Consider the following 72,089-nt stretch of genomic DNA (forward strand, 5'->3'; position numbering starts at 1 on the left):
AGCTTAGTCTCAACAGATCCATTGTTGACCTCACCATCTTGCTTCTGTAATTACCCTTCTTCCTGTACCCTCTGTCACAGTGAGGGAGCCATTGTCCATCTGGCCATTCAAGAAAAAAGCCCCTGGGTCTAATTTATCCTTTTTGCCTCCTTTCCTTTGTCCCTTCCATAATCTGTCCCTCTCTCATTCAGTTTGTCAAAATCTGGACCCTTTTCCTTGTAACATGTCTTGCTTCTGTGCTCTTCTCTGCTGCTTCCTTCCCAGAGTCCCACCTCAGGGCACACCGGCATCTTGCCTCTGGTGCATTCTTTCTTCTGGACTATTCTCCTTACCTCTCATCAACCTGGCCTTCTCGTTGCCATCACTGATGCTTCTACTGCAAAAATCTGCTTGTACCTTCAGGCTAAACTCCAAAATTCTTAGCATAACTGGACCTTCATAATCTAATTTCTGACCAGCACCATCTCTCAAAAAATGTTTTTATTCTACAGAGAAGGTACATACTTGAGATGTTTCCTTTCACATATGCTGTGCTCTCTTCTGACCCCTTCACAGGACACATACTTCTCTTGGCTAGAAATTTCCTTCCCACCCTTCTGTGCCTGGACAACCCCATTCAGTCTCTGAGATTCAGGGATTATCATTTCTTCTGAACCTTCTCCCCTCTCCATCCCACTGGCCCCTTTGTCCCCCATCTGTGTACCGTGTCCTTGCTCTGAGTTGCTAAACCACCTGGCACTTTCCTTCTCCCACTGTAACTTCCTGTCTGCCAGGCTATCTTCTACTGTAGACTAGGAGGGCAATTCACCTCTCTCTCCTGTACCTGGCATGGTCCCTGATGCTCAAGTGTTAGTTCAAAGGATACAAATAAGAAAAAAAATGAGAAAAAGAAGAGGGGAAAGAGAGGGAGGGAGAGAAAAAGAGAAGAGAAAGGAAGGAGAGAAGGCAAGAAAAAATGACTGGTGAGCAGTTTAGTGAAGTTGAGTAATGGGATTTAAGAAAGGGTTATTTTAAATGTCATAATAAGTAATTTGGATTTACTGGTCTGAGCCATGGGAGCTATTAAGGATTTTTAAACAAAGAGATACATTTAGCTGTTACTTTAAAAATTCTCCGTTTATTTATTTATCTTAAAAACTAATATTTATTGAATAATTCCTATGCATTAGGCTTTGTGCTAGATACTAGAGGCTCAGATACATATTTATAAGATATGAACTTTATTTTCAAGACTCTTGTAGTCAACAAGAGGAGAAGGAAGAGGACTCATAATGATAGAAATATGAATGAAGCAGAGTGGGGGCTCAGAGGACAGAGTGGATGTCGAAGCAGAGTCTTAAACATGGTAGAAGCTGGCTGGATGCTCACCAAATTGTTCATCTCTTCTTGGGTACACAGCTGAACTCTATTTTCCAGCCTTCCTTGTGGATGAGGGGAGGATATTACTGAATTCTGGGCAGTAGGACATAGACATTCTGCTTCCAGGACTCACATCTAAGGCCTCCTATAGGTTAGAGGAATCGGAGGAGGTAGCATGATCTGATAAACCACCGGGGATTGGCTTGCTTTTCTGGGCCCTACTTAATCACAGAATGGTAGCTGTGATGGGAACTATAGTATTAATGGAACACAAGCCCCATTTTTATTGAGATAAATAGACTGAGTCCCAGGTTGATTAAATGACTTGGCTATACTTCTTTTGAGTGGATTCCCAGAGCCGTGGGCCCACAAAGAGTTTGCCTCATCAGAAGAATTGTTGGCTTTCCTCTAAACCACAGATGGTGAGCAAGTTCACAAGTTAATAATCAATTGAAATGATTAATTACCTACAAGTGCCTTGAACAACAATCATTTTTGTCTTCTCTTTTTTCTCCTCCCCTTCCTCTTTCTCCTCCTCCTAGTCCTTTCCCTAGTCCTTTCTCCCCATGTTTTCATATTGTTTACTGCAAGAAGGCAAATTATAAGTCACAATGACATATATACTAAATCCTTCCCTGGGATCAGCTGTCAGCATCAGTGCAGGTACTCTGGGCTTTTCTGTGGCCCTTTCTCAAGCTGACCTGAGCCCTTAAAGCTGGCTTCAGGCCCTCTTCTCTAATAACAGGCATTCTTCCTGCAGAGTACAGAGAAGGGACTGTTGGCTTTTTCTAGGGGGCCAGATACCATTGGATTCCCAGCTGGCTTCCCCTGCTCAAGGACTTTAGGCAGCTGGCACTTCTGACACCTGTGCTTTCAGGTGGTCTCCAAAGTGACTATAGCTGAATTCCCCTACAATTGGTGTCTCTAACTTAAATAGGTTTGAGACCTATGTTCCCACCACTTCCATGTCCTGGAGGTCCTAGTTTTGTGGGTCACCACCTAGCACTGAAACTCAGAGTCTCTGGCCAGAGCTATTTGGGCATGTCTTGTATTCAGGAGCACTGCTTCTCAAAATGGCCCTGACCCTCTGTAAACTTTAGATGACCTGATCAGGTGTTGCCATCACTTTCCTGATTTCCTAATAATAATTTGAAAAAAATTGAGGAAGAGTAGGTTGAAATACCCAATACTACAGGGTCTGGCACAAATAACCCCCCCCTCTTTATTACAAAATTCTTTTCTTACCAGACACATGTAATTCTGTAATATAACAACACACTCAAGCACACCATATGACATTTTAGGTGAAATGTTTAAATTAAAACTATAAATTCTTACATCCATATTATTATGCTACAAACTACATTCAAGCAGATAGTTACTTCTTCTGGACCCTATATATAATGGCATTCCTGAGAAACAAACATTTCTTTTTCTTGTGTTCACCAGAATATTTGTAGATCCACTCCAGGGTTTTTTTTGTACTCTGAATGTATAAAGGATCTCAAATTCAACAGAATGGGGTGGGGTGGGGTAGGGATGAGAAGCAGACAATAGCTGGGATTAGGAATACTGTGGGGCTTTTAGGGGTGGGGTGCTAAGGTCAGTGAAAGATAAGAAGATTGGAAACAAGGCTGGGCAGGAAACCTCCCACGGTAATGCAGATCTGATGCCTAATAAAGGGAAGGGAGGAGAAAGCAGAATTGGGCAGGGAGGTTGTGATTCAGACCTGACCAAGGTTCGCTGATCTAATGGATGTTTCTAGAGCAAAGGTGGACTGTGAGAGGAGTCCCTCACTGAGTGGGAATGAGGCCAGGTCCTAGTCCCACTGTGCTCAGTCACTGGCCGAGGGCTGCCAGGGAAGAAGGTGGCCTTACAGGAAGGCTGGCAGATCCTTAAGGTGCTGGCCCTGGAAGCTGTCACCTAAGAGCAGCCTTGGAAGCTCAGCTCTTGAAGGGAGGTCTGAGCACATCACCCACAGCTGCCATGTGGTGGGGTGGGCGTGGGACTGGGGAGTAGGTGGCTGAATGCATAAAAAGAGAAGTCATGACAGAGACAATTTACTTTTTATCAAGAAATGAGTGTCGCCATTTTTTTTTGTTGTTTTATAAAAAACTCATCACTAGGTATCGATACATATGATTATTGGATACATTTAAATGCATTAATTAAGCAGTCAAATCACATTAGATATTAAGGGCTTACAGCATAGGGTTTGGGAGTGTTTTACATTTCCCTGTGTCTAGAGCAGGCGTCCGCTAACTATGGCCCCTGGACAAAATCTGACCACAGTCTGTTTTTCTGTGAATAAAGTAATTGGAGCACAGCCAGGGTTCTATTGTGTATGGCTACATTCACACAACAGTGGAGTTGAGTGTGACCTGCAAAGCCTAAATTATTTACTTTCTGGTCCTTTATAGAGAAACTTTGCTAACCCTTGGACAAGGGCGATACTGCCTTCTGACGTTCCCCTGTGTGTGACTGGCCCTGCTACTCCCAGCCTGACGACCTTTTCAGACTGAAGTAGAAGCCTCTGATGACCCCTTCTAGCCTGACTGACCCCTGCCCCATTGTTTCAGTGGTGGCAACTGGATAATGGTAGGACTCTTGGGACTTGATTTGCCACAACAGCCGGGACTTGAGGCTAAGGCTTTCAGTCACAACGTGATTGTTTATTATATTGAATAACATACTCAACTGCTATTTGTCTGCAGGTTTATTCATCAAATTAACTACAAAGACTAGTTTAAGTGAGATGTGATGGCTGGGGTGGGGTCAGGGGTAATGACAAAGGTCTAGGCTGGGTTTGATGTTTTAGGAGAGGGCCCTGGGAGTCTGGGATGGAAAGCCATTAAGTGTGAGGAGATGAACTAGAGTAATTATTGCCTGACATCAATAACTCTGCTGTCAGTAAAGCAGTCATTCAGCACGTATTTACTGAGCCCCTATAGACACTATATTCCAGGTCCTGCTGTAGGTGCTGGACATACAGCAGTGAACAAAAGAGGCAGTAATCCCTGTCCTCATGCAGCTTACATTCCACTGAGAGTAAAGCAGACCATAAGCAAAATAAATAAGTGAAATACGTACATGTGTGTGCGTGTGTGCGTTGGATAGTAAAAAATTGCTAAGGGGAAAAAAAAAGCAGGGAGTGGAATACAGGATGTACATGCATGTTTTGGGGTTGGGGATGGGGGACATTGATATCTTACGTGGTGTGCCAGGGCAGGATTCCTGAGAGTCTGAGTAAAAGGAAGTAAGAGTTTTTTCATGGGTCTTGTCATCGGCCTGAACAACAAGTATTCCAAAAATTAAATGAGAGAGACAGAGATAAACACAGAGAAAAGAGAGGAATATTACACATTGACGTTGTAAAAGTGTTTCCCAGACAATATTACTTGGAATTCCTGACAAATATATTGTGCAAAAAGGAAATGAATAAAAATGGGAATTGTTGCTACAACCATGTTTTGTAAGCCTGTGCCATCATCAGAAGTAAGATAGTTGAAGAGATGTGTGAATGTTAAAATGATCAATTTCAAGCCTACTGCAGCTGAGGCTACTGAACTTGCCTATAGGTTAAAACAAATTACGGAGCTGCCCTTCTTGAAGGATTTCAGGCCTGAGTACAGGGTTCTTCGCAGTGTTAGAGCACCCCACAATAAAAGTCCAGGCTATAAATTTTGCTTGCTTTCCGGCTAAATGGACGCTTTGAGTGGAGACAGACTGGCGGGAGCTGAAGTAGTTAGAGCTTTGATTTACTGCTGCTGGAGCTTTCCATCCTACTGAGAGTCTTGAGCAGTGACATCAAGCCTTGTAGATTGGCTGCTGAGTAGAGACTGAGGCAGCACAAGTGATGTCTAACTTCAGTCAAGGTGTGGGCAATACTGCCATGACTTCGTGTGGTGAAGTCACATGACCACTAGGAGAGGAAGAAATGGGACGTTTGGTAATAAATCTGTTGAGAGATTAGTCTTCTCTGACCCTCATTTGTTTCCAGGAAGTCCTGCAGCAGTGTCACTGATAAGAAATCACTTGTGAAAATTTGCTGTTTGTACTCAATACAACACTTATGGTGAAGGCCAATTTATAACATTTGCTTTGAAAATTACAGACTTAGGGCATCCCTATGGATTGATTTTTTTCTGGTGCTAAGAAAGCTTAAATAAAGTTTGACCAAAAAACTAAAAACAAGCAAATAAAAAAAACCCCACCATTTGATTAAAAAAAGAAATCCATTGCTGATGCTGGAGATAAATTTAGTTGGACACTCTGCAGTTAGAACAATAGCTGAGGTCCCCCAGAGCTGTTTTAATTCTAACTCCAGGACTCTCCGTTTGAAAGTACAGAATATATAATTAAAATCAATAAAAGATTCTCTGGCTGTGAGATTTTTAAAAATTATTCTTCAGTCCCTTGTTAGTTTTTCATCAGGTTTCATTTGATACGTTTTTATTTACTTTGATGTTGGTAAATCTCTCCTAATGCTGTAATTATAGGAGTAAGACTGAATATGTTTTGCTTAACATCTGCAAGGAAAATGCAGTGTTTGATTTGTTTCTTTTTTAATTTGCAGTTTGGAAGAGGTTGATTAATCCACTGGTAGAGTCATCTGTTCCATCTTAAGTTACACCCATTAGCGGTTGTTATAAGTCCATCTGTGTAGTTAACTGAAATTTTTGGAGGATAAACAAGGTCATAGATCTCTAAGTATATTAAAAAATATAGTTTCACTCCTTAATTAATGAGAATCTTTCAAAATAGTGCTCATGAACCATATTTTGAACGTTCTTTGGTGAAAAGAAATTTCATTCACTTGTCTGTGTCCTGAGTTGCCATACTAGTTACCTTCTGTCATCTTGGCTTGTGGTCCCATACTGAGTCACAATTTTAGTATTCATTTAAAAAATCCAAATATTTGGTTCAGTTACATCATATCTGGAAACTTCTTGGTTCAACTGTCTTTTGAAGGGAAGATATCGAGAGGAATGTGTGTGGACAAACACGTGCTCATTCACACTACCTCCCCTTCTGTTGCTATGATGCAGATGGAGCTTTATAGGAACCTCAGAACCAACCACGTGAGCCAGTAAAAGCCTTGCTAAGGGACCGTTATCTCAGAGAACCTCAAGGGGAATTTATTAGTATCATGTTAAGTTTTCAAAGGCATGTGCCTGATGCAACATTGGATTGAATAAAAGCCAGAATTTTAGAACTTCAAAAATTTTCCATTTTGATTTACTTCTTACAAAATGTTGAAAAAGGAAAAACAGAAAATGGAATTTGATTGGCAGCTTTTTCAAGATCATAAATTCAAAATAATTAGTATTGTGGAGAGTTGAAAAGTAAAGTGAAAATAACGCTAGAATGGGGAGGCTAAGCTGAATGAGTACCATAGAGAACATCAGTCCTATTGGGAGAACCGAAAAGCTGTGTTGGCAGCTCACCATTTTATTTATTCCCATGTCCTAGTGGCCAAACACCTTGGATGGCAGGTTAGATATACCACCCATTGGAACATATTTCCATCTCTGTGCATATGAGAGGGGTAATGAGATTTTTCAGTAATTTCAAGGGTATTCCTGAACTCTGTAATGGGAATGCAACAGGCTCCTAGTTTTCTAAATAATAACCAGAACATAGATACACAGGCTACATGGACCCAGACGTCTTGGTCAGAAACGTTGCTGGATCTAGCATCCAGACTTGGCTGATTCTACTGAAGCTCTGGTTTAATAAAGGTAGCCACTCTTTCTGGTCTAAGTTTATTTTAAATCCTTATTAGCTTTAAACTCCTAGGCAAATTTAATGCAACTAGAAGTAATATAAGCTCTTTTTTATGGCATTTATTGTGAAAATAATAATAATATGTAGCAAAAAAGGTATACCATAAGGATCTCTTAACCTGAAATTTGGAGATATTACCATTTCTATAGATTTATAAAACTGTTAAAGAGAGAGAAATAATGAAATGGAAAAATAAATGTACAATTATGACAATTGTACTGTAAACAAATTCCTTATGTTTAGATTCTGTTCATCTTTAAGAAGAAGAAGCTTTAGATGGTTAAGTTTTAGTTTTTCCCCATGACTAGTACTTACTTCATTATGGGCACATAGGAAAAAGCTCTAAGTACAAAATAGTGCCTCTTGGAGCATGGTATAACTGAATATGTCATTTTTTGCGGCCTTCTTCAGTTTTTAAATATTTCCACTTAGTATTAAAAGAAATCCCATTTTGGGAACAGATGTGTTCCAATCTTCCATCTTGCAACCATCTGCAGGAAGCAAACATGGCGAACTATTAAGTATCAACCCAAAGATCCCCAGAGGGCTCAAGAAAATGATGTTTGGTTGACTAGAGATAAAGAATGAGTGACATTGAAGAGGACTTCAGAAAATAGCCTCTTGAGCTACCCAGCCAGTCCCAAGATGGTCCTCAATGGGCATTGTTCGTGACCATTTTAAAAAATGTTTTTGCTTGAGTGAACTCAAAGAAATGAGCTGATGAATTAGTCCAAATTCATATTTTTGTTCACTGAGGGTCAGCTCCAAAAAGACAATCAATGAACTTGCTTCCAAGGTCAATGTGTGTAGCTCCTGAATTTCAGTCCAGTTAGGTTTATGTAGCTTGTACATGGCATTCTGCTGCAGGCCAGGGCTGTGAATCATAGACCCTTCTGATGTTAACAGCATTGGCTTTAAGAGCTCTGACAAATGACATTAGAAAAAATGTGCAGGGCTGATCCAGAGTGCCTGATGAGAACTGTGTGCATCTTTACTGTTTCCTGCAACACCAGATTTATTATTCAATTTCCGTTCCTCACATTGGGTTTGTTGTGGAGCATCTTGAACAATCTTTCACCAGTCCCTAAACTGACAAATCTTTTCTGTAAAAATATTTGGTCTCCTTTATGTTGTCACTTCTGAATTTAATTTACTACATGTTTTTGTCTCTAGATCTCACTTTTGGAGCACAATTGTAGAATTTAACACAAATAATTGGGTTAGGGGTCAAAGTCATCTGAAATGGTTTTCTAAGACCGTGGGATTAAAGTTTTGTGTTTGCTCCTCCTGCATTTTGGAGAGAAGGTAGAAGAAAGGAAGGAAAAGAGAGGAGAATGTTGAATTCTTTGGGTCAAAGCCACCACGGCAGGAAGGTATGTAGGTGCAGGCCTGGATGTCCTCCGGTTGAGTAGGACTGAAAGACAGACATTGGGACACTGAAATGGGCTCTTCAGGAAAGCCACCAGCTAGAAATGTCCAACAGTTAAGAGAATTGCCTGGACTTGAAGCTGAAATGTTACCTGGACCTTCAGAGAAATGTTAAAGAAGCTATTTGGTGAACCTGTGGTGAAATGTTAGTGATGATGGGTGGACCATTTCATGATTGGGTGTCCAAATCATAAGAAACTGCAGTTGTGTTTAGTAACCCTTTCATTTTTAAGCTGTGTAAATTAGACTTCAAGGGGCTCTTGGAGATTGAAAGACAGAAAGGTTCAGGAAAAAGAACATGACCTGTGGGCTCCCGATGTCGCCCTATCACTAAGCCAATGGCTGATGCATAAGTTGCTTAAATTTCTTAGGCCTCATTTTTCTTAGAGATTTAAAAAATTACCTGGGAAGTTTCTTCTAGCTCTAAAATTTAAAATTTTAAAATACTTTCCTGACTTCCTTTGCCTATTACTATTCAAATGAGAAAATGCCAAGCAAACTTAAGTGGGTGGGAAGGAGATCCTGCCATTAACCCTACGATCCCAACGTCATCACCTCTAACCGAACTCCAAGCTCCCAAAGCTCCTGGTAATGTTTTTGTATTTTCTCATTAGGAAAATATCTGGGTACATGACACAAGATAGCACATTTTTCTCAGTTGAAAATAAAAAGGCGATTAGATAATTAAAACAAAATTTAGAGCTTCTGGGTAAATAAATTAACTACTAGCTAGTATTATTTTTACAGAGACAATTCTCTTCAAATGCATATTATATGTTTGAAATATTATTCAAATAACATGTAAGTATGTAATTATTTAAAAATTCAAACATTACAGAATGTTTCTCCCCTCCAACTCCTAATCTTATCTCCATACTCCAGGGCCAACCACTACTAATGATATCACATGTGTATCTCTCAAACAGTGTTTAATTAATTTATATGCATGTGTATATAAAAAGGTATGTATAAATTTTTTGACACATAAACAGATTATGTAAGATTACATCCAATCCTTGCAAAGCTCAAGATGTATGACTTTGAAAGAATCATGCCATCATCTTTCCAACACCTCTTATTTTATAGGAAACCGAGGCTTAATAAGATATTTGAGGTCTGCTTTTTCCTTCAGGAAGATGAGATTGGTGAGAATTAACGAATTTTCATATCTTGGTTTTCTAGAGACATGTGAAAAGATCACTTTGATTGGGTGGATTAAATAGTATCTGCTGAGATAACAAAAGTCCACAATGATTTCTTGACTAATGTTATCAATTACTTCAAAGCATGTTGTGAAATTCACAATACATAAATTTTATTCACCACAAGTTACTTTTCTAAAAGTCTCTGTGATGTTTCCACAGGTTGAGGTTTTATGCTAGGGTGGCTGTTGTTTGTAAGAGCAATGGATATCACAAAATCTAGTCTACTTTATTGCCAGACTCCAAACCTGGCTTGGTTTGCTGAACCTCTTACTCACATTGCACCCTGGGCATGTTTTACCATAGCCATATTCATACCATAAGGCAAGGTGCACCAGAGCTTGTGTTTGCATCTGCTTTGATCTGCTGTATCCCGGCACTCAGGACAGTGGCTGGTGCATGGCAGGTGCTCAGTACCATATTTGTTGTTCAACCATATTTGTTTTACTGAGTCCTCTGTTATACTGGAAGCTCTTTGGCTGTATGAACCATAGCATATTTATAGTTTTACAACTGCTATTAGAACATGATCAGTGCTTAAAAATAATTGCTAAATATTATATAAAAAAGGAAATAGGTGAATAAATAAAAGAGTAGGTAAACAATAAAATAAGGGTAATAAAATAAGGGTAGAAATAAGGGTAATAAGGGTAGAAAATAAGGGTAATAAAAAGGGTGAATAAAATAAGGGTAGACTGTTGATACCAGAAATGGCTATTATTGGCCATCAAGTGACTGTGCCTGGGCCTCAATTAGAAGTCTGAAGTGGTAGCTTCTTTGATTTGCTTTTAGGGCCTGGCTCTTACTTCTCCCTCAGCTACCTTGGCCTACTGTCTTTTCCTTTGCAAAGAAAATCCTGGGTCCTCCAAATATGATAAGGGATATAACATTTAACAAACCTCTTACAGGGACTGCTCTTGGGAACCATCACTTCAGTAATGGTTTATTCCTAAGATTTTTTTATTTGTTTTATATACAACATATGAAAAGCTCACATTTCATATCAGGCAAGATATGATCATTTTCATTTCCACATTCTTTAGATTTCCTCTGAAATTTACAGCTTATGTGTGTGCCTGTGTATTTTTTTTGGTGTGTCTGTGGAAACAATGATTTTATGTATAAAGTTACTACCATTGAGTTTGCTCCTGGAGGAGAATAAAAAAGAATTAAGGAAGTACATTAATAACCTTATCAGAAAAATAGGAATTCCTTGTACTGAGAGGTCATATCAGCCTGAAATGATTCTTGTTTCTTTTCTGCTCCACAACTTACTCCCCAGAAGTTACTACTTGCAGATGTCCAAAATTTTCTCAACCAAGCAAAGACTGTTTTAGGAATATTTCCCTTTGTTATTGCATTTCCACGTACACAGACCTTATCTTTCCACATATTTATCTAACTGCATTTCCTGAGAAGTAATTGTTTGTTTCACATATTTTATTCACCAAACACATGTACAACTGCCCACTCAGATCCAATCAGTACAGGCCAATGAAGTTAGGCTAATCATAAGCAAAAGAAAAGAAATTGACATTTTACTTGTCACAACAAATGGATGACATCTATTAGGATTTTTGAACTATTAAAAATAGTTTACTTATCTCTATTAGCACATTTATGGACTTCTGTGGACCTGAGGACTAGCTATTTATAGAGTTTTCTTAAGTTTTAAGATTCTGAATGAGGGCTCAGAAGGAGTATGCAAAGAAAATAAAAAATAAACCATGGATATTTATTGAGTGGCTGCTGGAGTCATAATCTTTTAATATATGTGCATCTCATTCTATATCTTCTAAGGTTTTGTCCTTTCTGGGTTAATGCTGTGTAATTTATTTGCTACATGGAATAATCAATGTGAGAGTGCAAAGATGCATTTGTCACAACTTTACATTGTCAAAGCAAAATCCACACCAGCCATATTTATAATAGGAAGAAAAACAAGTGGGTTTAAAATGACATTTAGATTAGATGTGGTGAATTTATTTGTCTATTGCCTGGGTCTGATTCAAGTTTTTCTCTTCTGACTTATTATAATAAAATATATTAGCATATACATGTTCTTATGATATATTCAATGCGGCACAGATTAGAATTATATATTATATTTGGTCCCACAGAGTGGAGATAGAGTTAGCTTAAGTGACTGAAGACATTGCTGCATTTTGTCATTTGTTAGTTGCTAAGCTAACTTAGGAAATGTGTTGGTGATTCATTTTTTTGGTGTTTCTTCATATTCCATGAGTATAGTGAACATAACATTTTAAGGGCCTAATGCCTGACAAATAGTGTGGGCCTCTATCTTATGGGCTTAGCACCAGTCATACTCTAAAATAGTGAAGTAATCTTATTTGGAAGTCTTGGAAAGTCTTTGAGAACAGTTGCCTTGCCAGATTTAGGTGGCATATACATGGTAGCTGGTGACACCAAGGCCACATTAAATGGTGTCTGCAAACCTCATTTTAACCAGTGGTGCAATCCTACCTGCTCACTCCTGTTCCCTTTCCCACATACCAGCCCCCTATTTTTTTCCTAAGTAATTGGTTAGTAGTTTTTAACAGGTCCAATTTCTTGTCTTTTCTGGTTCTGTCTTTGGGGTAATATTAAAAGTCAGGCAGATGGAATCAAATGGAGATGTAAAGGATGTGGATTAAAAGAAAAACAAAGAACTACCAGAATAAGTCCATGAAAAACCAAAGTGTCTGCATATCTTGCAAATGTGTGTATTTGGTAGCAGTGACAGAACATGGATAGACCCAATTAAATATAACTTACTGGGGAGGCAAGATGGGCAGGGCGGAGTAGAATTCAAAGTGGGTGTCCCACTGGCCAGCAGCCAAAAGTGTGATTTTTCTAGGAGGACTGTGCATGGGTATACATCCCACATGACTGGCACCCTCCTTCAAACAATGACTGACCCTCAGTTTTTAGGTGACAACTGGAAGAGCTCAAAGGCTTGACTCAAGGGCTGAACATTCTGGATAAACTCAGAGAGGGATGAATCCAGAGAGGATGGACTCCATGAAAGGTCTCACAAGGGCATTAGAGCCACTCTGGTCCTGATTTCATCTTAGTTTGGGGACAGTCGTCACTGTCTGAAATCTGATAGGTAATTACCATCACAGGCTCAAAAGAATGCTCTGAATAATAATCCTGAGATTAGGATAATGCTTACAATTCTTTTCAAAGTGCTTTCTCATCTATTATTTACTTTAATCTTTCCAGTACTCCAGGGCATTAAGATTCGGCACTGCCCTGGCTGGCGTAGCTCAGTGGATTGAGCGCGGGCTGGGAGCCAAAGTGTCCCAGGTTCGATTCCCAGCCAGGGTACATGCCTGGATTGCAGGCCGTAACCCCCAGCAACCGCACATTGATGTTTCTCTCTCTCTCTCTCTCACGCTCTCTATCTCCCTCCCTTCCTTCTCTAAAAATAAATAAATAAAATCTTTAAAAAAAAAAAAGATTCGGCACTGCTATCCCCACTTTATGGGGACCAGAACAGTTGTCACTTGCTCTAGGCCACAGATGCCAGTAGTCCAGGATCCAGTGGGACTCAGAATGCTCTCTGATTTCTGTTAGAAAATACCATCCTATGCAGTAGCCTATCCTTTCATTTTCTTTCTTTTGTAAATGCCAGGGAGATTATTCAGAGGGTAGCACTCAAGCTGACCAACTCTCTGGATTGGTCTCTCTCTTTTCACAGACCCATGGGTGGGTGGCTGCTGGAGGATTTGTTCCTCCCCACCCCTTCATTCCACCCAAGGATAGATTTCCTGTCTTGATAAGAACAGCCTGGCTCCAAGAGGCAGGGGTGGGTGTGGAGCTGCTGAAAAGAGAGTTATGTGCCTGTCTGCTGGAGCCACGTGGAATGGTCTCAGTCATAGGTCCTCACGCAGTCGCCAGCACTTTCCAATGAGCTCTCTGTGGCAAATAACTCCAAATGCTTTACAAAAGGGAATAGTTTGCAGATGTGGGTATGATAACCTGTAAAGCACGACTTAAATATAGTAATTGTCTCTAGCCTGCTCTTACTGTGGCGACAGAGTTTCTACTATGTCATTAGGGAAGGAATTTCCAAGTCTTGGAACACAGTAAGGGTTGCTTCTGGCATCGACTGTTTTTAACAAGGTTAATTGGCTTCTAACCAAAAAAGATGGGGTTAAAGTATGTGGAACTAAAAAATGACTAACATAAATGGAAGTTGAAGAGTATCTAAAAGTTGATTTTTTTTGCTATTGCTATTAAGCTTAAAAATAATCACTTCATCTCTTTGTACTTAACCCATTGTTTTTTATGTTGTTGTTCTGATTATCTGTTCTTTTTCTCAGTGAAATAGCTCCAATTTAAAGGTGAATGGTTTTGCTTTGTAGATTTTCTTTACCAACCCACCTCCCTGGCCCTGCCTGGTAGAGCCAAGTATAATAGAAAAAGATCATAAACTTCAGGGATGGATGAAGTTCAGAGGTCATCCAGTCCAGTCTCCCATCCCACAAGGAGACTGCTTCCACTAATTACTAGCAGGTGGTCCTCCAGACTCCCTACCTCCCCAGACCTCACATTTGGACAGTTATTACCATTAGAATACTCTTCTCTACTGTGAATTTTTATTACTCATAGGTCCTAGTTTAATCCTCTGAAAGTGGTTGGGACTATTTAGTTTTTTTTTTTTTTTCATATCACAGACTGTCAGATATTTCTCAGGGAAAAAAAAGCATACCTTCCATGCAGTCAAAATAATTAATATAGATTGGATCATGTCTGCCTGGAGGGCTATGAGGTGGGCACATGATGTAGGAAAGAGAATCACAATACATTGATAATATCTGCCATGTGCCAAGGAAGAGAGAATGGTGGCATAGGTGGTTCATGTTTTTAGACTGTCTTTAAATGTAATGTAATCACTGAGCATCCTTGGTCCCTTTAATTGTTCATTATATATCATACCTAGATATTTGACTAGCCTGGCTGATTTTCTCTGAATAATATTTCTATTGAAATTCAACTCCCAATACTACCAGTGTGGTCTGACTAGAACAGAAAACATTGGGACTACAATATCCATTAAAGTATCTTCATCAATGAAGTCAACAATTGCATCATTTTGTGTTATTCATTTACAGCATGTAGTCTTCTATCACCTCCAGATCATTTTAATACAGCAGTCTACAGTGCAATGCAATTTGAGGGGTACCACAAGGTCCCACAGTCTCAGTCTATGTGGTCTAATAATTCTCCATTAGAGTCATTCCTCTGGGTTAGACAATTGTGGTTGGGAGAATGAGGTGAGTCTAGGCTGCTTCTTTTAGTATACTAGAAATCATCAACACATTGGTGCAGGAAGTCTTTTTCTTTGCTTCAGTGAATATTCATTGATTGTCTGCCATGTGGTAGGCATTGCTTTAGATGGTGGGAATAAACAAAAAAGACATAACTTCCTGTCCTAATGGAGTTTGCACAATGATGTGGAAAGACAGTCAATATAATAAAAAATAAAAATAGATGGTAATAAGTGCTGTGTAGAAAAAATAGAGCAGAGGAGAGGAATGGGAAGTGGCAGGAAAGGAGATGGCTGTGATTTAAAATAAAGTGGTCTGAGAGGCCTTACTTAGAGAATGAAATTTTAGTAAGGTCCTGAAGGAGATGAGAAGGGAAGCTACGTGGAGATCTGGGGGGAAAGCAACCAGGCAGTAGGAAAGCAGGTACTAAGGCTGTGGGAGCATGCTTAGCATTACTGAGGAACAGCAGGAAGTTCAGAGTGGTTAGAGAAGTAAATGATGAGAAAAATATTAAGAAAGGAGTAGAGAAATAATCGGGCCAGGTTGTGTAGGCTGTGCAGGCAATTGTAAGGAGTTTGGCTTTTATCCTAGGTGAGATGTGAGACCACAGGAAGGTGCTGAGCACAGGAGTAACATTATCTGACTTTCTTTTGCAAATGATTCCTCTAACTGTTGCGTTGAGAACAGACTATAGCTGGGTAAGGAGAGTAGCAGAACAATTCAGTAGAAGCTTCTTAATCTCATCCATATGAGAGATATTGGTGGCTTGGACCAGGATGTAATGAATGAGGTAGTGACATGATCTAAATCTGGAGATATTTTGAAAAATAGGGTCTAAAGAATATTCAAATGTTTAGGTATAGGGTATGATATTGAGGTTTTGAGTTTGAGCATCTGGAAGAGTGAGGTTGCCATTATGGGAGAAGGTTGGGACCAGCAGATATGGGAGAGAAAATCTGGATTTTTAGACATTTGAGTGGGGGTATCAATTAGGCAGTTGGATCTATTAGTCTGGAGTCCAGAAGAGCAATCGGTCTGGACATATTGTATAAATTCCGCAGCATATAAACAGTCGTTAAAGCCCCAAGGCTGGATGAGAGTGTCATGGGAATGAGTACAGGTAGGATGAGAAGAGGACAAATGACTGAATCTGGGGGCACTACAATTAGAAGATCAGGTTGATGAGGAGATCAGCAAAGATGTCCAAGAAGGAGTGGCCAGTGACTAGAAAGGACATCATGATGGGGTGCTGTCTTGGAAATCTAGCAAAGAAAGTGTATTCATGGACAGGGAACAATCCATGGTGTCAAATGATAATAATGGGTTAAGTAAACTGAGGACTGAAAATAAACATTGGATTTAATAATTTGGAGGTTACTGGTGACCTTGATAACAGCAGTTGCAATGAAATGGTGGAGACGAAAGACTGGAGTAGATTCAAGAGAAAACAGGAAGAGAGAAAATAGGACATAGCAAGTACAGACAAAATTTTAATAAGTTTTACTGTAAAAAAAGAACAGATATGGGGATCAGAGGTATAGCTAGAGGGAGAGATGAGGTCTATAAATTTATTATTTTTAAGATGAGAAAGTTACAACATCTTTTTTCCCTGATGGAAATGACCCAATAGTGATAGGTATTCAGTTTAACTATTTATTCTCAGGATGTTGAATGGATTAAGACCCAGGAAAATATCTTTGATGGGAAGAAAAAAGTCTAATTCTTAGACTAGTCCATGAAGTGGGTAGGCTGTGATGGAGAAAGCAGCCCACTGGTAGGTGGATTAGCAGAATGTCAGCATGAGCCTATTAGGCAGATAGGATTGTATGTGGCAGGAAGTGGGAGAATGGACCCTAAAGGCAACTCTCCCTGTTTCATACTAATGAGAGGTTCTCAAGAGCACAGAAATCAGTGAAACTCCACCCCAACATGTCTTATATGTAATTTGTGTTTCCATTTTTTTTTTTTGCTTTTTTAGCTTGCCAGCCAATCACTACATAGTTGTTAAAATCCTAATCTCAGTCTAATTTCCCCTGCTGTCCAGTTTACCTTTGTGTCTTAGTTAGCTTCCCAAGATACAATACATGACACAGAGAGGTTTTCTAGTTCTAAAGTTCTCTTTATTCCTGCTACTATTGGCTTCTCCCCCTCAACTCCCCATCTATTTCTATTAGTTTTCTTTCAAGGGAAGTCTCAGTAGAAATTAAACAGCACCTACTTTATCATTGCTGCTTTATCTTACCTGAGACCCACCTAGATATCCACAGTTGGTATCCCTTTTAAACAGGTTGCTCACTGGGCCCCAGTCTATTCTCCTTGTGAGAGAATAGATTATGTTGTTATTCATCCATCCATCCATCCAATTAATATTTACCTGGGACCTACCCTGAGCCAGGCATTGTTTGTGGAACTTGTTGATTAAATAGGGAATGGATATTCACATTTGGGGTGTTTTTCCTCTGCTCTTTGTGACAATCTGGCAACTCATGGAATTCTTCCAGTTCTCCCCTAGTCTAGGAGTTCTGCCCTGGACATGGGAAATAAAACAGCACTGGGCTAGGGGTCAGGGCACTGGGGTTCCACCTTAGGGAAAACAGAATATTCATTGACTACTTAGAAATCACTATTGATTATAAACACTAAATATCAAACCAGAAGAACTTTAATTAAAAAGAGGATTATAAGCACAGTCTGATGGTGACTTCTCAAAATGGGCAACACACTTGTCCTCTCCCACAGACAAAATTATGTAATAGCAAGATCAACTTGCCTGACCAATGCCAGCACTCATAGTTCAACACCAACTACATAAAGTGATGTTGGGGGGAAGATAATACTGGCATGATGGATAACCAAATGTCAATCAAAATAAACACCAGGGTCCAAGATAGTGTGGAAATTTAAACATAGAACAGCAAAAGGCATTTGTTGCAAATGGATCAAGAGCCACACCAATAGCATGAAGGCTAAGGAAAGAATATTTTGAGAAAGAACCTCCTCTAATTGAAGTTATGAATGCTAGGGCTCTCATGGGTATGGAGGTGAAACAGTACCTGCTATTTTTAGCAGTTGTACTTTTCAACATATTTAATAAGTGCTTCTGAATGGAGTAGAGCAAAGATTGCTAGAGGATCAATGTAATTGAAAGAGTTAATTTGGGTTCAAGCTAATAAATATAATTAGCTGACATTTACCTCAGTCCTTTCCCTGAGTCCTCATCGTGGAGCCAGGGCTTCACCCAGTCCAGCTGGGTTAGACAATGCTGAAGGCAGTACTTTTTAAAAGTTTACAATTTAGTTCAATCTACACTGGTCTAATCATGGGCTCACAGTGGGTAAAATTACTCCTTCCTGTGAAGTGAAGCTTAAATCCCTCCACTATATATCTACTTGGTTCCTTATTTCATGTAACTCGGGTTGTTAGTCTTTATAATAGTCCTAAACCTTAACCACTTCCATATGTTCAATATTACATGGTAATTTGGTAGTGAAAGAGTACTAGGCTAGGAGCCAGTTTGATTCTAGTCATGGCTTTCTCACTAATTAGCTGTGTGACTCCAACAAGTTTGCTTATCTCCATCTTGGGTTACAACCTCCTCCTCTCTCAGCAGCTTTCTCTACTCTTCTCTGACCTCCTCAATATGTAGGAACAGGAGGCAGCTCTAGGAAATTGTGCTGAGACTTCACACCTAAGGAAATAGAGGTGGAGATGGGGGGAAAAGAAGGAAGACATTCTCATCTTCTTGTCCCTCGTATACATTCCCTCTTGCATTCAAATGTGCCTTCTTCCCACCTGATACAATGAAGTGTGTGTCCCTGTTCTTAGCAAAGCCAAGATCCTTCATCTGGGCTCTGAATCCATGCCCTTTCACCTCTCAGATATTCTTCTCTGCAATATCCTCTTCTTCTATCATCTCTCTTCTCTCTTGGATCAGTCCTAAAGTATACAAATACACTCTTGTAGATCCCCAAATTCTTCCCTGGCCGCATATGCCCCTCCATTTCTCACCTCCCCATCACAGACTGACATCTTTAAGAAGTTGTCTTGGCAAACCCTTCAATATGCTTCAGTGTGGCTCCTGACCTGCCATGTCATTTCTTTCTTATTCTTTCCATATGCTTACTTCACAACCTGATGTTATGTCAATACTCATGATATTACATATACTTATATTGCATTACTATGCCTAAAAGTCTCCAAACTTGAGTACAGTAGCATGATTTGAGTATATTTTTCTTGTGTTTTTGTGTTTTCTGGAATTAATAATTATTTTTTAAAAAATTTAAAAAATTTTTTAAATTTTTAAATTTTTAAAATTTTAAAATTTTTATTTTCTTTGCACCATTATTTTTATCCTAATGACCCAATGACATTGTAAACTGCCCTCTTAACATTTTCCATACTTTGCATCTATTGCATTTTTAACCCCTGGAGACGTTCCTCTGGGAAACTTTTATCTTTTTGTTCTAATTGGAACTCGTTCTCAAGCCCTGCCACTCAGCTGTCATCTGGGGACTTCCTTGATTGTCACTTGATGGCATAAATGTGAGTCAAGAAATTTTATCTGTTAGCCTGTAGTGGAATATATTGGAGCCAACAGAGATGGAAGCAAGAAGACTAATTCAGAGGAGTTCTGAGTGAACTGAGGCTTGAGTAATTAGAAGAACTAATGCATGCTTGTGAGTGAAGCATTGGCTCTTTTCAGATTTAGGGATAATGTGTCCAGAAGAAATAAATAATAATGATGTTATTATTATTGTATCAGGGTTCAGTCATGTAAGCACAGTCACTATGAGTACAATAGGAAAAAAGATTTACTTTGTATTTAGATTTTATGGAATTGTGGAAGGTCAAAGGATTTACTAGAGTCAGTCTCAAAGTCAAGCACATCTAGCCACGGGAGTAAGATCATGAGTGGAACGAGAAAGGCCTGGGGGTCTTTGGCCTTATATCTGGTATGACTTGGAGTCACTGTTGGTCTGTAGGATCAGCGGTCTGGAAAAAGGGCTGGCGAGCAAAGGAGAGCCAGGACAAGCTGGGTCTTACTGGCATCTCTGCATCTGTCTGTCACTTGTACTAACAATTATGTCCTCCAGAGAGTTATGGCTACTGCTTTCTTTTTCTGTCCAGTCCCTCTTTGACCAACTCTAATCAGGAACCATTTAGATAAGGGAAACAATCCCAGTTTAACCGAACTGACAAGTGATTATTATGGATTGAATTGTGCATGTTACCCTGCCCCACTTACCACCCCCCAAATATTTGCATGCTGAAGTCCTAACCCACAGTACCTCAGGATGTGACTTTTTGGAGACAGGATCTTCAAAGAAGTAATTAAGATTCATTGAAGTCATTAGGGTGGGCTCAAGTCCTATGTAACTGGTATTTTTATGAGAAGAGGAGATTTGGACACAGGCGGGCACAGAGGGAAGACCATGTGAGGACACAGGGAGGAGGAGATAGCCTTCTACAAGCCAAGGAGAAAGATCCCAGAAGGAATCAACCATGTTAACACATTGATCTCAGACTTCCAGCCTCCAGAACTATGAGAAAATAAATTTAAGCTACTCAGTCTGTGGTACTTTATCATGGTGCAGCACAATGCTTCATATTTGTATATTGCTGCATATATGGCAAGCATTTCAAATGAGGATAATAGCAAACCCTAAAAATCATAACTAACACATGTAGAGTTACTATGTGCTAGACATTTTTCTAAGCACTGTACATATATTAACTAATTTAACCCACACAACATCCTGAAATAGATACCATTATTTTCATTCTCATTTTGTTGTTGGGGTAAATAAAGCACGGATAATTCAACATATTTGCTTGAGATCATACAGCTTATAAATATTGAAGTCAGGATTCAAACCCTGGAGTCGACCCCTGCATCTCATCTTGCCCTTAACTCTGGCCTTTCCCCTGCACTTGACTTTTCTTTCCACTTGTGTGGCGTCATCCTTTTCACCCGCATACATCTTAGGTTCAGCCTTCCCCTTTGCGAGCCATGACTCTAACTTCCTTGTCCTCTTGGTGGATTTCTGCTTTTGTTCACAGAGGAAATCTGCCAGAGAACCCATGTACATTTCCCGAGACACACACAGGGCCACATGCTTCCCTGACCATAGCGCTGTGACCCCAAATCTGTATTTTCCAAAGAGGAAAACCTCACTTCCAGAATGATGGGGTCATCATGTGATATAGGATTGTTCATATGACAAAAGGAGCCAGGTAGTCTACATTTCTTTCTAGAATAGAATTTGACTCCTAACTCATTTTTCCTTTCCATGGTCAAAGAGTTCCCCTGACTGAAGTCATGTGAGTACTCAGCAGATTTCAGTCTCCAAAACCAGCATTTTCAGAATTGTTCACCTTGCTCCCAGAAATCACATATCCCTGAAACCTCCCTGGCTTTCACCAAAATTCACTATAATCTGTTAAAAAAAAGGATGTCTATTTGGACAAGTCACTGATCTCCATTTGATTCCAAAATGGCAGCTTAAACTGCACTTGGAACAAAGAGGCCACAGCAGCCATGTGAAATGCCAAATGAGCCCAATGAAACAGAGGCCTCATTTCATGTTGCCCAGGAGACTGAGTTATAATTGCTCACACCACTCTCCAGAACAGTTGGTTATGTTCTAGTTAGGGCTTCTGAGTAAAGTGAAATCCTACTATGGCATTAAAAATATGTTTCATCTGCACATAAAAACAATCCCCTGATACTTTTCCTCTCTTGTAACCAATGGGAAAATGCTGAGTACCAAGCCCTGTGCAGAGATTGAAACTATATAAGAATAGGGATGATAATAACAATGAGCGTGTGATGAGCACAGATGTGTACCAGTCACTGTTCTGAATGCTTTATGTGGTGCTCTCTAATTCTCACCACACTTACAAGGTAGATACCATTTTTATTTTCATTTTCCTGGTGAAGAAATAGAGCTTGAGGAGAACCATAGGATAGTGAAGAGCGGAGCTAGAATTTGAACCCAGGCCATCTCTCTTTGCTCCTAACTACTTCATATTCCTACCCTGAAGAAGGAAAGATAAAAATGAATGATTATTTTTACCCCTGATAATGTTTTCTTCCTGATTCTAAGTTAATTTGCATATAGTTGTGACTATTGTGGAAAAAGGAGGAAGAAGCTGTGTGAAGGCCCAGTAGTGTATGATGGGACATTTCTCCTCCATCTTAAACCCTCCTTCTCTCTGATTTCTAGTTCAAGACAGCTGAACCCTGACTGCACATCCTAAGAGTCTGACAGAAGGACAGGACAAACCTGTTTGTGACATAGTATGGAGCCCAGGATTCTCTACTGGCCATAGAAGCAGGTAACTAACTGGTGGGATGCCAAGAAGCACAGGTGTATCTCAACTCCAGCAGCAGGCACGGCCCCATTTAAGGCTCTTGGGCTATCACTTTCCTCTACCATCCAACTTCTTAAAAAGTGCTGAGTCAGTCAGAGCTTCTGGTTACAAAACACAGAAACCACATCTGGTAAACTAAAGCTGCCAAGTTATTGACTAGAAAGATACCAGGGATCTTTGAAGATGGATGGGAAGGTTAGACAAAAAGGAGGAGAAATGAGCTGGACTCCACGAGGCCAGAAGCAAAGATGCACTCAAGAATGTTTGCAGGGAGAATGTCTCAAGGATACCACCCTGGACAGACACAGCCAGGACACGACTGGTCTCAAGTGCATTATTCTTACGAACAGTCTGTAGCTCTTTCTGTATCTTAGGGTCACTGTTTTTATAAGGTCTGATGGTCTGATTGGCTGAGAGTAGGCCATTGTCTGTGGAAGCTGGAGGGTCATGCTGAGTTGTGGAGATAAGAATGTAAAAGTTTGACTGACTTTTGATAAATTCACAAAAAAGTTTCCTGACTTCAAGAGGCTGAATACAAATAATCTAAAATTTGAGAGTATAGGTCTAAGAGGTAGAAAACACAGGGGGGCTGAGGGAGTAGGTCTTGTCTCTTAGTTAATATAGAGATAACCTTGTTTCTCTTCCTGGCCTTGGAAAGCATATGGGAAAAATGGGAATAGGAAGGATTGCCCAAAAAGAAATCCACTCTTGGCTCCACCATTGGCTTTCTCATCCCTGCTTATCCCAGAGACAAAACATGGGTCTGGAAGGGGTGCTGATCTAATGTGGGTCTGCTCAGCCTTATTTTCTTTTTGACTCCCTTTATGTCTTATCTCAATGTTATTGTAGCATAAATAACACAGAGAGGAGGGAGGTTGCCTGATTAGCTTCTCATTTATTAGTATGACCAACAAGGAATGGAAGCAAAATTATTTCCTAGCTGATCTTGAATCAGTAAGCCTTCTTCAATCTTTATTTTGATGGAACAGACATGTTTAAATGCTTTAAAAATACAAACATTTTTTAAAACCTATGAAATTTCTATTATTTTTATTTTAAAAAGACTATAAATTAGGAACCTGGATGGGAGGTAGTATTTTATAGTAAAGATGAAAGACAACTTGAATATTTTTACTCTGTTTTGAAATTGTTTTGTATCTAGCAAGCTCAGAGTTGCCATTCTGCTCTTGAGGACATATTTTCTAGTTTCATAAGGTTAAAAATACCAAACATCCTTTTTTGTTTAAGGAACAATGCATTAATCATTGTCAGACTCCAAACTTCAAAAATGACAACTCTCCTTGGGTTAGCTAACCAAGGTTGACAGAGTGGTAGTACTATGATTAGTTAAGTAGCATTAGAAAACTAGAGCCAATCCAGGATGATAATTTAACACAAAGAGCAGAGAGGTGAAGGAAGGAAGGAATGCCCTGTGAAGGAAGGGCATTTCAAATGAACAGTTATGCTTTTAATGGGTAATTCCATACCTCATTTACCTGGAATTATTTTATGACATCACTTTGGTAATGCTTCCCTTTTTTGTTATAGATTTTTCTTCAAAAGTCCTTTGGAGATGAAAATGAAAATGGAGTTTATACATGACAATGAAGTCTAGAGAACATAAAGGCAGGGCTGACTCCGCAGTTGTGCGGGGCTCCCCACTCAGGAGGGCGCTGTGCCTGATTTAATGATGTGCTGTCACTCTCTTGAAATTCTTAATAATGTTGAAACAAGGTGGGCTGCATTTTCATTTTGCTATGGGCCCCACAAATTATGTAGTTGATAAAAGTTGTATCAGTACAGGCTCTGCTGGGATATCTTGAGTGTTTCCCAGCAGGCTACACCAATGGTTGGCAAACTTCTGTAAAGGACTAAAGAGTAAGTGTTTTAGGTTCTGCAGGCTACACAGTCTCTTGCCACGAATTCTCAACTCTGCTATTGTAGCTTGAAAGCAGCTATAGATAATATGTAAGGTAGTAAGCTTTGTAAACCTTATTTGTAAAAACAGGGTGGCTGAATTTGGCCCATGGGCTACAGTTTGTTGCCAAGAGATTATCTAAGGGTTAGATAGGTGGGGTGGGCTATTCTATAGCCCTTCGTCATGTAGGGGTCACTTTCCCAATTTTTGCCACAAATGAACTATTCACACTATTACTTTCCTAATAGTTAATATTATGTCAAAGCTTTACATGGAGTAGAGCATTTTACAATTCCAACAACCTCATGAACTATAAATTATTTTCATCTTCATTTTGCAAAAGAAACCAAGGTTCAGAGGATAAGCAACTTGACCAAGTTACACAGTGCGGAGACCCAGAGCCCACGTGCTCACTCCGATACCACATTCCATCAGCTGATGGGATGTGTGTCAGCCACTTGGCTACTAGCATTTGAAAATACTGACATGTGTAAATGGTTTATATATTTTACTTTTGGAGTAAATTAAATATTTACATATTTTTTAAAAATATAAGTGATAGCAAATTTAATGTCAACCTTCTAATAACATCATCTTGACGCATCAACATGACGCTTTCCTGATTAGTGTAATTATGGCTCAGAATCCTTGCCTGTGTGTGCCCTCTGAGTAGCCATGGCAGGTGGTGTGCAAGTGTCATCTGGCGTGTGCTGCCAGTGGAGAACCAGATGGGATGCCATTACTGTCCCCCTCTGGTAGGCTGATAGGTGTCCCCCAGGCAGAGATATCTGCGCAACACCCCAACACATATAATGAGTTCTCAAAATCTATCTCCTCTTCACAACTTCACATGTTCAAAGTAAATTTTAAATACATGATTTCTTATTATAGGCATGAGATTGCCAAATTAGAAGAATGGTGAAGAAGACAGGATGAAATCAGAGAAGCTTCTTTTCTGTTTAGAATTTAGTCATCACCATAGGGTGAGAAGCAGGTGGCCACAACACTTTCCTATTTTCTACTGGAAATAGCCTTGCATTCTCTGGGGCCAGGAAGAAGGAAAGCCCTCTGCCTCAGGGTTAGCTTCAGATTTTTCTTTTCACTTCTTGGAGAACTGCCTCCCTCAGCCCAGGGATAACTTATTGGTTCTTTCAGCTGTCCTTTAAGCTGTTTGGCATCCTAGCAAACATTTTTCAGGCCCCTGATGCTGGTATGTAAAAGAAAGGTTCTGGTTCAGAGGTATGCTGGTGGTATAAAAAGAAAGAGAAAGTTGGACAAGTAAAATTAGGCAAAAAAGGTTAACATTGATAGACTATTTTTTAATCTTCACCTGAGGATATGTTCATTGACCTTAGAGAGAGAGAAAGGGGGAAAGAGGGAGAGAGGGAGGGAGGGAGGGAGGGAGGGAGAGAAGAGGAGGAGGAGGAGGAGGGGAGAGAGAGAGAGAAACTTTGATGTGGGAGAGAAGCATTGATTGGCCATCCCCCACCAGGCCCACAACACACACCTCAACCAAGGGTCAAACCCACAACCCACATATGTGTCTTGACCGGGGTTGGAACCTACCACCTGTTGATATATGGATGAAGCTCCAACCAACTGAGCAACCCAGTCAGGGCCATATTAAAAAATTTTTATGCACTTTTCTTCTGTAGCTACTCAGATATCATTAAAAAGGACACAAACCCCAATTTATTGCCCTAAAACATAACCCCAGAAGCTATTTATATTATTAGAAATCAGCAATATAATCTTAACATCTAAGATAGAAAGTTAGAATTGGCCTCTGGCCAGGGGATTACCATGGAAATTGCAGTCTGTTTTCTTAAAACAGTGTTTTGTTCAGTTTATAGAACAATGATTCCAGATTTTAAAGAAGTTATTTTTCCCACTCAGAGAAAAGTAGACACACTTAAAAGTAGGTCACTCAGAGTTTTGTAGAGGAGCTAGATGGCAAAAGTAGAAATGGAGATATATTGTGACCACATTTCTGAGCAGTTTCAACTCTCTGGACTAAATGAGGCAAAGTGTAATAGCAAACGGAGGGATAAGCAAATCAGGTCCGTATCTGTCAGTCTATTATCAGGACTCAAGAAACAAGGTACCCTGAGGGCGGGGCCAGTAGGAGGCTCTTTCCTACTCATTTGTCTCTTTCATCTTCACATTTTTATCCTTTTTTCTCCATTGCTTTCCACTTTTTCCTCTCACTTGCTTTTCATTTTCCCTCCCCCTTTAGCCACCAGAGAGTGCCACGTATCTTCCCCCAGCGTCTTCCCAAGAGGCAGGGGGAAGAAGGCTAAATGGTGCAGATGTCTGGTGAGCATTTAGAATGACCTGTTTTCTTTAAATTTAGTCTGGAGAAGGCTGACTATAGAACAATTTGGCCATAAGGAGTGGAGTAATTAAAGTGGGATGGGGTGGTGGTGTTCATTTAAATGCTGGTGGGGGGTTAGGGAGCAGCTGCTGCCCTAAAGCCTCACCATCACCTGAACTCATTCCCCATCACTCACCACAAAATAATCTGCCTATTACTTGACAGAACTACATTTGTGGTACCTAAAAGTATGCTTAAATATTGCTTCCTCATCCTCACCAGGACATGAGGATGGGGTAGAAGAAATTGGAGGAGAATAGAAGGGCAAAGAATAGAAGAACCTAGCAGGCATTCCCTAAATACCCTGTGAGGTAGCCTTTTGCTTAGATCCACTTTGGAGACAGCTCTTTTACATTGGTCCATACCTTAAACACAAGGTCAAACAGAGACACAAGCAGTGAAAAGGCCATGAAACCTTCTGGGAGTCCTGAGGTGAGCAGGGGAGGGGTGGTGCCAGACCTGCACCCCTGAGGATTGGCATTCCAAGAGATTATATACTTGTTAAGACAAGGTGAGAATTAATTTGGAGTGGTCATGTCTGAGTTGCTAGAAAAACCATTCTCCTTGCTTAACAGACACATCCTTGTTTAATCCTAACAAATTCAGTATTAGTTATCTACTACCATGTAACAGGTTGCCCCCCGTACATAGTGGCCTAGAACTAATAAACACTTATTATCTCCCAATTTATGTGGGTCAGAAATCTGTGTGCTGTTTCTGTGGTTCCTCTGGCTCAGGGTCTCTCACAAGGCTGTAATCATGGTGCTGGTGGACGGTAAAAATATCTGAAGGCTTGAATGGGGAAAGATCTGCTCTAGGCTCACTCATTGGCTGTTAGCAGACTTTTGGTTCTTTCTGGCTGTTGGCTGAACATATCAGTTCCTTGCATAGGGAAGCTCTCAATATGGCAGAGGCTCTCCTCAGAGAGCAAACAAAGGTTAATAGTCAGAGAGGCTGTGTGAGCAAGATGGAAGGCAGAGACTGTTTGTAACCTAACTGTAGAAGTGAGCTGTGTTCTCATCCTTAAAAGTGAATTAACCCAAGGCAAGGGTTAAAGATTATGTGAGAATGTGGATACCAGAAGGCAGAGCTTACCCGGGGCCATTTGGGCTGCCTATAGATAACCAACCTTATGACCAAGTGTAGTCTTCAGATTTAAATCAAAATGACATTTGGTTGCCTTCAAAACCAAATCTGCCCTCAACGGGTAAAAATATACCACACTGAGGATATCAAAAACAAAACTATCATGGCCTCTTAAAGTATTAAACATCTGACCAATTGAATTATATCATTTAATCTCCATGGTTTAGAGAAGGTAAATGTATATTTAGAAACGTGGGGATACTGTGAACCAGGAAAAAATGGTGTCTTGGTTTGCTGAGTGTTCCAGTTCTTCTTGGCTTCTGGCCAAGCTTCAGGTTATTTATTAGAGCTATTCAAGGAATGCAAAGTGGAGAGTCCAACTATCCCAATGGGAGTCCAGGCAGGGTTGGTTTCCTTCACTCACCTACCTTGAATCCACCACATAAACCTACCCACTTTGCCCCAACAGGGGCTCCAGACTTTGGTCTAAGCCAAATTCTCATTTCATCTAATTTGCTCCTGGTTGTAGTTATTAAGTCAAAGCTTTGTTCTCAGCACACATTTTTACTGATTGGGTCTTTTAATCTCTCTTTCCAAAGATAAGTTTTATGTTGGTATGATTGTTATGGGGTGGAGCTGGATAAGAAGGCAGAAAGTTGAACTCACTAGTAACTAGAGCAGGCCTCAGGAGTCACTAGAAGTCATGAGGAAAGGAACAGATTGGAGAAAGAACTGGAGTCCTTGCTGGCATTCGAGGAGGAAGGGCATGCACAAAGGGCATGGGGCACTGGAGAAGCTCTTGTTCACAGAGGAAGTCAGATCCTGAGGGGCTGTTTGATTTCTGCTCACAGACAAGAGTGCTAGAACTAAGATAGAGGGAATTAGCTTAATGGTGGGAGTGCAGAGACTAAGCATTGGAGCTCAAGAATTTTTTAAATGAAAGTATGTTTTCACATACACTGTATATGCAGAAGCTTTATTTCATGTACCAAAGTCTGTGTGTGAATGTGTGTGCTGGCACATGTGTGCGTGCTTGTGTGTGATAGTGCATATGTATACGATGCCTTATGGAAGACTAGAGGCTTGCCTTGTACTAATTTCTGTGTTTTAAGGTCACTATACGGAGTCTGTGCAGAAAGTCTACTAGCTAGTTATTTCCCCCTTGCTATGCAAACCCATAAACATGACTCTGTACTTTTTTACCCTGAAGCTCAACGATCTTGCAGAACAGAATGTCAAAATTAGCAAAGTCTGCTCATAGCTCCTCATCTCTCCCCTCCTAGTGCTCTCAGCAGTGTTTTAGACAAGTCAATGCTTGCTTGCCAGCCTGCATTCTTGTGTGAAGGGTGCTGGGGTCACTTAGTTTGAAGAATACAAAGGCTTGGAAAACAGAACCTGCTGAGAATCTGTCACACGTGTGTGGGGAAAAGAAAAGGGAACAAGAATGTTGAAGTCTGAGCTTTCATTCTGACAGAATCTATAGAAACAGAATTGACTTTTTATTCCATTTTCTTTAGCTACTATTACCACACTTTCAATTTGCATTGTTATTAAGTGTTAGAGTGCACAATTAATAGATGACTTCAAGACAGGTAGACACCAATTTCAATAACAGAAATAAAAATGGTATGTTATTTGTAGCCAGTATCTGCTTCCTCCTAGATGTGCTACAATTGGTAAGAGGAGGTGAGCAGAGGGGAAGAGAAATGACTAAATCCTGAAAGGATGGGTGAACAGAAGGGAGAAACATGAAGTGTAGGTCATGTCATGTGACTACATTTGCACCTTGACAAACATCCCTTTTATCAATTCTTTTGGGTAAAGGAACATGTGTTTATAGTGTGCCGACATTAACAAAGGTGTTCAGTGATACAAGTTAATTATTGTCAAAGTTATTATTGAATTGTTGGCTCACTGTCTAGCCCATTTTGCAAAAGTTTGAACTGACATGCTGCAAACTTGACCTAAGGTAAGCTACTGCAATAGGCCACCGTGACATCTGGTTATCGGCGCAGACAGGAATTTCTGGTGCAGGCACTGGCTGAGAACACGCTCTCTTCCCAGCTAGTGAGACTTGGCTTAAGAGGTTGAATGTCTTCCTTGGAAGTGGCCACAGAACTTTGGAAAGGGAGAGTGCAATTTGGAATTGATAACTCATGTTCTGGGCAAATGTAGTGCTTATATCCAGCCCTCTGAAGAGCATGAAAGCAAAATTCATTTTTTCCTCCATTAATGAAGAGAATTAATTCCAAATTTTTAGTGCTTAATTCCAACATTTAATAGAGAATTAAAACTTGGCATCAACAAATCTTCAAATACATATGAAGTTTTTCCAAGTAACAGGCATCATTATAGGTGCTATGGGGAGTAGAAAAGTTGGAAGATGTGATTTTAGTCCTCAAAGAACCATATCTTGTTTTTGGAGGCTGAGATACATGCCTATCCTGGGCATTCAAACCTGAGATGGAAAGATAACTACAGGGTTTCCATGGTTCCTCTGATAGTATGTGCAAAAATTTTGTGTATGTTTATTTTTTCAGGGGAGAATATCAACAGTTATAAATGAGATATTCAAATAGTCCCATTTCCTAAAAGTGTCTAAAAACCTGGACTTTATTATTTGTGAATAATAAAAATAAGAATTAGCATTTGTTATTATACTACTTTGTGCTAGGATATGTGCTAGACTCTTTACTTTTGACCATTAACTGTCATGATAACCTGTGGGGTAGGTTTCTTATTATTTTCACTCTTTACACATATGAAAACTGAGATGTGCAGATGTTGCTAACCTGAACAGGTAGTTGAGAATAGAATCCCATACTATCAGGACTTAATGGCAAATCCACTTCTGTGTAAAGACGGTGGCTGGCCCCACATTGCAGTGTCAGTGCAGTGAAAGATAACCATGATGGAAACACACTGTCTACTTGTTTGCCAGTCAGGGCAAGGCTCGACTGTTCACATAATCATTGTGTATTTTATAAAAGTCTCAAATGAAAAATATATTCTTGAGCTTTTGATGATCCCAACAAATGAAAATAAAAGATGTCTCTCATCTGTAGACCAAACAGAAATATTAGAGTGGCCTGCCAAGCTCAAAGTAGAACAAAAAAGTGGCTGTTGCAGCCAAGCCCAGCTATCATAAATTTAAATATGTGTTTCTTCTACTTGAGAATGGCTTACTTCTGTCACTTAATGGAAGAGCTGACTCTTCCACTGCAGACCAGTCTTGGAAAAATGCTATAAAGTAAATTAAAGTCCCCACAAGATATTTACTAGCCTACAAAAGATTCACCAGCCCCAGGATCTTTCCACCATGACTCACGAGGAGACCAAACACATGAAATTGTGTAGCTACAACCAAACTATCTCCAAGTTTACCTGTAAATAGTAACTTTCAAGCACAGGGATCAGAGAAAGAAATACTGAAGATGAGAGAAACATGAACTACATGATGCTTTAATGATAACCATTTAAACAAAGAGTAAAGAGCAAAGTGAGGCACCAGGAAAGAAAATGTAATTATTACTACACCAAATCAGAACAACCATCCTGATCAAAGTGTTTTTTGGCATCTTAGTTATATGGCTCTGTCTACTGAAGTATTCTTTGGAGGGAGGCCCTATGATCAGGCCATCCATATTTAGGGAATAAGACTATTCTTAGAGATGAGACTACACATGTCATCAAATATAACACTTCCCGCAGTTCTACGGGGGAAGACATTTATAACCAGAAAGCAGGACTGAGCTGGGGTCTTGAAGTGGTTTTCCAGTGAAAATTCTCTAAAATCTCAATAGGAATGCAAACAAGGCTATTTGGGCAGCAATATGGGATGTGTCATGTGGCAACAGGCCAGAAACTGGGAAGCAAAGAGGCTTGAAAAGTTGTATTAAGCATTTTAGATCAATATTGCTTTGTAGGCAAATTAACTCTGGCAGCTCCACAAAATATACCTTGTAGGGTGAGCAGTTTTCTCACACTTTTTTTTCCTATAATTTTATTATGAAAAGAAAGGAGAAGGAATTGGGCATGTAGTATCTACTACGTGTCCCAAATATTACATAGGTGCTCAAAAGCTTCTAAATTCCCCTGCCTTTGAGGCTTCCCTTGCAATCTCAACAAATGCAACCTGAGATTCCATCCCTAACAATCTTATTGCCATGAGTTTCTTCTTTCATAATAATTCTGTCAGACTGACAGTGACCAGAGGGGAGAGAAGAGGGAATTTCAGGGGAGAATGGGAAGGGTTTACAGGAACAAATTTAAAGGACACATGGACAAAAGCTAGGGGGAGGGTGGTAATGGGAGGGAAGTGGGGAGGGTTGGGTGGGTGGACTGGGATGGGAGTAAAAGGGAGAAAACTGTACTTGAGCAATGATTAAAATAAAATAAAATAAAATAAAATAATTCTGAGACATGCCAGAAATGTGTCCTCTATCCTCTAATCTGGCCTTCATCACCCCACGCCAAGGATTTTCTCTCCAGGCATTTCTCTACATACTTCCTGCCCTCTGTCAGCCCCTGCTGTCTTCTCTCCCCCTGAGGCACTCCACTGGGGCACAAGGGCCCTTCTCTTTCTCAGAAAGCACAACTACAACCTAGTTTTAGTGCAGGACAAAACTTTACAAATGGCTTGAGAATGACAGAAAGCAATTACAATATGAAGATGGGAAATTCAGGCCATATACCACATACTCCTACTCCAGGAATGTGAGCTGAGCTTCTTCACAGAAACCAGATATTTGAATGTTTCCTCTTGAGGTCCCAGGTGGCTCCCCTGGTCAAGGGCCAGGCCATTCCTTCACCTTTGACCCTGTACTCACACACAGTAGGCCAAGTTTCCTTCAACCTGTCTTAATGTCCCAGACCAGTCTTTTACATTATTATGCATAAAAGTCTAGCTCCTCATTCTTGAGAACTGTTTAGTCTCCAGAATGGTTGTAAAATGGGATTTGGCCTTTCCTTTGCATAGCTAAATGGCCCCTTGAAATACTATCTCAGACAAAAGAGCCAACTTCCTCTAAAACTTCATTTCTTAAAAGTATATTTTATTGATTATACTATTACAGTTGTCCCATTTTTCCTTCCCTCTATCCCCCTCGACCTGGTACCCCTATTCCTTCCAGCATTCCCTTACCTTAGTTCATGTCCATGGTTCATACATGTAAGTTCTTTGGCCTCTCTATTTCCTATACTATTCTTAACCTTCCCCTGTCTATTTTGTACCTACCAATTATACTTCTTATTCCTTGTACCTTTGCCCCCATTCTCTGCCTCCCCCTCCCCACTGATAATCCTCCATGCAATCTCTATTTCTGTGATTCTGTTCCCCTTCTAGTTGTTTACTTAATTTTTGTTTCTTTTTTTTAGGTTCAGTTGTTGATAATTATGAGTTTGTTGTCATTTTATTATTCATAGTTTTTATATTCTACTTTTTATTAGGTAAGTTCCTTTAACATCTCATGTAATAAGGGCTTGGTGATGAACTCCTTTAAATTGACCTTATCTTGGAAGTACTTTATTTGCCCTCCCGTTCTAAATGATAGTTTTGCTGGGTAGAGTCATCTTGGATATGGGTCCTTGCTTTTTCTGACTTTGAATACTTCTTTCCAACCCCTTCTTGTCTGAAAGGTTTCTTTTGAGAAAGCTACTGATAGTCTTATGGGAACTCCTTTGTAGGTAACTCTCTTCTTTTCTCTTGCTGCTTTTTAGATTCTCTCCTTATCTTTAATCTTGGGCAGTTTAATTATAATGTGTGTCGGTGTGCTTCTCTTTGGGTCCAACTTGTCTGGGACTCTCTGAGCTTCCTGGACTTCCTGGAAGTCTATTTCCTTTGCCAGATTGGGGAAGTTTTCTTTCATTATTTTTTCAAAAAAATTTTCAAATTCTTGCTCTTCCTCTTCTCCTTCTGGCACTCATATTATTTGGATGTTGGAACATTTAAAGTTGTCCCAGAGATTCCCGAGCTTCTCATTTTCTTGAATTCTTGTTTCTTCATTCTATTCTGGTTGAATGTTTACTTCTTCCTTCTTCTCTAAATCATTGATTTGAATCCCAGTTTCCTTCCCTTCACTCTTAGTTCCCTGTACATTTTTCTTTATTTCACTTTGCATAGCCTTCACTTCTTCCTTTATTTTGCATCTGTACTCAATCATTTCTCTGAGCATCCTGATTACGAGTATTTTAAACTCTGCATCTGATAGTTTGGCTGTCCCCTCATCACTTGGTTTTTTTTCTGGAGTTTTGATCTGTTCTTTCATTTGGGCCAAACTTCTTTGTCTCAGTGTACCTGTTATGTTGTAAGGGGCAGAGCCTTAGATGTTTGCCAAAGCGGGACAACCTGCTTTGCTGAGTTGTGGTGCTGTATATGGGGTCAGAGAGGAAACAGTGCCACTTGCTTGGCTCTTGCTCTACTTTCAGTCACTTTCCCCAGTATCTGCAAATGAATTGTGCCCTTTGAGGTGCTGCCCTGATGGTGATTCCTGAGTGGGTGGGCTTATGTGTATTCTAGGACCCTGTGGGCCCCTTCAGTGGATTCTCCTGTGAGACTGGCAGCTTTTCCCACCACTGCAGCACCCACAGGTTTTTACAGTCAGAGGTTTTGAGGCTTTATGTTACTGGTATTGGAACCATGGGTTGCACCATGTGTCTCACTCTCTAGTTGTACCTCCTGGTTTATCCGCAGACAAATCTGGGACCACCTGGTCCCCCAGCCACTGCTTTGCTGCATGTTCTCTCTGCCCTGGCTACCCCTTTCCACCCCTCCTACCTATCTGCATAAATGTTTCTTTTTAAACTTCTTGGATGTCCAACTTCCATACAGTTCGATTTTCTGGCAGTTTTGGTTGTGTTTTGTTTTTAAATTGATTGTTATCCTTCTTTTGGTTGTGTGAGGAAGTGAAGGGTATCTATCTGCCTCTGTCTTGGCTGGAACTCCTAAAAGTGCATTCTTGAGCAGTAGGTACAAACTGCAGGTAGCTTTCAGAGGGTAATTCTATATATTTTTTCCTTTTTAGACTTAGCTACACATATATTATCTCATTATATAAAATGTATATAGCTCATAGTATCTACTTATTTACTTGTTTATTGTTTGTTTTCCCCTACTAAAATGTAAGTTCTGTGAAGGTGTGATTTTGTGTGTGTGTGTCACTGTTTTATCAAAAACAGTGAGTGACACCTATAGGCACTCAGTACATATTTGTTGAATGAGTAAATCTTACTTATTTAACCCTTGGTATAAACCTGTGAGATAGGTATTTCTAGAAGTTGTAAAAGAGGCTAAAAGAACCTAAGTGGCTTTTCCAGGAGCCTTCAGATAGGAAGTGAGAGAACACTTTTGATGAGCTTCAGAACCAATGTTATTTCTGCTAATTTTACTTATTTTCATGTTGTTCTCCAACTGTGTATGGCAACTGTAGTCTGTGTCATCTTTGCTAAAGGCTTTTTCTGAGCTTAACCAGGCTTTTAAGGTGATTACAAACTTCTCAGGACAATGATAATGGCGGTGATAGAGCCCCAAGGGAAAAATGAAATGCAACAGAATGGAGATAGGACCATGTAATGAATTCAAGGCTTTCACTCTTTTTGCAATTCCCCCTTGCTAGGTTCACTCCCCAGTCTTGGCTAAAAACAAACAAAACAAAAAACCCTTGTGCCTGGTAAACTCTGCATGGTTTTTCAGCATGGATTTGCTTTAGATTTCTGAGTTACTTGTATTCTCTCCTTGGTCCAAAGCTTAGTCTTGAAGAGCTGGTTACATTTTGGTGTTATAGAGTAGAGCAAACTTGAGTGCTTGATGCAGAATAGATCTACATACTGATACCCTAGCATACACTGTGATGAGCCTGTTTACTCATAGGCCACTATGAGTCAAAAAAATAAAAAGACTAACAAGTAAAAAGAAGGAAAGAAAGGCTTAGAGAAAGATAATGCAGTCCCCAAATCATACTGCATGTCCTTTTAGCTTTGCCTTCTTGAGCGGTTTCTAACTCATTGTAGGCACATAGATATCTGATGGTTAACAAACTGGGTAAATTTCTCTCTTATTGACTAGTCTCCCTGTTTTTTAACCTGGACCCATGCCATCTTTGTTCTTGAGGGTCTCCTGCACCTTCTGAAGAACCATAGAGCTTGTAGCTCCATGGTTTCACATCTAAAGACATTTAGTCCTATTTTCATATGCGTTAGGTTCAGTGAAGTTGTAGGAAAGGGCTAAGTAGACAAAAATGGGAGAGACTGCCCATTAGCATTCCCACTATATGCATGTCTATGCTACCTTGCTCCTTTTAGGAAGCATTTCATTCACCTGCTCTAAACAAGAGATCTGAATAGGAGTGGCTATCTGGTTAGATGCCACCTTCTCCCTAGGCCTTTAGATTGGTTGAGAGCTGCACTGAGTCATGACAATTGTACTTCTTCTCTACTTCTTTTTTTATATCTAAAATCCGTAGGGAAGATTCTACTCCTTCTGGTTGTAAAGTTATTAGGGACTAGGAGTGAACACAGATCTGGTGAAGGCTAGGTCCCTGCCATCTTGAGAGATAGGCTTAAGAGAGTGCAGTTAGCATTATTTATAATAGCCCAAAGTGGAAACAACCCAAGTGATGAATGAATCAATACAATTTGGTATCTCCATGCAATGGAAAATTAGTCAGCCATAAAAAGGAATGAAGTATTGATGTATACTAGCACATGCATAGACCTTGACAACTACTTGCTAAGTGAAAGAATCCAGTTACAAATGACCACATATTTTGTACTGCTATTTACATGAAATTTCCAAGAAAGATAAAAGTCTAAGACAGGAAGTAGATGGGTAGTTGCCTTGTGCTAGAGGTACTGTGGAAGTTGGGGTGAGGGTGATGACTAAAGGGTACAAGCTTTCTTTTTGGGATAATGAAAGTATTTTAAAATTGATTATGGTTAGAAACGCACAACTCTGTGAACATACCAGAAGCCACTGAATTGTACACTTTGCATTGGTCCCTTGTATGGATATGAATGATATCTTGATAAAGCACGAGAGGGGGAGAGAGAGAGAGAGAGAGAGAGAGAGAGAGAGAGAGAGAGAGAGAGAGAAGAGAAGAGAGAGAGAGAGAAACTAACAAAAACAGAAGCAGAGACAAGAGATGAACAGAGAATACTCAGATGATGTTTGAGTCAGTGATTCTAGACTTTTGTTCTGCATATTCCATTCTTCCTCCATTTCTTTAATTTTGGGCCTAATATTTCTTACAGGTTAGAGTTATAATTTGACCTAGTGATCTGGATGTGAAAGTTTCTTAGTTCATTTCTAATTCTTGAAGACTCAGTTTTAAATGAAATGGTCATCACATTAGTTTTCAAATGTTCCATTGCAAACACCAGTTTTTGTACAATTCTATGGTTGTGCTTTCCACATTGGCTCATTCCCAACAGCATTATAATCCTCTGGGACTGCTGGAAACATAAATTTCCAACTGACCAGAGTTTGGCAAAGAAAGGGGAGGAGGTAGGTGGAGTGGCTGGATTCTAAACTATCAACTGCACAGCTACCTAAAAATAAGTTTGCTAAGTCCAAAAGACTGGCTTAGAATTCAAAATGGGATGATTAAGAACATTTTGCAGGAATACATCTTAGGTATATGTCTTCATGTGACATTTCCTTTTTTTTCTTCACTGGGAAAAGAGAAATCTGCTGAAATGCCTAAATACCAAACTTTGTGTGACTTCAAATAAAATTGTGATAAAGGGCAAGTCAGCACAAGGGACACAGGAATTTCAGTGCTCAGCTTTAAAATTTTTTTGCTAAGCTTATGAAATCCTCTGTAAGAACAGTGTTCAGTTCATGAGTGCTGTGTGGGAACACATACATTCTTACATGTATGTATCTATGTCTTTTATGTGACCTTCAGGTATTTAAAAATGTTTAATGTAGTACGAACAGAAAATTACATATATTAGTGTACAGCTTGAATTTTCACATGCTGAACATACCTCTGTAATCAGTATCTAGATAAAGGAACAAGTCATTACTGTCTGTCCCAGAATCCTCCTCATGTTCCCTGAAGCTACCCTTTCCCTTCTAGGGTACCTACTACCTTGTCTTTTGACAGCATGTAGATTTGGCTCTTATTTTATCTTTTATATAAATGGAATCACACAGTGTATATTCTTTCATGTTTGGTTTCTTTCATGATTCTGAGAATAATCAAACCCTAATATGTTCTCAAATTTAATTTAATTTTGTGATTGAAAAAGTAATACATATGATAAAATAGAAAAAAACCCCAAAATTCAAACAATAACAAATGATATGAAATAAAAATAAATAGATATTTGTAAAAATAAATAAATACCTGTGCAGTGGTAGATAATTCACTGCCATTGGTGTACACTATTCCATTGTGTGGATACACCACAATATATTTATCCATTCTACTATTGATAGGCATTTGGGTAATTTCCAGTTTGGAAGTATTATGAATAGAACTATGGACATTCTGGTATACACCTCCCAATGAATATATATATGCGCTTTTTTGAGGTTTTGTGAGCAGAATACTAGGTCATAGGTTATGCATGTATTCAGACAATTCCCAATAGTTTTTAAATAGGTTCTCCCAGTTTATGTTTTAACTAGGAGTGTATAAAAGTTCTGGTTTCTTCTCATGCTCAGGAATACTTGAAAGATGCACATCTTACTTTTGAACAATTTTGTCATATTATCTCATTGTGGTTTAAATCTATATTTTTATGACAACTAATGAAGATGAACACCTTTTCATTTTCATTTTTGCCATTTAGCCATCTGTCTTTTCTTGTGAAGTGTCTGTCTTTTGTCCATTTCTTATTGATCAATAGTGGTTCTTTATATATCCAGGGCATGAGTCCTTTGTCTGAGTATTGTGAATATTTGCTCTTACTATGTGAGTTTCTTTTTGTTCTTTTTTTAATGTCTTTTGATTATAATTTTTTTTCTTTTTGTGACCCATTTTAAAGCTTTGCCTGTTGCAAATTCACAAAGATGTTCTCTATTTTCTTTAGAAAGTTTTATTGTTTTACCTTATGTTAAAACCTGCAATCTATCTGAAATTGATTTTTTTTTTGTCTATGGTATGAAGTAGGGAGTCAAAGTTCATTTTTTTCTGAGTAGATATGTAGCATCACTCATTCAAAAGACCATCTTTTCTAATTTTGTGTCTTTTATATACCTGAATGTTTTCTGTTGAATATTCTTTCCATTTTTTATTCAAGGTGGCTCCTGGACTCTTTCTTCTTCTTCTTTATTTTCGTAAGTACAATTTCTAACCATGGTCCCTTTGCCACAGATATCCTAACTGACACCCCTGTTTCATGACCTGGACACTCTGTAACTAGTTTCTCCTCAATTTCTAGATTAATTACCCTAAACAACAATGGCATCACATTCAATTAATTAAGAGGTATATTCATTTGTTGTAGTTGCTACTACACATTGCCATAAACTTAGTGGCTTAAAACAACAGAAATTCATTCTGTCACTGTCCTGGAGGCCAGATGTCTGAAATCAGTTTTCATGGGCAAAATCACGGTGTCACCAGAGCCACATTCCCTCTCAGCGGGGGTGTCCAACCTTTTGGCTTCTTTGGACCACACTGGAAGAAGAAGAGTTATCTTGGGCCACACATTAAATACACAAACACTAACAAAAACTGATGAGCAAAAGAAAAAGGTTTTAAGTAAATGTATGATTTTGTATTGGGCTGCATTCATAGCCATCCATAGCCCACAGCCTGTGGGTTAGGCACCCCTGCTGGAGGTTCTAGGTGAGAAACAGGTCCTCGCCTCTTGTAGCTTCTGGTGGTTGCTCACATTCCTTGGCTTGTGGCTGTGTCACTGTGATATCCAAGTTCAGCCTCTTCAGATTTGCTCTATCTATTCACATCACCTCCTCTGTGTGTGTGTTCAAATGACCCTGTGCCGCCTCCTTATAGGAATAAATGTGATTGCATTTAGCATCCCTCCCCGCCAAGGAAATCCAGGATAATTTTCCCATCACAAGAACCTTACCCTATCACACCTGCAAAGATCCTGCTTCCACAAAAGAGGTAACATTCACAGCTTCCCGGGATTAGAGCCTGGTTTCTATTTTGTATGTGGGATGGGGGGATCTATTTTTCAGCTTATCACAACAGGCTTCAATCAAGCCCTAATAGGTTTTAAAATTTTAATTTAATTTTGTGATTAAAAAATTATACTCACATATGCCCCCCCCCAAAAAAAATTCAAACAATGCCAGAGGATATAAATGAAAAGTGATTCTTCATCCAACCCCAGTCTTCATTCTAATCCCTAGTCTCAGAGGCCACAGCCCTTCCTGGTTTTCTGTATAAACTTTCAGATGCACTTTATGCATTTCAAGCATATACACATGTATGTATTTATTTAACTAGTTTTCAATTTATTGACACTCAATTTGCCTGTATTCTTGTGCTAGTATAGACAATGCAAAGAACATTCTTGTATGCATACCCTTAAGCAATGCTTCTATAGGATGAATTCCTACAGATGGAATTGCTTGTCACACAGTATGTGTCTTAGCCTGGATTAGGTTGCCTATAAACAACAGAAATTTATTTTTTATAGTTGTGGAGGTCGACAGTCTGAGAGGGTGCCAGCATGGTCTGACTCTGGTGAGGACCCCTTTCCAGGTTGTAGACTGAAGACCTCTTACTGTGTACTCACGTGGCAGAGAGTGGAGACAGGAGGCAAGCTCTGCTGTGACTCTCATAAAGACATTCAGTCCATTCATGAGAACTACACTCCCATGACCTCATGTAATCCTAACGATCTCCCAAAGGCCTCACCTCCTAACACCACTGCATTGCAGGGTAGGGTTTCAACATAGGAATTTTAGGAGCATGCAAACATTTAGTCCATGACAGCATGTGAATTTAAAATTTTTATACAATGGCCAGTTGTCTGCATAGAGTCAGAGGCTGTCTGGATTTATAGTCCCACTCCTCATGTCCCCTATTACTTTCCATAGCACATGAAAAGTGATCATTTGTTTCAGTGGCAACTAGTTGGGATGCTGAGCATGCTACAGAGAGGAGCAAGTAGAGGAAAGGCGAAAAATGATGCAGTCGCCTGAGTCTGATATAACAACATTGGGGGCTAGGGTGTATCCCCCTGAATGCAGAGAAAAGAATGCACCTGAAATGAATGAATCTGTAAGGCCAGGACTAGCTACCTAATTTGCAAGCCACAGTGCAAAATTAAAATTTGAGTCTATTGCCCAAAAATTACTGAGAATTTCCATCATGGGACAGGAGAGCAGTAAATCAAGTGCAAAACTCTTTTTAGTGTAGGGCCTTGTGCTATTGCCCAGGGTGCTTGCTCAGGAAGCTGGCCCAACAGAGAATTAAAATATCAGACGCTTAAGGATATAAAATGAATCAAATAGTATCACACCACCATCTCCATCATCACCAGTAGCACACTGTAGTTTGAAAAGCACAAAGAAGGGTCCCTTGCTATATGATACTATTGGGATATTGACAGGCAGTGTCTGCAACTGGGGTGTGCCATGTGGCTGTGGAAGAGGTTCTTAAACTTTAGTGAGCATTGAACACACCTGGGGACCTTGTGGAAATGCAGGTTCTCACCTTCACACCCAGAATTCTTATTCTGTGAGTCTGGGTCAGAGGCACAGAAATTGGCATTTTATTCCAAGTCAGACAGTTTAAGGATTGTAGTTTAAAAAACATTGGTGGGTAGCCCTGGCTGGCATAGCTCTGTGGATTGAGCTCGGGCTGTGAACCAAAGCATCGCAGGTTTGATTCCCAGTCAGGGCGCATGCCTGGGTTGCAGGCAATGGCCCCCAGCAACCTCACATTGATGTTTCTCTCTCTCTTTCTCCCTCCCTTCCCTCTCTAAAAAATAAGTAAATAAAATCTTTAAAAAATTAAAAAGAAATAAAAAATATTGGTTTATGATCTACAGGGAAATTGTTTTGGAAGGGAGAGACATTTGAATTGGAATTTGAGGGGAGAGCAGTGCTTAAATGAGAGAGATTGAGAGAGAAGGAGAGGGAGAGGGAGGAAAAAAGAGGTGGGGAGAAAAAAGAAAGACAGAGGGGTATAGAGAGAATGAAAGCACAAGTGCTCACTTTCAAGGTGTAAGAAAACAAGTAGGAATCTAGATGACTTTTTTTGGATACAAAGAGTATTCCGTTGGGGTAGCAGTGGGAGGGAAGATTTGAGAGGCAGTTTAGGCCTAGTTCATGCAAGACAGGTCCCAGCCCTGCCTCCCCAATCAGGGCGCCTGGGCATGTGAACTTCCCTGTATGTTGGGTGGGTGATTATTACTTCAGAGGTTAATTCCAAAACATTCCAACTTGAGCAGACACACAATTGTTTCTATTTGCTTGCTCAGAAAAGCCCTGTGTCCTTATCAGCCTGAGCCACTCGGAGGGCTTTTAGAACTTCTGTCCTAGATCTGCATAGGTTCAAATTTCCTTTCATTCGCCACATGGCTACAACTTCATCATTGCTTCTTAAAACAGCCAAGGCAAGAAAAGGCATGGACTCCACTTGGCTTACTGCTCCTCCCCACCACCTGCATAGGCTGTGCAGTGTCCACTTCATTTCTCCTGCGTCCAGACTCCCAGTCTGCTCACAGGGCAGCTTTTTTGTTGTTGTTGTTGCTCTTCTGTGGAGTCTGGTCAGAGCAGACTGAAGCCCAGAAGGCACTCGGCTTAAATTCCAGGCTGAGGAGTGGTAGCTGGAAAGGGGTTATTTATATATTCCTCAGCTTGGAATAGTAAAACATTTTAAAAGGTATGGTGTTTAATCATGTCTGAGCCTGAGGAATGTGAAGCCCCTGTGAGGAATTCTGCTTCATAAAGATAAAAATAAGAAATTGGTAGCTTCTCCTGTCAAGCTTTCCAAAGTGTTCTTGAATCTCTTGCTCTCTCTGTCATACTTTATTTTCCTACTGTCTAATCTGTGTTCTGAAATATTGTGCTTCAGACTAATATCCATTTCACCAAGACTTTAAGCACTCAACCTCTGAATCCTCTTACCATTTCATTCCGTCCTCCCCTGCATGTATCCTATGTAAAGAGAAAAAATGCACATTTACTCCTCAAAATGGTTTGTACAAAAGTATTTACAGATCATCCAATTACCATTTTCTAATACTTGGATTTCCTTTTTATTTACCACACTCAGTCTTTGAGAGGTAGGGAGCTCTTTTGTGATTCTGATATTCAGGAAACAAAGTCCACCAACAAAAGGTGCTGAAAAGTAAGATGGACAGATGAAGCTTATCATTTCTGTCACATTCTTAGCCTCTCCTTACCCAGCGTCTGAGAATTTGAGACTGAACCTGATCTCAAGTTGCAGTGCAATATATGGCAATTACATCATCTGAAGATCTTTTGAATAGGAAACCACTATTTTTAAACAAAGACAATCCTTACCATAAAAAAACATCATTAAGTATGCAAACTTTAGAGTTAAATTTCAAGGCACTACAGGTCCAGGTACCATGTCAAACAGGTTTACTCTCAGACATGCAGGAATGTACAAGTCACTTGGAAAGGTTCGCTCTATATAGCAGGCTTTTCCACTGGAGCTGGGTTTGGTATCCAGAGTCAATGGATGAAAAGATTAAGGTCGTTGTCATGGTCATAATTTACACCGCATCTCATTTCTCCCCCAAAATTCAGCAAAGTATCTAATTCTTTATAAATAAAACATTGTCTCTATAGAAAGATATATTGTCTATTATTCAGTTAATTTAAATTATGTAGAAATAAATATTTTTATGTATGGACTGGTTGCAAACATTACTGAGACCTCTACAAATTTCTTCATGGTTTTAAGGAATATCATATCCAACCTTATTTTGGACTACAGAATTTTCAGCCATACTCCCATTGTGGGAAAAGAGAGATATGATATTGAGAAATCATAAAAGAAGAATGATATTCAAGGCCCAGGAATGCTATTTGTTTCTGCTATATTCAGTATTAGTCAAAGCTTTATTAAAATACACTTTCCAAGCCCTGGCTGGCGTAGCTCAGTGGATCGAGCGCGGGCTGGGAACCAAAGTGTCCCAGGTTCGATTCCCAGCCAGGGTACATGCCTGGGTTGCAGGCCATAACCCCCAGCAACCACACATTGATGTTTCTCTCTCTCTCTCTCTCTCTCTCTCTCTCTCTCTCTCTCTCTCTCCCCCTCCCTCCCTAAAAATAAATAAATAAAATCTTTAAAAAAAATACACTTTCCAGTTTTGGCCACTGTACTTTTATGGTAATATGAAATATAAAAATAATTGAAGTATTGAACATTAAGTCTATAACACTACATCAGGGAAATTTTTTAAATAGACAAATTGTGAAATATTAGAAAGGAAGAGCTGAAGGTTACTTAGAGATTTTTGAGTTCGACAGCCACAGTTATTCCTACCATCATCATTTTATGTGTAAGGAAATAAAGACAGAGAGGGTGAACTCATCATGTGTACATGACTGATATGTGGCTGACACCAGGGCCCAGGTCTCCTGACTTCCAATCTAATGTGGTTTCCACCAAGGTAAAAGAGGTGATTTGATGACAGGGTCTCTGGATGAATTGACCTATATGACTGTTCCCATTCCCTCAACTATCGCCCTGGTTTCTTTAGAGTAGGAGACGTGACTTTTTTTCTGTCATCTTCCACTATGTGAACCAAGAGAGGTGAACTCCTGTTAAGTGTGTGATGTACAGATCACTATAGATAATTGTGGAGAAAAATAAAAGACTTTGTTCAGTATTAAGTTCTTGACTTAGAAAGTCTATCAAATATGATTATAGAGGCTCTACACTCAGAAATATTAAAAATAGAATAAAAATCATCTCTTCTGGGTTAGCTTCACTTCCTGAAGCTAAATGCTAAGATAATATTTCTTGAGATTCTCTCTAGATCCAGGAGGCTGTGATTCTAGTCCCACTTCTGACCAATCCTTTCTCTCTCTCTCTAAGCTCTTAAATGGACCCTTTACATCCTGTTATGGGCTGAATCGTGTCTCCCCCAAATTTATATGTTGAAGCCCTGACCTCTAATGTGGCAGTGTCTGGAGAAAGGGAACATAAAGAGGTAATTAAGGTTAAATAAGGTCACAAGGATGAGCCCTTAATCAAATATGACTGGTGTCTTCATAAGAATAGAAAGAGACACAGAGGTCTCTCTCTCCATGCATGCAGAGATGAGAGACCAAGTGAGGATGCAGTGAGAAGATTGCCGTCTACAAGTCAGGAAGAAAGATTTTTTGATCTTGAACTTATAACCTATAGAACTGTGAGAAAACGAATTTCCGTTGTTTTAACCGTGTTGTCTGTGATATCTTGCTAGCATCCCAAGCAAGCTAATACAGATTTGGATAAGTGAAGAGGGGTGCTACTGTAACAAGTACCTAAAAATGTAAAAGTGGCTGTGAAAGTGGGTAATAGGTAGAGGCTGAAAGAGTTTTGAGGGGCATGCTAGCAAACACCTAGGTTGCCTTAAAACAGGGGCGCCAAATTCATTTTCACCGGGGTCTACATCAGCCTCGCGGTTGCCTTCAAAGGGCCGAATGTAATTTCAACTCCTTAACAGTTAAGGAGTAGTTACATTTATACAGTCCTAAAATTATGTCAGCCCTTTGAAAGCAAATGCAAGGCTGACGTGGCCCCTGGAGAAAATGAGTTTGACACCCCTGCCTTAAAGAGACTGCTGGTAGAATTATGGAAGTTAAAGGTATTGCGGTGAGGGCTCCAGAAGAAAAGAGAAAAACTGTACAGAAAGCTTTGCTACTATCATCTCCAAGAATCATGAACAGAATGAGAATAATTCTGTTCATGTATATCATGAACAGAATGTTGGTGAAAATATGAACATTAAAGATGATTCTGGTGAGGTCTCAGTGGAAATGAGGAATATATTATTGGTCATTGGAGGAAATCCAATCACTGTTATAAAGTGGCAAAGAACTTGGCTGAAGTATGTTCTAGTGCTTCGTGGAAGGTAGAACTTGTGATGCAACTGGATATTTAGCTGAGGAGATTGCCTGGTTTCTCTTTTACTGCTTCTGGTAAAATGAGGAAAGAGATAAGCTGAAGAAACTGTTAAGTAAAAAGGAACCGGAACTTGAAGATTTGGAAAATTCTCAGTCTGTCCATACTGTAAAAAATAAGAACATGTGTTCTAGAGAAAACAAGAAAAGTATGGCTGGACAATCACCCTCTAGAGAACTTAGCCACAATTTTAATCAGCTATTTTAGCAGCAGCCAGGAAAAGAGATGGGACTCCATCAGCAGAGACGTTGCCAGTTTGGACAGAAGGAGACAGAGGCAGCGTGAAATGAAGGAAAGCTGTTAGACTTGTGCATTCCTCAGGACAGGACCACAGAGCTATCCAGCTGCACACATGCTTTCTTCTTTAAGAAAAGGGAAGGATGACCCCAAAGGTGATTCAGAGATCATCAGAGCTGGTGTCTTCATAAGAATGTAGAGTGTACAGGTGGCGGGGGGCCAAGGCTGTGTCTTCCACAGAGGGTGGGGCCACTTTCTCTCAGTGGCCCAGGCTACCCCCTTGCCATGTGGCAGGGGTGGGGTGCTGCAGATTGGCGAGGGCAGGGCCATCTGCCTAAGGCTGTAGAGATGCTGCTGCTGCCCTGGTTAGCCCGGAAGGCAGAGCATCCAAAAGAGAGTTATTCCTGAGCCTTAAGATCTAAGGGAATTAGTCTTGCTACCTTTTAGATTGACCTAGGGTGCATCGTTTCTTTCTTCTTTTGATTTCTCCCTTTTGGGATGGAAATGTTTACCTTAATACATGCCTATTCATTGTATTCTGGAAGCACATAAATTGTCTGATTTCATAGGTTCATGGCTAGAGCAAAATTTTGCCTCAGGATGGATTGTATCTCCAGTCTCCCTTATACCTGATTTAGATGATATTACTGCCCCTTTTGACTTGGAACTTATACTGGGATGGGTTAAGACTTTGGGGGCTGTTGGGATAGGGTGACTGCATTTTGCTTGAATTTGAGGGGAGCTAGAGGAATGAATTTATAGACTGAATTGTGCCCCCCCACCAAATTCATCTGTGGAAGCCCCAACCTGCAGTGTGACTGTATTTGTAGTTAGGGCTACAAGGCGGTTACAAAGGTTAACTGAATTTGCAGGGTGGGGGACGCTTTAATACAGGAGGACTGGTATCCTTACAAGAAGAAGAGACACCCGAGAGCTCCCCCTGCACAGGCACACAGAGGAAAGGCTGTGTGGGGGGTGCAGTGAGGAGGTGGCCATCTGCGAGCCAGGAAGGCAGGCCTCACCAGAAACAGACCTGACAGCACTTTGATCTTACACTTCCAGCTTCCAGAATTGTGAGAAATTGAATTTCTGTTGTTTAAGCCACTGTGGTTTTTTGTTATGGCAGCCCTACCTGGCTAATAATGATCCATTTTGACTTTTGCTTCTTTCCTTTGTTCAGTGCTACACTCTATTCTTGAAATTGACCTTTTTTTTCTATCCCAACTATATTTTATATATTCCTTTTTGGGGGTCAAAACCTGCACAAATTTGTTTGATTGCTTCAAAACATCAGTGACTAACTGTATATAAATATTTTTGAACCTGTGATTCATTATTTGCCATGTAAGGGAGACCCAAAAAACCCAGAATTTATTTATAAAGTATTGTATATTTATTCTCACATGTTTAAACTTCAGTCACCTTCAAAGTAGTTTTCACTTGATGCAATACACCTATCAAGACTTTTTTCCCACTGCTCACAACTGTTTTTTAACTTGTTGACTTTGATGCCTTCTACTGCTTCTGCTGTTTTTTCTTTCATCTCTTCCACATTGGCAAAATGTTTCCCTTTGAGGACTTTTTCCATCCAGGAAAATAAAAAAAGTCACTTGGGACGAGATTGGGTGAATAGGGGATGTGGGGCATGGGATTCATGCTGGTTTTGGTCAAAAACTGCCGAACACTCAGTGTGGTGTGGGCAGGTACACAGTGAATCACCCATCATGAAATGGGCAAGCGTGTTGAAAGACTTCAAAAAAATTCACTGAAGTTCACACAGTCTCTCACAACAATACCAGCTGGTACATGGATACAGATGTGTTCCTAGAACACTCACCCAGCAAGGGGAAGCCTGTTCTACAAAGGGCTTAGCCTCCAGAAGATAATTCTGGGTTTTTTGGGAGGGTCTCCCCTCGTATACTGTCAATATTGAACACCTTGAAAATATTTTTAATTGACACATAGTGCAATGGATTGTGTGCATCAAATTTAAAAAATAATGGTCTCCAAAAATACTGAGATGAATGCAACAAACTAACAAAATTTAAGAGTTCATACCAACCACAACTGTGGATATTTATATGACATTTTTATAAGTTCACAATTCCTATTGTCTCATATATAAGACACACAAAACAAAAATAACTTAGATAAATTAGATCAAATGCTGGAGTTAATCACTGAAAAGTTTAAATTAAATTAAATGTCATTATTTCAAAGCCTAAAGAAAATGAATAATTTTAAGCTAGAGAGACTGATCAGAACTACTTTTTAAAATGAAAACATGTAAATTACTTATAACCAGAATTTTAGACATATATTTATATAAAAGCAAAGCACTCAATGACAATTTGATGTTAGAGATATACTAGCGATCCAGCTTTTATAGAGTTTACAGTTTAGTAGGTTATTATTTGTCTAGGGCTGCCATGAGGAAGTATCACAGACTAGGCCCTTAAACAACAGAAAATTAAATCTCTCTCTCTGCCCCCAAAATTTCTCACAGTTCTGGAGGTTAGAAGCCTGAGGTCAAGGTGTTAGAAGGTTTGGTTTCTCCTGAGGCCTCTCTCCTTGGCTGCAGGCCACTGTCTTCTCCCTGTGTCTTCTCTCTGTGGTTTTCCCTCTGCACAGGTCTGTATCCCAGTCTCTTCTTCTTGTCAGAACTCCAGTCACGTTAGATGAGGGCGCACACATGCGGGCTCATTCTACCTTAACTGCTTCTTCAAAGGCCCTATCTCCAAATACAGTCACATTTTGAGGTGCTGGGTGTTTGAACTTTAACATGCAAATTTTGGGGAGTGGCTGGGGGTGGGGGGCATAATTCTGCCCACACAGTAGGCATTTTTTTCATCAACCTATCTCCCTGTCAAAATCAGTCAGAAGTGAGTTAGAAGGTCCTTCATACCTACAACAAGCAATTGAGCTGGAACTCAGACAAGATGTAGTGATTATGAATCTTGTCTCTATCAAAACACCACTAAACTTCAATTATATTACATATTAATTGGTTAAATATGTCCTTGCTTTGCTAGAATATGCAAGGGTAAACTCTGGTTCAGCCCGATGATCAGATTCCAAAGGAATTGTGCTATATCTTTGGGGCACCTGAGTACATGCATTTACTTCCTATCTTGCCTATACATAATGCAGAGAGTTTAGATGGCACTTGGGAATCTGTGCTCTTTTAAGTCATTAGGTCATGTTTAGCTCATTACTTCCTTAATTCAGTTTGCTGTTAAGGAGGCCCTCAAGAACAAGGGAGAAGAGAATCAAGGCTTTTCTCCTTGGGTCAGCTCTGGGATAAAGTCAGTGAGGCATTTTGTTGACTCATAATAGTACAGCTTCTAAAAGAAGAACAGGTAACTATATACATAATACATATGTATACATATGTATTTTGTGTATAGAGAACTATATACATAATACATACCTATGCAGGCATTATACAACTATTATACAACTATACAACCATTATACAACTATATATACATAGTGCATATGTGTGTAAACATATGATTAATACATATTACTATGATATATCTGTTATTTATAATATATTTTAGTGTTCATGTAATATTTATATATTATGTTTCTATTATTAATATAAACATGAGTTGGGAGATGAGAGGGTTCCTAGAAGACACAATTAATATTATATCTTACCTATGTATGTATATGTGCATGTGTGTGTCCCCCAGGTAGCCTCTCAGCCCCCAACATATGTTTGCCGTAGTAGTTAGTGCTTTGCCCTGCTCTTCTAGGCATTTTTCGGAGAGGAACTTAGGTTGTATGTGTACACACACACTTTCAGTATTATAAAAATTTCCTTCTTTCTAATAATAACTATATACAGTAATTACACTAAAATATTTTCATAATACTCTGAACTTGGAGGTGGAGTCATTACAATATTGTGAGAAATTAAAGATGATTCTCTAAAAAGTTGAAAATTGCCCACAAAAATCTTTCTCTCTCTCTCTGCCCTTAGGATTTGTAAGACATTTGTCATCTTGCATAGAAAACGTCAGGTTGGACACGGTCATTTCCCACTATTTTGCAGATGTTGTCAATAGGGAAAGCCAAGTATGGAATAGCCTGAGCAAACATTTAGGGTAAGACTGAGTACAGCATATTGTAGATACCAGGTATAAAGAAGTCTATAAATGTACTTTCTAAACAAGTCTTTCCATCCCTGCCATACTCCCCGCCAAAGGCTGTGCAGCATGATGTGGCAGCAATAACAAACCGTATCCCGTGGCTCTTGGTGCTGCCTCATATTTCCTTCCTGTGACATAAAACAGTCTACAGGAGATTACACAGGGAAGCATTAGCAAAACCTCTTTAGTCTGTATTTTATAGCCCTTGATTTTCACATAAATTTGCTGGCCTGGACTGTATATATTTCATACTAAAAACAGATAAAAGGGGCCTACCAATGTGTCTTCTGCTCCCGGACATGTTGGATTGGGGCACTGTTTGCCTTCTGAGTCTCCCTGTCTCCCAGAATGGTATGGAGGAATGAGTGCTCTCACTCAATTAGCAGAGTGCTTCATCCAGAGTGGGTGGGCTGTCTCCATTAGAAGGAACTGATTCTATACAGCCATTTGTTTATTGGTTTGGGTGCATTATCACAGTTTGACATTCATTACTATAAGTGGGTATAGAAGATTCATGGGCAACAGGTGGAAAGAAAAAATATGTGCCCTTAGGGCAGAAATCAGATTCATTAGATTATGCTTGCTAGATTAGCTAAAACTTACACCCTAATACTTTTCCCAGAGTGTCTTTGGAGAGGTGTCACTGCCCTCATCTCTATGTGCCATTATGGACACCATGGAAGGTAGAGCTAATGACTGGGCCACACAAACAGCTCTGTTAGCTGACTAGAACTCACTAAATCCAAAATTAAACAGATGACCATTTCTCACTAGAGATGGGGTGTCTGTATGACAGACCACAGGAACAAAGAGCAAGTCACATTTCTAATTTGGGTCTGATGACAATGCAGGTGGCGTTAATGGTATATACGCCCAGAATGTTTTCTCTGATGAAACTTATGCATGCCCATTTTTAGGACAGAAGAAATGAGCCCAAGAGCAGTGATTATTATTCACTTCACTAATCCTAACCTTGGTTACTATACTTTGCTTGTTACTGAAGAGGGCTATTTTCCTTGGCAAAATTAAAATCCTATTTCTTTTATTAGCAGAATCTTAACCACTACCTGTGGTCAGCAGACACCGGTGGTCAGTTGGAATGAAGATGCCATTTTGATGACTAGAATTAGGAACTTTATACAGGAGGTAAAATCATGTTTCAGAATCTGCCTGTAAATGAAAATCTTGTGCCTCCGTTGAAGCGATGGTCTCCTTCCACAGAAAAACACATACGTGCTTTAATGTCAAGGAGTTCATGGGTCCGTAGAAGCAATTTCCTGGACCTTTATGACCTAGATTAATAATAACCTTGATTATTAATAACTACTTCTTCCATCCCTACCAAAGCCACCCCTTTATAGCCTTCATCACCTCCTGCTTTACTCCAACCACGGCCTCCTCACTGGTCTTCTGTCCTAGGTGGGCCTGGTCCCTCTCACCCACACTGCGGCCAAAGTGAACTAGCAAACACGCCAACCCAGCCCATTGTTCCTCTGCTCCCACCACTTCTAGGGTTCTCCTCTACTCGGGAAAAAGCCCAGACGCTCCCAAGGTCTGGGCCTTATCTCCAGTTCTCCATCCTTGCCTTTCATCATATCCCTTCTGATACCTAGTGCCCAGAAGTTTCAAACTTTTTTTGTAATTTCCTGTTCATGTTTTTTTAGTTCATGCCTTTATTTTAAGCAGTCTCATCAGCCTGAGACACACACACTCTCCTCACTCTTATTCCCTTTATTTGGTTAGGTCTCTTTGCACTACGATGACTCATCTCAGTTGCCTTTCCATAAAGATATCATTAACCTATCTTGACATCTTTTCTCCTTTTCTTGGCTCATTTAAGTGCCTTGCTCTAGCCGTCTGTAATACTTTGTACATATCCATGTTGCTTACTGTGTTGCATTCTAATTATATGCTTAGGTTTCTATCTTTTACACTAGACTATAAGTTTCTTGAGGTAGGGGCTGTATTTTATTCTTTCTTGTATCCCCAGGTCTTAAAAATAGACTTATAGAGAGTAGATGTTATGATAAGCATTAGATTGTCAAATAAATTTTTAAAACTAGTAAAGAATAGATGCTTAATAAACAATCTCATTTTTTGACTCATTGTGTTGCTCTTTTGGTATAAACAGTAGCTATTCTTATGTAGCTGCAGGATTTAATAGAGAACATATACAGAAATCTAAACTAAATAAAATGAAATATGAGAAATAACCTAGTAGACTACTTGACATAGTGTAATGCTCAGTTTGACTTTGCCCCTTTATATTAAATTCTATAATTAAACATAAATTTAATTTATTTAAAATTATATAATTTATATTATATGAATATATTTTGTTACAAAATATATTGTAATTTTCAAGTTATAATATAATATAAATTTATTTCTATCAAATCACATTTCAAAGTTGAACCAAAAATTAAGGGAAAATGTTTTATCGAGGTTACTAATCAGCAGATGTTTACTGGACATTATGTCTGCATGCTAACCAGTGTGCTAACTGCTGGAGATACCTTGAGGGGCAGGGTTTGGTGGCTCCTTACCTTCAGGGAGTTTACAATCAAATGGGCTTCACAGCAACCAAGTCCTCTATCTATGCTTCCTCATAAACCCATGAGCTTCCCAATAGAATGGTAAGTATATGTTTCTAGGTCTGAGTTCATTGTTACTTCAGCCTTACTGAGAAAAAAATCTAGAAGGAAGTCATTATTTCTAAGAAATGGTAAATGCCAGGGACAGATTGCTCTGGACTTTCAGATCTTATTTAAGAATGATTCCTAAGGCACATTCCACAGGCCGTCATTCAGAGGCCTGATCTGGGACATTGCCTCTTTGGCACACCTACATGAAAGGGAAAGGTGAAATTCCTTTGACTTCTTGGTCCTGACTACTCAAAGGTTATGTAGGGAGGAGGCTACAATACTTCAGTCACATGGGGATAGGAATTTGGAACTATGAACTGCAAGGAGGCTGTAGACATTGGGAATGTGACCATGAATTCCAGCTAGCCCTAGTTGGATAAGCACGCACCAACTATCCCAGGAGATTCTCTTGAGGGTTTTACTGATTTATAGCTGTTGAATATTAAAGAAATTCTCCAAAGACACAAAATAGACTTTGAGAGCAAATTCTGCCCTTTGGGGTCTGCCCTCCTCACTCTTAGGCCCTGGGGACTGGCTTGAAGTGCATTGAGCTTTTACTCAGTCACTTTTTAGTGCCTTGGGAAAATATGTCCCACATGAAATTAGAGTTATATCTGTTTTAATGTCAATATCATGTGTGTGTATGCATTTAATGACAGAGCAGCAAGAAAACGAGTTCAAGACGGTCATGAGATTGGGATAGCCAGTGCTTCAGGTTTGTTCCCACCCCCTCCCCTACCTGCCAGAGCATTGGGCAATGTGTGGGGACATTTTTGGTTGTCATGACTAGGGTAGTGGTGCTTCTGGCATCTAACAGGCAGGGCCCAGGAATGCTGCTAAACATTTTATAATAACGCCCAGGAAACTCCCCCTCAGTAAAGAATTGTTAGGCCCCAAATGTCAGTAGTACGAAGGTTGAGGAACTCTAGGCCTTAAACAGTAAAATAAGAAATAAGACCTCCATTCTAGTTATCTTGTTGTGTATTTTCATTTTCAACATGCTCACCCCAGTTATTTTATTTTATTTTATTTTATTTTATTTTATTTTATTTTATTTTATTTTATTTTATTTTATTTTATTTTATTTTATTTTATTATTTTTATTTTATTATTTCTGGTATATCCCTAAGCTTTACTCAGTGGAAAATAATAAAATCAGCATAAGTTTATACATTTTAAAAATCAATATCACTAATAGAAATGACAAACTACAAAATTAAAATTACACATGAAAGCAAATATTCAATTAACATAGGATAAATCTGTTCATTCCAACAGAGGTAGCAAATAGTTTTCTTCCTCTTTTCTTTATTTTTATTGTTGACACTCTTACAGAGTCCCCATTTTACCTCCCCTTGCCAGTCTGCACCCAGCCGCCACCCTCCCTTCCTTGTGGTCCTCACCATGCTGGTGTCTGCGTCTATGAGTTATGCTTGTGTGTTCTCTGGCTACTCCCTTCCCCTTCTTTCATCCAGCCCTCCCTTCCCCTCTGACATCTGTCAGTCTCTTCCATGTGTCCATGTCTCTCTCTCTATTTTGATTGTCAGTTTATTTTGCTAATTAGATTCCACATGTAAGTGAGATCATATGGTATTTGTCTTTATCTGACTGGGTTATTTAACTTGGCATAATAATCTCTGGGTCCATGGATGGATCTGGAGATTAGTTTTTCCCTTCCTATTAAAAAATTATATGTAATTGACAATGTCTCGAACTTGTTTTCTTGCTGCTTTGTCATTAAATGCATACACACACATGATATTGACATTAAAACAGATACAACTCTAATTTCATGTGGGACACTAAAAAGCTCAGTGCACTACAAGCCAGTCCCCAGGGTCTAACAATATTCTATTAGTTTCAGGTGTACACCATAGCGACTTGATATTTAAGTACATAATGAAATAATGCCCATGATAAGTCTAGTTACCATCGTTGGTCATGGTGTGAAGTTATTAGAATATTATTGGCTGTATTCCCTATGTTGTTCTTCATACTCTTGTGACTTATTTACTTTATAACTGGAAGTTTGTACCTTGTAATCCCCTTCAACAATTTCACCTCCTTCCCAACTCTTCTTTGGTCTAATAACCACCAGTTTGTTTCCTGTATGAATGAGTCTGTTTCTGTTTTATTTTGTTCATTTGTTTTGTTTATTAGATTCCACATGTAAGTGAAATCATACAGTATCTGTCTTTCTCTGTCCGACTTATTTTACTTAGCATAATATCCTTTAGGTCTGTACATGTTGTTTCAAATGGCAAGGTTTCATTCCTTTTAAGGCTGAGTAAATAGATCCGTGTGTGTGTGTGTGTGTGTGTGTGTGTGTGTATCCATATATAACTGTATCTTCTTTATCCATTTTTCTCTCAATGGACACTTAGGTTGCTCCCGTATCTTGACTATTGTAAATGATGTTGCAACGCATGTAAATAAGGGTTCATATTATCTCTTCAAATTAGTGTTTTTTTCCCCCGAATAAATACAAGCATACCTCTTTTTTACTGTGTCCCACTTTATTGCACTTCACAGATACTGTATTTTATCAGCATCAAGGCAAGACCCTTACCAGCAAAAGATTATGACTTACTATACTTTTTTGCTAAGAAAAATGCTAACCATTTTTTAAGCAACAAAATGTTTTAATTAAGATATGTATATTGTTTATTTACATGTAATGCTCTTGCACACTTACTTGACTTTAGTATAAACATAAGTTTTATATGTACTGGGAAACCAAAAAAATTTGTGTGGCTCACTTAATTATGAAATATGCTTTATTGTGGTGGTATGGGACTGTACCTACAATATCTCTGAGGTATGCCTGTGCCCCAAAGTGGGATTGTTAGATTTTTGGCAGTTCTATTTTTAATTTTTTGAAGTACCTCCATACTGTTTTCCTTGTGGTTGCACCATTTTGCATTCCCACCAACAGTGTACGAGGGTTCCCTTTCCCATACATCCTTGCCAATACACGTTCTTTGTTGTCTTTTTGATAATACCATTCTGACAGATATGAGGTGATAGCTCATTGTGGTTTTTGTTTACAGTTCTCTGATTATTAGTGATATCAAACATCTTTAAATATGCCCATTGGCCATCTGTATGTCTTCTTAGAAAAATGTCTATCCAAGTCTTCTGCCCATTTTTAATTGGGTTGTTTGTTTTTTGATATTAAGTTGTGTGAATTCTCTGTATATTTTAGATATTAACCCCTTGTCATCTGTATTATTAGCAAATATCTTCTCCCACTCAGTGGGGGTTTTTTTGTTTTGTTTATAATTTCCTTTGCTGTACAGAAGCTTTTATTTTGATGTAAATTCATTTGTTTGTTTTTGTTATTGTTGCTTTTGCCTGAAAAGATGGTCCAAAAAAATATTGCTAAGACTGATGTGAAATAGCTTCCTGTCTGTATTTTCTTCTAGGAGTTTTATGGTTTCAAATCTTACATTCAAGTCTTTAATCATTTTAAATTTATTTTTGTATGAGGTGTAAAATAATGATTCAGTTTCATTCTTTTGTATATAACTGTCAAGTTTTCCCATCATCATTTATTGAAGAGGCTGTCTTTTCTCTTGTTCTTCTTGTCTACTTTGTCATAGATTAATTGTCCATACATGTGTGTATTTAATTCTGGGCACTTTCTTCTATCCCATTGATTTATGTGTCTGTTTTCATGCCAGTGCCATACTGTTTTGATTACTACAACTTTGTAGTATAGTTCAGTAACAGGGAATATGATAACTCCAGATTCATTCTTCTTTCTCAGGATTACTTTGGCTATTTGGGATCTTTTGTAGTTTCACATAAATTTTAGGATTCTTTTTTCTAGTTCTGTGTTTTAGAACTTGCATTGAATCTGTAGATTGTTTTGGGTAATATAAACATTTTAACAGTAATAATTCTTCCAATCAATAAGCATGGTTTATCCTTTCATTTATTTATGTCATTTTTAATTTCTTTCATCATTGTTTTGTAGTTTTCAGAGTATAGGTCTTTCACCTCCTTGGTTACATTTATTCTTAGGTATTTATTCTTTCTGATGCAATTGTATAAGATGTTAATTTTATATCCTCTGACTTTAATAAATTTATTTATTAGTTCTAATAGTTTTTCAGTGGAGTCTTTAGGGTTTTCCATATATAGTGTCTTGTCATTGGCAAATAGTGATCATTTTAATTCAGTTTGGAAACCTTTTATTTCTTTGTCTTGCCTAATTGTTGTGGCTAGGACTTCCAAAACTATGTTGAATACATTTGGAGAAGGAGATGGAATACTTTTTAGAAGGTTGGGAAGAATGACAAAGTCAAAGTTGGGAGGAAAGGCTGGTGCTGATGTATTTCAAACCTTATGTAGCTGGCCAGACGAGGGTGTTAAAATAGGCAAATGGAGCAGGGGTATAGGGAAAAGGAGGTTGGTGCTAGTTTGGGGGATTTGGCTTTGCTTTATAAATATTGCAAATGCAGTAGTGATTCTGTTTGTTCCAGATTAATCCCAATTCCTTTCATGACCTGCTTGTTCAATCTGAGGATGCCTTTAATTGCCCTGCAATGAGGGCAGATGGCAAGTGTATGTATAAGTGTAAGTCTGTGCATCTGTGCGTCTGTGTGGGGAGTGAGGTGCTGCATTTCCCAGTCCTCTTCTTCATCTAAATGTATTCCTGCTCCTCTGGCCTGAGTCTCCATCTTTTCTATCCAGCCTAGTCTGAGATCCCAGGGGTTGTGTGTGGCAGTAACTCAGGAAGAGAATGGGAGAAGTGCTGCCCAGTATGTGCTTGGTCACTTGCCTGCTGGGACTCCAGCAGGGTCTGTGCACAAAGTCCCCATGGTTCCCACATGATGAATCTGCATTTGAGGAATGCAGCTTTGTTGTTATTATAACTGAGCTGCCACTTAACTGAAAGTTTAGGGCAGCACTAACATATGTGCTGGTCTCCCATGGAAAGCGGAAAAGGCAAGGGGCAGGAAAGGAATTGTCTGAGTAATGTGCTGTCCTCTTGCTCTTTCTCCTCTGAAAGATGCATCATGTAATTGGGAATAATAAGCCCCACAGGGCCACAGACTCTGGGCTTTCCTAGATCCTTGGGAATCGTTAAGCAGGGAATGGAGCAGACAAGGATGGGAGTTCCATCTTTTGTGGAAAGGAGATTCTTTCTAGGCCTGGTAAGCCTGAGGGGTTTCTTTTCAAAGCTCACTTTTTCCCCCTTTGATATCAATGTCCTTGTGATACACAAAGTTAACAATAAGGCTGCTGAGTGCCCAGGAAAACTGGGCACAAGATACCAAGGATGGCCTTAGGAAAGAATCTGGTTCTGAATAACCTCTGTTCCAAAATGATTGACCTGTACCAGGTAGGAAAGGCACCTGGATACTCAGGCAGTGACCATTTGGGGAAAGGGATGGAGGGACACAACTTTGATGGCTTGCCTCCATTATTACTAATATTAATCATGATGACACCCACAAGTGTTATAATATTCTACCGATAATATTAGCATGAGAATAACTTGATCTCATATTCTTTGTCAGTGATTGATGGTGATAATGACAATGATGCTTATTATGTTTTGAAGCAATTCTGCACAGGCCCAGCACTGTGGATCACTATCTCCATTTCACAATGGAGGAAGTGAATCATCCATGGAAGTTCACTCGAATGACCACTAGAAAGGTCACTCACATTTCCTACTAAACGAGTTCATATTGCACAAGACTGTTAAGATGTTGACTAAGGTTGACTCATATGAAATCACATATACGTGGCAATTTTTTTACACGCAAAAATGGCAGTTTCATAGATCCAAACTCAAAACTATTGGTGAAACAGCAGTTGCTGTTTCTACCTTTTATAGCGTAAGGTGTTTGGGGTCATTTTTATGATTATTTAAAATAGTCATACCTAGTTTTACCTCCATGGTAGAATAGATTTATTTTTCCATTCTAGGAAGGAAGCCCAGTATCCCATGCTTGGAAGAATCCTCATGGTCAGTACCTGCCTTCCTCTGCATCTCAGGCTGCAGCTCAGATCATCCTTTCTCTGGAAGTGCAGCCCTGCCAGTGGCTGAGCAATTCCTGACCCAGGCAGGGTGATTATCAGTTGTCTCAGTCTTTCCAGTTGTTGGACTCTGGACATAGCCTGGCTTCCCTGAGCCCAGAGTCCCTGTGGCAGGGATGAGCCCTGGGAACCCCACAGCCATCCCTCTGTAATCCACCTCCTCAATGCTGCCTTGGTTTCCTGAATTGTAGCCACTCTTTTTTTCCTTCTTGAAGTTCACTAGTGTTGTGAATCAAGGCCAGACTTGCATCTGATGAGCTTTGCATCTTCATCTGCTGAGAGACTAGCTTTGTCCCCAGTATTCTAGCCACTGGCTGGTATTCTGCTTCAAAATGGGTGGGCCATCTAGACTTGTGGCACCGCCCCTCCATCTTTGGCCAACCCTCCCAGGCCTCACTAGTCCTGATCACATCAGGCTTTCACCATCTCCTGTGGACACTGACCTTCTCACCTCTTGACCACACCTCTTGACTTTCTTCCAAGACCCAGCTTGACTCATAGCATGGATTTCCTCCCATGGTAGAGATGTGAAACTTTCTAGTTGGCCTTCTGGGTCACTGTCAAATGGGGCAATGACGGCCAACAGTTGACTTTGGCTGCCCCTATTCCACTTACATGTTGGAGAAGAATCCCATTTTGTGATGGGGATTAAGATGTGGACACAGAAAGAGGGTGGGAGACAACCAATTCCAGCCCATAAGAAGCAATGCAGGGAGAAGAGACTACAGAGCAGATGCTGGAGGAGGAAGGGGGATCGTCACAGTTGTTGCTGTGACCCATGTCATCTCAGGTGTGGTTTGACTGGGTGTGTGGTGCAGAGAAGCTGTGAATGCTGGCCTGTGTCAGCAGCCCTTACACTTGAAAACCAGAAAGAACAATTATGGAAAATGCCTTTTAGTGACCCTGTGGCTTTCAAACCATTTTTCTCTTCATAACCAGCTAGAAACAAACATGAAGGGTAAGGTGATTTTTGGAATTTGAGATTCATCATTCAGTTCAGAAATGCTTTCTGAAAAATAGCAATTTCCCCTTTCTCTTTCAGACAACAGGAATGTTTTACTTCAATGTATTACTTCTTATTTCTTTTGCTACAAATATTACAAAGTAATAAATAAACAATAACATAAGGAGCTTTCACTGGGCAAGCACTAAGTATTTTTCCTTCCCTGATTTTGATTATGAGAAGGGGCACAAGAACATGGAGGAATAGTCATATGACTGTTAAAAAATAAACTGAGTCATATGAAAAATTTTAAGTCTATTTGAGCAAAAGTAGATTCAAATGGGCAGAACCAAGCCAGAGGTGGTTAGAAACATTCCACCACCAGCAGCTGGTGGAGAGACTTTTACAGAGAAGAGGCAGAAGCAAAACAAGAAAAAAATTGTCGATTGGCTATAGCTTAACATCTAGTTGGCTCTTTGTGATGGGTTGTCCTTAGGGTTTCACTTTTGTAACCTTGAAGCATTACAGGTACTTCAGTCTAATGGCCTCTTTGTTAAATTAATTCAACATGACTCAGGTCCCCATTCAGTCATTAACTAGCAGCCCATCACATTTGGTGGCCCCAATTTGCTCATTAATAGAATGTGTGGTTAGATAATCCAGAGGGCTGATCCCACTATTCCTATTCAGTGTGTGTGGGATGCCTGTTACAGCCTCGAACTCCTCTAGCATGTACCCATAATGCATCCTACCCCATTTTGCAGCTATTAACACACACATCTAGATGCAAGTTCCTGGACAGCTGGGTTCATGTATTAGATTTAAAGAAATTTTTATTTTGAAAATTTTCAAATGTACTGAACATAAAACACTTGAATATAGCAAAACTTCAGGTACTTATCACTCCAAAGTACAAATATTAACATTTTACAATATCTGTTTCAGATTTTTTAAAGTAAAAATTATATTTTTTTACTTTCTCCTTAGACATACCTGCCCATGTTATAATGTGCTAAATAACTGTAGATGTATCCATTAGCAAGATACCATTGTTTTCTGTGTTTTAAAAATTTACACTAATAGCCTCAAATTGCTTATATAACTCTGCAACTTGTTTCTTGATCTTAAATTTATAATTTTGAGAACTTATTCATACTGCTATTTCATGTAGTAGCTCTATTTATTCACATCGACTGTCACAGAATCTCACAGTATAGCTATTTTATTTTTATTAATAAAATATAAATATTTTATTTTTATATAAATTTATTTTATTATTAAAATAGCTAATTATTTTTATTAAAAAATATAACAAATAATGCTGTGGCAAACATTTTGTGCATGTTTTTGTGCACCTGCGCAAGAATTTTCCTAAAGCACATCTGTAGGGGTGGGATTTCTAAGGCACAATGGAGGGACAGTTTCAACCTCACTACGTGTTGCCAAATTGTTCTTCAGAGTAGGTGTACTGAGTAATACTCCTGACAAGAGTTGTCAACTTCTCTTTTCCCAAATTCTTGGTAAACTCTATACTATCGAACTTGGAAATTACTCCCAATCTGATAGTTATGACATGTTATCCTGTGTTGTTTTCATGTGCATTTGTGTATTCATATATTTCTGTCCATGCAGATTTCTTCTCCTGGGAAACACATGTTCCTATCTGTATCAGACAGAGCCCTGGCAGGAAACAGATGCCATCCTCAAATTATAGTGATTTGAAGGAACTGTTTACCAAGTTGAGGGCAAGTTGTTGTGTTTTTTTTTTTTTTTAACAGTTAGGAAACATCTTTAGTAGTTCTAGTTTGCTATAAAGGTTTTTGTTTATTTGTTGGGAGATGGTAACAGTCAGTTCCAGAGCAAGGACTGCGATTTTAAAGAGCTCCTCCCTTTTCCTTTCCTCTTTACTCCTAGAAGTGAGATTGGACAAATAGTTCTGGGGCAGCAGGCATGTTCACACTGAGTTTTGCCCTACAAAGAGTACTGCCATTTGAGCCTCCAAGAAAGATCCCCCCAATCCTACTATCTTCATTTGCAAACTATGCTGTTTACCTTTTGATGGGGGCAATTTAGCCACTCTACCTCATATAAAGTACTTGCATTCATTTGAAATTATATATTTCTTCTCTCTATCTTCCTTATTTCCTTCCTTTTCTTTTTGAAGTTAGTCAAACTTGGGTTCAAATTCTAGGTCTGTCACTTTCATAATCTCTACAAGTTGCTGTCAAGTGTCAACAGCTTCCTGATTTGTAAGGGAGTAATAATAAGCATTACCATACATACATACATACATATACATATACACACATACATACATTTGCATAGACATACATATAGACATATATGATTAGTAAACATATGCAAACTGGGCATGTGGTAGATGCTCAACAAATAAATGGCAGCTCTCTGCTTTACTATGGTTAAGCACCTCCTATGTGCATGCAGCAGGCACTAAAGATGCAAGATAAATAAGGGATAGGGCCTGCTTTAGAGAGGCATTTAGACTTATTTATAAACCTAGAAGTACAATGATGTGTTCTAGTCACCATTACACATGTCTGTACAAGATAAAACTGAGGATGAAGAATGGAAACTGGGCAGAAGTTTATTTTTAAAAAGTCCTTAAGAGAAGAAGACCATGAACAAATTGCCAATGAGTAGGTATCTTCTGGGCAGACTGGGAGAGAGGGTTCTCTAAGCAAAGCAATGCGAGTGAAATAAGCTGTCATGTTTGTAAGCAAGCAGCTTGGAACTTAAGGCACAGACCAGAAAAAGAATAAGTAGAAAAATATAAGGTAAGAAATCAGGGAAGGGCAGAGTCTTTTAAATGCTGATCAATGGAAAGTACATTTTGAAAAAAGTCTTGTATACATGATAAGCCATTGAAGGGTTCAGAGCAGAAGAATAATATGCTCTGATTTGCATTCGGGAAAAAAACAGTACTGGCATCATTTGGAAAATTGGAAGGTTTGCATGTTGTTTAAGAGTGTGAGCTTTGTCATTTGACAAAGTGGATTGGAATCTTTGGTGTCCCCACTTATTAGTTTTGACAATTTGGGCAATTTGTTTAACCTCTGTAAGTCTTAATGCCTCTCTCTTAAAATAGAGTTAACTGTATGCTTACCTCATATCTCATAGAGTTTTAGAGAATTAACTGTGATAATTCACACAAAGAATTTAGTGCAGTGCCTGGCATCTAATAAGCAAAGGCAGGTGGTAGAAACCTAGGGGCTTTCCCTAGTCTGTTAGTCTTTGAAACCATCTAACTCTTCTCCAGAAGAGAGCTTACCCTTTAGAACTGCCCCAGTCCTCTGGAATAGAGTTGATGCTAATCTAGGTTGGCTGTATTGATGAATCAATTATGGTAAGGAAGGGCAAGGAAAATACAAAAGTACAATCAAAACAAAGACAGAAACAACTAACACAGATTTTATGATCTCTTTGTGTAATGTAACACAATGTACATTAGAAAAAAATACTTCAGGATATTTAAAATGCAAAGATGCCAAGTGGACATAATGCTAAGTGGAAGAACACTGAGAGAATGAATAAGGTTAACCCGACCTCTCTCCAGGAAGCACTGCTGAACAAGTCATTCTGGACATTGCGTAATTTATTTTTATGGCTTCCATTGAAGGGAAATGTTCAATACAAGGCTGAATACTTCATCTTGATCATCTAAATTCAAGACTAGCATATGGCATTCCTATAACCCACCTGGGCCTTGTTGCAATATGGGAATCCTTGGAAAAAGAAGGAGGTGAAAGAAAGGAAATGGTGTCATTGGGACTGTTCCTGTTCCCGGCATTGCTGCTCTACTGTTTGGTTTGCACTGCATTCCAACAGATATTCACATGGCTTATAGTTGCTTGGACAATTTATAGGTGTTTCTACTACAAACACGAGAGCTCATTTAGCTTGGATGGTATTAGAAGTCTTGTCTAAAGAATGAGATTTTAATTTAACAGACAAATTAATTCTAACTGTTCTAGGACAGAAGAATGGATGCTTCTGAGCAAATTAATATAAATCTGTATTTCTGCACATCACAGCTGGCTGACCTCCTGCCAGAATGGGAACTTCAGGGGTGCCCTCAGCCTCCTGCTGATGCCTATGTGTGTGTCTGGTAACTGGAGCTTCTTTGATCATGGCCCTCAGACAGGACGATTTGCTAACTGGTTTGGGCTGCCATCAGGGTTTGCTTCTTTGGTGTTTTGGAGACTAATTTTGTTTTACTTTCTTTTTCAAAATGAAGTCAAATAAATCAGTGAAAAAGAAGTCAGAACATGTATATGAGTATGGATGCATAGAGAGACAAACCCTGAACAAGGTGCCCATAACTTGTGCAACTTGTGCATAACTTGAGTAACTGGGCAAGGTCCATGACCTTGGGCAAGTCCCTTTGCCTCTTTGGCTTTAGATCCTTATGCCAAGAAAGGGGGTTGGGTTAGTAAATCTTTAAGTCTCCTTTCAGTTTAAAATACTATGCCTTTCTATTATTTAACACTGCTTACAGACACTTAAAATCAAATAGAATTCTACATTTATTTTCTTAGAAATATAGTATTTATCAACTTCACAGAAAGGAATCAAGGAATGAGCAAATGAGAATAGCAACTCTACCGAAATATAGTTTTACTTGTTAAGGGTGAATGGAATAATGTAAAGCAAATAGAATAAGTCCTCACTTAATGTTGGTGACAGGTTCTTGGAAACTGTGACTTGAAATGAAACGACATATAACAAAACCCTCTTTACCATAGGCTAATTCAGATAAACAAGAGTTAAGTTCCTATGACATACTTCTGGTTATAAAAATATCACCAAATGTCTAAAAAGACCCAAAACACTTCAAATATGAAATGGTGAAATAAATGTGAGCTATACAAACATTTAAAGAAGATTAATAAAAACAAATAAGACCATTATTTTCCAACCTGATTATTTCAGTTCTGGGTTGCATGTGGCTATGCCCATCCTGGCAGCTCAGGTACAAGGTGGGAATCCATCCTGAACAGGATGCCCTTTCATCACAGTGTGCATGCACATGTACACACACTCATATGTGTGGACAGTGCCAACATGCCAATTAACCTCGCATGCCCAGCTCAGGGATGTGGGAAAGAGATGGAGTCTCCGGAGAAAACCGACACAGGCATGGGGAGAACACACAAACTCCACACAGACAATGGCCCCAACCAGGAAACAGTTTTTTTTCTCATCAGTGTTATAATGAAATGACATTAAACAAAATGTTATTTGAGTATCTCAAGTGTGTCCTAACAGAAAATTATGGAGGCAGTGATTCTTATAAAACAGGGATGAAGGGGTGGGGTTGGGGCAAGGAAAAACCACACCCATAGGCTAAACCTGGCCCACTGCCCGTTTGGTAACTGAAACTTTATTGAACACAGCCAGGCTCATCCATTTAAATGTTGTCTGTGGCAGCAGAGTTGAGTAGTTGCCACAGAGACTTGAATGGCCCATGAAGCCTAAAATGTTTATTTTCTTGCTCTTTACAGAAAAGTTTGCCCATCCCTGCTATGGAAAATCAAAGCAGGTTGTCTTAACTAGTATTCATGAAGCTCTGTTCTTTGTGTAAAAGTGTTCTGCCTGGGAAAGAGTTTGGAATCTCCCTCCTAGGGAGATTCAGCAAAGACCTGAGTCTTGACCTTACTTTCATGGGTGTGGCCTCTGGACCTGCAATTCTGACTCACACTGCTTCTCAAGGGCATTTGGACTTTTAAATGCCTCCAACCAACAAACACCTCTTTTCTGGAATGATATGGTAGACTTTTAGGTTAGAGGGGTATTGGAACAAGGGCCTTGTATGTTTTCCTTGAAGAAACTTCCCAGCTACAAGCTGTTCTAATGCAGAAGGGTAGGAGACCATTCTACATGGCATGGGCCCAGCTCCCACTGGGAGATGCACAAGACCCACGCCCATGGATAGGTTCTCCCATGGGGAATCAGGCCTGCAATGTGCCTAGGCTACTTTGAGTCTTGCCCTTGCTAAAAAATTCCCTCACCCTGAATTGAGGACATTTATTGCAAAGTAACTTTCTAAAATCCATGCTAAACCTTCCAAGGATGAGTGTAACTGGTTCAACCACTTTTGCCTTTTCATTTGCAAATATCCCTCTTCTGTGATGTTATTAGCAGCATTGGCTCCTTTGTTTTCTGTAAAAGGTAACCACCTAAAGTGAACCTGTGCATAATAAATGAGGACCATCATGTAATGTGTTGAGAAACCCAATAAAGGCCGGTCATGGCAAGGGCCAAGGCTTTTGCTCCCCTTGAGAGAAAAGTCATGCTGTCCCTTTTCCTCCACCAGACTTGGTAGTCCGTGTGAATGTCTCATTTCATCCATAATGATGTGGTCACTGCAGGCCGGTGTCTGCCAGGCTTGGTGAAAAATGTGGCCAAGGGGTGGCTGGTGCAAGTCAGGGTGGCTGCTACCCTCATCCAAATTGTTATCATTTCTTGCCCTGACTCCCAGAATGCCTTGCAAACTGATCTGCGTTTTCCATTCAACCAACCCTCTAATGTTCTAGAAGGAATTCTCTAAAACATACATCTTAGTCCGTGACTTTTCTGCTTAAATCCTCCCAATGATTCCTCACTATGGACATAATAAAACCTACCCTTTGTAAACAGGACAAGTAAGATTCTTAGTATCTGGTCCTAACTCCTCTTTCCCACCATTCATTCTATTTTCTCCATACCCTTCATGTAGTCTCTGATCCTCAGTTCTGTGAGAGCAAGATATGAGTGTAATGTATGTTTTTGTCCACCTATCCCCCCTTATTATTATTTTTTATAATGAAGAGGTTTTCTGTTAGCCCATTGCTCCCAGCTGTCTCACTGATTTCTGTATAGCTAGTGCTAACGGTGCTGGAACAGAGCATGCCTTCAAACATATTTATAGAGTGAATGAATGAATGAACAAATAAATAAATGCTGCTTTGTAATAAAATAATGTTTGTTTTAAAAACTAAAACAAGGTTTAAACAAATTTGTATTCAGTTTAAAGGATACTCCCATAAACTTAAGACTGTACAGATTCTGAGAAACTTGGGTCCTCGTCCTAAATCTGCCACCATGTAATGCTGAAGAAGTTTTAAATTTCTTACCAACTTTAATGTTCTTATTTATTTTTTATTCTCTAAGTCCTCTTTTGATGCCCAGCACCTATTAGCTACACTACCAGGATACCGTGCATATCACAATGAATCAAGTAGAAAACTGTCCTTCTTTGAAAAGTTGTAATGGAAGGTATGAGCTCGGAGAATGGGTTCAGGGGAGGGAAGGTGTCTCCTCATTAATTAGACTTTTACAGTGATCACAGGATAAAATACTAGAAAGTATACTCGCTTGGAGGTGAGGGGTAAGAAAAAGAGCAAAATTAAGATAGTATGAAACAAATAGGATAATGCATCATTCTTTCCATGAACTACTGTTTCCCACCTAAGCAAATGACCCTACATGCCCACATGTAAACTCAGAGTTCAAGTTACGTGGATATATTTAAACATTTATACTTTAAGATTTTGGAAAAAATATTTTCATTCTCTCTCTGCCTGCCTTTCTCTCTCAGTCTCTCTACCCCACAGTCTCTCTTTCTCTCTCACCCTCCCCTGCCCCTCCCCCCATTTTTTTCCAGGGCTGCTTCACAGAATATTCTTCTCTAAGCTCCTACATCTCTGAGCCATTTAATGCATATCTCATTTAATAAAGATTCAAAGGCAAATAAAGCAAATACATTAAAATGCCCGTAGCTTAGTAGAAAGGCCTTTTCAGCTGGCTGGGAAGTCACTGAGGATTTTGTGTGACTCATACTCCCAGGAGAAGAGAACGGGATCCTTTCACGCTGTCTTTCCCTGTCTGTGTTTATGCTCAAGGTCACGAGGGCACTTCCCTCATGAGATGGTGGGGAGGAGCCATTTTGCTTTTATACCGTGTGAAATTTCTGGCAGATTTTATTTTAGAAAAGATCAAGGCCCTGAAGAAGAAAGAGGCTCAATTGGCAGACAGCCCCATAAATTCATATTCCATATTGTCTTTGTACTTGGTATTCAGTGGGAAGACTCTTCACAGTTCTAATTGTCAGTAGCATTTCCTGTTAGAAAAAAGTAACTAGACCCCCAGAGGATTCATTTCTCACCATCAGTGGAAAACAATCAATCAATAGGTTTTAAAAAATTATTACTTAGTATTCTAATTTTTAGAGCAGTTTTACATTTACAAAAAGATTGAGCAGAAAGTACAGAGAGCTCCATATATTCCCCCATTTTTCCTATTATTAACATCTTGCATTAGTGTGTTATATTTCCTATAATTGCTGCATGAATCATGTGATATATTATATTAACGAAAGTCCATAATTTAGTGCTTCCTCTTTGCATTATGCAAGTCTGTGGGTTTAGACATATGTCTAATGAGGTGTAGCCCCTATTATAGCATCATACAGAGTAGTTTCACTGCCTAGAGTATGCCCTGTGCTTCTCTGTTCACCCCATCTCCCTCCCTCCCCACTGAGTTTCCTGACAACCACTGATCTTTTCACTCTAATAGATTTGCCTCTTCCAGAATGTTATATAGTTGAAAGTATACAGTATATAATCTTTTAAAAGTGGCTTATTTTGCTTAGTCGTATTGAAAATTCTTCCAGGCCTTTTGTGGCTTCATAGCTCATTGCTTTTTATACTCAAATGATGTTCCGTCATGGAGTTTGTTCATCCATTCACCTAACAAAGGACAGTGAATGGATGCTTTCAAGTTTTGGCTGTTATGAACAGAACTGCTATAAATATTTGTGTGCTGATTTTTGTGTGGACCTAATTTTCTCACTTATTTGAGTAAATATCAAAGAATGCAGTTGCTGGGTCATATGGTAAGAATATGTTTAACTTTATAAGGACTTGCTAAAATATTTTCCAAAGTGATTGCACCATTTTATATTTCCACCAGCAATGAATAAGGGTCCTTGTTACTCTATACACTCACCAGCATTTGCTGGTGAAATGTCCACCATGCCAATATCAGGAGACAGAAAATACAGAGTCCTGGAGATTTTCTTGGAAAACTTTCTCTACAGCCCCATAAAGCTATGAGATGGTCAATGTGATGGAAACTAAATGGCAGCACTCACAACCAGCCTTACGTTCCAACAACAACGAACCATTTTATTTGCTTAGTTCTTCCTAGTTCACAAAGCATTATCTTGTTTGTCCTCACAACAGCCCTAAAGAATAAGAATTATGATATTGCTTTATAATTTGGAAAACAGTCTAAGAAAGACCAAGGCATATGTTGAGGAATGTACCATTGATTTCATCCTGAACTAGTATATTTGACCCCAAGTCTGGCTTGGGGTCAAAACAGAGGCTTTGTCTCTGTTTTATGGTCTGAGTTTGCCTGGTAAGGGTCACTGCTGTCTCAAAAAGAGTAAGTCTGGATCACCAAGTCATGCTTACACTGTGCTTTTATAATTATCTCCAGCAGATCTACTTATTTATTTATGTTTGTCATATGAAGTCAGAGCCAGCTTCCCATTATACTGAATTCATGGATTTTTTTAATCAAAGACTTTACAAATGTAATATAACCAGTTAAAAATGTAGAAAATGTTCATTATATATATATTAGGGGAAATTAAGTGAAAACAAAACTAGAATGACTAGTATGACTTTAATTTTGCTCTATAGACAGGTACTGTATAAGAGATATTATTGGGGTTCATGTTAGCTGGGAGCCAAGATTTCCATCATTCCTACTCTATGGCAAGAAGCTATGATGAGTGTACAGTGCAGGACATCTAAGGACCACAGAAGTGGAGTCTGGACTCCTGAAGCCCTGCCTCCCAAGAACTCCACCCACCTCCCAACTTTCACTCTGGGACAACACTGACAGTGAATTGCATTTCACCAGTGCTCAGGAAGCAAAACCGTCTAAAGGTGAGCTAAGCCAGGTCTGAAACACAATCAGAAAAACAAAATTCACGTTAGAAATCCAGAAGGCAAAGTGTCACGCGGCCAGAGGCATAGGACTGAGCAGAACTGGAAGAAAGCAGGAACAGGAGTGCGACTAGAGAAATTAAGAGGTTTGGCGCGGTTGATAGGAACGGGCCTGTGGTGTCTAAGGTACCTTCAGCAGAGTTGATTGGTTAGTTGGTTGGTTGTCGATTAAGATGCAGTAGGACAGAAACATCTTCTTTAAGGGGGAAGACTACAGGCTTGCATGTCATGAAGACATATATATAGAACCTAATTTTAAAAATCTAGTTTACATTACTTAAAGTCTTTGCTGGAGGATACCTGAGTCCTAGGTATTGTAATTTCAGAGAAAGAAGAAATCATGCCATTTGAGAGATTTATTACTTTGTGTTAGAATGTGAGCTAGCTAGGATTCTTTTTCATCTGGTCTCTATGCTCTAGGTTTTATTTCTCTCAGGGCCTCTTTCTGACACAGCGCAAAATAATCTTCCACCCAAATTTATATCCTCTGACTCATTCTTTACTCTCTAGGGAAGTCTTTGATTTGCCATTTCAATTAGTTGTTAATGTTAATGTCATACTGTCTTCCAGGGCTATCTATATATTTTTTTAAAAATGAATGGATAATCAAAATCCTAATCTCAAATAATCTCTGATGGTATGAATGTTATTCATCTTGGTAGAAGCACTAAAGGGCTTTTTATCAGGTCTTCCCAGAACATGCTACCTAAGAAGACTCCCAAAAGGCATCTGGGCCTGAGCAAGATGCATGCATGCTCTGCATAGCCTTGAAGGCACCGCCCAGGTGCTAACTGTGCTTGGGTCAGCATACTTCTAAGAAACTTGCACAAACGCATTCATCTTATTATAGTTATCCTCGGTGTCTGGGAGCCAGTACTCTTCTAATTGTCTGGAGCTGTATGATCTTTGTCCAATTACTGTACAGACGAGTTTTACGAACTTTTTATTGATGGAAAATATGACTCATGATGGTTTGCAGCATACCATGTTTTTTTGACGTCCTGCTACTCAAGGATCTTAATTTTCTTAGGAGTACTTGGGTTCTAATTGCTTTTTCTGCTCTGAGTTTATAAATAAAAAGTGTTGGCCAGAGAGGACATTTTTAAAAATATCATGAGCTTCAATTCTAGAGAAAGAGGAAGAGTTTCATGATAGCCAAAAGATAGGTCAAGAATTGCATGAATCTTTGAGTGTCTTTGGTTAGAACTTCACCCACCCTGGTACCATACCCCAGGGGAAAGTGAAGGGATATTTTGACCCTAGGGGGCCAAAGAAAAATCCTGTAACATTTCCCTTAACTTGACATTCCAGTCACCATGAACAGAGCCATGAGTTGGACAAATAAAAAAGAAGACTTGCTGGTATAAGTCTACTCAACAGAACTTCTGCTTAAGGAACTCAGAACTGGTGCTGAAAACTGTGTGGGGAAGAAGAGAGATCAGTTGAGCACTAGCTCTACTAAGTATGAAATAACTTAATCTTCATTTCTCCTCCTTGTCCAAATGGCCGACTTTCAGCTACAGATCTCTACAATTTCTGTAAAGTCCGTATTCAATACTTTCTCCTTGGAAGGTTTGACAGGGGAGAAGAAGAGCTTTTCCTGAAGCTGTCATGGCTGAATCTACACTTTTAGGTTAGAATTTAAATTTCACTTCCTCCAGGAAGCTTTTCCATCCCTCTAGCAGAAAATTCAATTGCAAAAATTCTTAAAGTCTGCTGGAAGAGACCCATGTTCTCTCTACTCATTTTCTAATGCGTAGAAGTCTTGTACAGACAGACCTCAGAGATATTGTGGGTTTAGTTCCAGGCCATTATAACAAAGCGAGTATCATAGCAGAGTGAGTTGTAATCTTTTTTGCTTGTGAATGGTCTTGCCTTTAATTTGTAAAAAATGCAACATCTCTGAGATGCGGTCAAGTGAAATGCAATGCAATGATGTGAGCTTGCATTATGATTATTTGTGTTACATATACTTCCTCTACCAGAGTATAAGCTTTTGCAGAAAGCAAACAGATCTGGGGAGCACTGAAACTGAGTGCTAAAAAAATCTTGCTAATATCTTCAGAGAGTGACCTTTTATTTCACAAACTATCTGGAGCTCACGAAACAGACAGCTTACAAAGAATCTAGGCTACATTTTTGGGGTTTGGAGAATGCTT

Source organism: Phyllostomus hastatus, unplaced genomic scaffold, assembly GCF_019186645.2.
Source record: "Phyllostomus hastatus isolate PE091 unplaced genomic scaffold, TTU_PhHast_1.1 phas_contig_58, whole genome shotgun sequence".
Classification (NCBI taxonomy): Eukaryota; Metazoa; Chordata; class Mammalia; order Chiroptera; family Phyllostomidae; genus Phyllostomus; species Phyllostomus hastatus.